The sequence below is a fragment of the Rana temporaria genome, chromosome 2 (genome assembly GCF_905171775.1).
Source record: "Rana temporaria chromosome 2, aRanTem1.1, whole genome shotgun sequence".
Lineage (NCBI taxonomy): Eukaryota > Metazoa > Chordata > Amphibia > Anura > Ranidae > Rana > Rana temporaria.
In genome coordinates this window covers 217991661-218063749 of record NC_053490.1, presented here as the reverse complement: position 1 = coordinate 218063749, position 72089 = coordinate 217991661, and the positions used below count along the sequence as shown (strand labels likewise).

General features: G+C 42.8%; 1 protein-coding gene across 1 annotated transcript; it reads left to right on the top strand.

Annotated features, from left to right (window-relative positions):
• The first annotated feature begins 35497 nt into the window (after positions 1-35497).
• On the top strand, positions 35498-71065 carry NMS (neuromedin S). Its single transcript, XM_040336445.1, has 10 exons — positions 35498-35857; positions 36765-36820; positions 41176-41226; positions 50776-50835; positions 52982-53008; positions 53087-53134; positions 56109-56144; positions 59105-59146; positions 66493-66544; positions 70283-71065. Exons 1-9 carry the CDS (start codon positions 35677-35679, stop codon positions 66529-66531), a joined length of 540 nt encoding a protein of 179 aa, XP_040192379.1. The 5' UTR covers positions 35498-35676; the 3' UTR covers positions 66532-66544; positions 70283-71065.
• Positions 71066-72089: the final 1024 nt, after the last annotated feature.

Below are 72089 nucleotides of genomic sequence, written 5' to 3'. Positions count from 1 at the left end.
AATTTGTGCTAACTAAGCACTAAACCAAAGATTGGCAGTAAAAGGAAGGGGGAACAGCAGCGGGGGTGGAAGGGACAGAGCATGAACTTCTATTACATACTTTTGAGCATACATAGCACATCTAAAATTCAAGGTAATTTTGAATTCAAATACATTTTGGTTCACAACCTGAAACACGATACTTTCAATACTTTGCAAGTGAGATGTCCAGGTAAGGCCTAAATTGCATTATCCAGAGAAGATCAAGCCATGTAGAATTTTTTTGGGGAGGCAAGAATGTGGTTTTATCATATACAGATATTTTTCCAGCTACCTGGGAAATCTCTGTTGAAGCAGGTCTTAATTGTCTCTCTCTGTGTTGAAATAAGAAAGGAGATTATTTTGTGTTCCACCAATTATAGACACACTTTTCATTTAAAAATGCATGCAAATTTAAATTAGGAAGTATAAACAAGCTGCAAAGGCTCTGTTTTTCTGGAGTTTACATTAAATTTCCTAACTGGTTAACAAACAGAAGCGTTGACAGAAACATAAGCATGAATATATAGAATGGAGAAATACATTTTAAATATATGACTTACTAGTGGATGCGTAAAGTTTGTTTATGGTACAAATGTGGTTACGGGCAAAAGTCCGTGCAATTTACAGGGTCAAGTCTATTTCCTTTTCATTTCACAGTCTTTCAAACCTCCTACAGCAAAGGCTGTCTTTATATAAGGGTAGCAACATACTATATATCTCAAACAAGTTCTTCTTCATTGCTTCTGGGATTAGTTTCACAACGTAAGACAACACCAATCAAAAAATACTGCTCAGAAAGTCTATGCACACTAGTGTTCAGCTATTATTAGGATTGCACCGATACCGATACTAGTATCAGTGCCGATACCGAGTATTTGCCAGAGTACTTATACTCGGGCCAATGCTCAGATGCTTAATCTGATACCTGGACAGTCAGGGACAATCACTGTGGCGGGGGGGGGGGGGGGTGGGGCTTATTTAAAATCACTGATCTCCCTGTATACATTTCAATAAAACATCTGACAGCCGCTTCTCCTCCTCCCCCCCCCCCTTTGTTGAAATGAATATAGGGAGATCAGTGATTGTAACTGCCCTCCAGCACCGCACCAATCGTCCCTGACTGTCCCCCATATCCTCCTCCAGTCCCCCTCAATGCTACGGTCTCCCTCCGTGGGCCGGTCCCCTTCTGTGCTCTGGTCCCCCTCCGTGCTCCTCCGCCCCCTCTGTCCTCGATCTGTCAGGATGGAAAGCAGAGGAAAGAGCCAGTAAATATGTCATTTACTGGCTCCTTTTTTTCCAAATGCACAGAATCAGTGACCGCTGACTGTGTTTATTCATAACTGTCACCAAGCAGAGTAAACTGTGTTTACGATGCTTCTGTTTATGAGTGGAGAGGAGCCTCTGTCTCCTGTCCATTCATCTTCAGTGCAGCTGAGGCTGCAGAGAAATGGACTGGGGAATCTGTTTCCTCAGTCCCTTGCCTTGTCTCAAAAGGAAGATGTCAGGGAGTCTGTTAAGACCTCTGATATTTTAGCAAAACCACCCCCAACAAGACAAAAAAAAAGAATTGCAATAAATAAATATTGAAAAGGTTAAATTGTATAAATAATAAAAAACACCCCACACTGTCCACTCCCCCTCCTGAGTGTCCCTGTTGCATGCATAGTGTGTAGTGTGTGTGTGTAATATATATTCTTGTATTGGATAAGGTTGGCAATCGCACTCTATATGTAAAGTACTGTAAATGTCTGAGTGCACTTCACCAAGGTAATTTTCATACAAGTACAAAATAGTTCAGAGCAACTCACAGGTCTTGAAACAAAGATTTCCAAACTTTAACATTTTATTGTGTTAAAGTTTTTTTTTTTTTTTTTTTTTTAATAATCATTTTTTTATTTTATTAATAACTTCAACTTTCCATTCAGCATTGTACATTATTATGTTCCATCGTTTACATAAAAGACACAAATGAACATTGCAGGAAAGAACTAGGTACAAAATTGTCTTATCAAAAGTTTATCAGTTATACTAGCCCCCCCCCCCCCCCCCCCCCCAAAGAGAAAGAAAAGGAAAAAGAATAAGCAAGAAAAAAAGAGAAAGATGAAAAAAAAGAAGGGGGGCCTAAAATATAAGGGAAGGGTTAATATCTCACCCCCCCCCCCCCACTCCATCCCTGGCTGCGGTGGAGTAAGTCTGCTTTGTCCCTACCCACTGCATTCCTTCTACTTGAATCGTGTGTTCTCCTACTGTGCCCTTCTATGCCACTTAGGCAAAGGGAAGAGAAAAAAACCCTTCCTACTCCCAAAGAGGTCACTAATGGCCATGGTGTCTATTCCTTTTATGTGTAAAGAAAAAAAAATGATATATATATATATTTGTGCCTTGTGATTGAATATTAATCACCCGTAATTGTGTGTGGCGGCCCTCGTGGCCTACTTCCCCAACTTGAGTAACAACAAACAAGCTCAAGAAGAAAAAAAGAAGGGAAGGGAGGATCCCCTCTCCTACTTCCACTTTTTTTTTTTTTTATTGATCCCCCCTCTACCAAGACCTTATAAGAGGCCACTAATGGCCATGGTGTTAAAAATAAATAATTATACCTTGTGATTAAAATATCTTCAGCCGTGTTTACATTCAAGCGGTCCTCCTAACCTACTCTTCCCCCAACTTTAAATTACAAGCCTATAATCCCCCCCCTCCCCCCCCCAAAAAAACGTAATATCCTTGTGGTGACCGTGTACAGCCTCTGCCCCAAATCTACTTTAAATCCCTCCTCTCCTGTGTGTGCCCTGCTCCTTATCCCCCCCTCCAATCCCTACCCTCACTATTTCAACGTGACTAAACTCCCTCTCTCTCTCCTAATTAGGGGAAGACATCTTACTCCACACCATCAAAGCAGTAAAAAACTGTAAGGGAGGTCAATGAGGGAGAGAGAGAGAGAGAGAGGGGGGGAGGAAGAGAAAAATAAGGGGGAATTAATAAAATAAGAAGAAAAAGATTAATAAGTCAATCCTGGTCAAGGTTCATGGTTTGGTTCTTTATTCTTCTATAGCTAAAACCATAAGCAACTATACTGGGGTCCTTATTAACTTTGTGTTAAAGTTTTAATTGATCTCAGTCCATCTTTCTCAAGACAAACAGAGATCCACTGAAACGCTGACACAATAAGGCTAGGTTCACAATTCTGCGTGCTGTTGTGAGTGCGGGAATCTCAGCGATTACTGCACCCGCAACCCCCTGCAGTGAAAACGCACTGCTCTGCAGAAATGCGCAGACTGACATTTATTCTAAATGGCACCCCCATACATATAAAATTGCAGTGCGTGTGCGGGAACCGCAAGGGAAATTGCGTTGTCAAAAAGGCCATGCGATTTCCCTGCAGCCACATTTTTAAAAAGGTTGCGGAAATGCAGGCACTGCAGCACATTCTTTTGAATAGGTTGCTGTGCCCGGGCAAACACAGCATGCAAAAACACATACTGTAGGTAGCGTAAATGTTTCCATTTTGAATTATTTTCACTTTTAAACCCAGTAAGTGCCTCCAAACTTGAAGCGGAAGTAAACCCATCCATAAAACAGTTTCATTTCCAACACGTACCAGAAATGTAACACTCCCATCAGTTGTGCTCTCAACCAAAGATGGTAGCTTCCTTGGCTAAAAACAATATTAGGGTTTACTTACACTTTAGTCAAAAGCTCTAGCAGCCTATTAGCCTGCTTTTTCTTTCTGTTCCATTAAACCCTTTGTTAAACTTTAATGCCTAACTTTAATTACATTTTATTAATAAAAGTCAGCACAAGGAACAGTACTTATATTAAATGAGAAATCCCCATTGTACTGGTGGCTGCTCTTTTTGGTTGAAATCTTCATTATCTGTGCCTCCCCCCCATACCCTTGCAGCAGTAATCTTTTAGTGCTGCGGGAGTTTATACAATCCACTGGACCTGTCGCAAGCACTCATCAAGATTGCCGACTATGCCCACCCTTATCCACCCCCATCCTCCTCATAGAAGCTATCAGTGCCCTGACAGAGGTTCCAGCTATTCTCTTTTCTAGCCTAAATTAAATCACCCTATAGCAGGAAATGCCATGTCAGGCTTACCAGTTATTATTTTGATAAAAGTTTAAAAATACTGAAAATATCTTTTGAGCTTGTACATTAACATTTTAAAGTTTACAGTATATGAGATTTAACCACATAAGGACCGCCTCCTGCACATTTACGTCGGCAGAATGGCACGGCTGGGCAGAGGCACGCACCTGTAATGTACGTCCCCTTTAATCACATCCCTACCGCATCATTGTAAAATGATGGCGGCAGGAACCCCTCCTCGATCTGGGTGGACGTCATATGACGTCCTGCGTTCCCGGCCATCTAGGGCGCGCGCCGCCCGCGGCGACGCTCGTGACCCGGCGTGGGTGCCCGGCGGCCGCGATTGCCGCCAGGTGCCCGCGATTGTCGGTAATCACGGCAGGAGTGTGGATCTGTGTGTGTAAACACACAGATCCACCTCCTGTCAGCGGTGAGGAGACCAATGTGTGTTCCCAGTACAGAGGAACACACATCGGTCTCCTCCCCTTGAGAGTCCCCTCCCCCCTACAGTTATAACACATCTTAGGGAACATATTAACCCCTTCAACGCCCCCTAGTGGTTAACCCCTTCCCTGACAGTCACATTTACACAGTAATCAATGCATATTTATAGCATTAACCACTTACCCCCCGGACCATATTGCTGCCCAAAGACCAGAGTACTTTTTGCGATTCGGGACTGCGTCGCTTTAACAGACAATTGCGCGGTCGTGCGACGTGGCTCCCAAACAAAATTGGCGTCCTTTTTTTCCCACAAATAGAGCTTTCTTTTGGTGGTATTTGATCACCTCTGCGGTTTTTATTTTTTGCGCTATAAACAAAAATAGAACGACAATTTTGAAAAAAATGAATATTTTTTACTTTTTGCTGTAATAAATATCCCCCAAAAATATATAAAAAAACATTTTTTTTCCTCAGTTTAGGCCGATACGTATTCTTCTACATATTTTTCGTAAAAAAAAATCGCAATAAGCGTTTATTGATTGGTTTGCGCAAAAGTTATAGCGTTTACAAAATAGGGGGTATTTTTATGGCATTTTTATTAATATTTTTTTTACTAGTAATGGCGGCGATCAGCGATTTTTTTTTTGGTATTGCGACATTATGGCGGACACTTCGGACATTTTTGACACATTTTTGGGACCATTGGCATTTTTATAGCGATCAGTGCTATAAAAATGCATTAGATTACTATAAAAATGCCACTGGCAGTGAAGGGGTTAACACTAGGGGGCGGGGAAGGGGTTAAGTATGCCTGGGTGTGTTCTTACTGTGGGGGGGGGGGGTGGCCTCACTAGGGGAAACACTGATCCTCGGTTCATACAGTGTATGAACCGAAGAAAAGCATTTCCCCTGCTGACAGGAACGAGAGCTGTGTGTTTACACACACAGCTCCCGTTCCCCGCTCTGTACCGAGCGATCGCGTGTGCCCGGCGGCGATCGCGCCCGCCGGGCACACGCACGGGAGTCGGGGGCGAGCGGGGGGCGCGTGCGCGCGCCTCCGGCGGCGCGCGTGCGCCCCTAGTGGCGGCTAAAAGGTAGGACGTCATAATACGTGATCTCGCCTAGGAGAGCCACCTTGTGGACGTATTATGACGGTGCGGCGACGGCAAGTGGTTAATCGCTGTATAAATGTCTATGGTGTCAAAAGTGTCCGATGTGTTCGCCGCAATGTCACGGTGACAGTAAAAAAATCGCAAATCGCCGCCAATACTAGTAAAAAAATTTATAAAATAAAAATTCCATAAATCTATCACCTATTTTGTAGACGCTATAACTTTTGCGCAAACCAATCAATATATGATTACTGCGATTTTTTTTTACCAAAAATATGTAGAAGAATACGTATCGGCCTAAACTGAGGAAAAAAAATGTTTTATTTTTTTTAAATTGTGATATTTATTAAATAAAAAAGTAAAAAATATTGTGTTTTTTTTAAATTGTCGCTCTTCTTTTGTTTATAGCGCAAAAAATAAAAACCGCAGAGATGATCAAATACCACCAAAAGAAAGGTCTATTTGTGGGAACAAAATCATAAAAAAATTGTTTGGGTACAGTGTAGCACGACCGCGCAATTGTCATTCAAAGTGCGACAGTGCTGAAAGCTGAAAATTGGCTTGGGCAGGAAGGTGCGTAAGTGCCCGGTATGGAAGTGGTTAAGTGTCCAGCCGTGGGACGCGCGTGTGCTGCGGGGCGTGCGCCCGCGACCCGGTCCGAAGCACCATGTCCACGGGACCCAGTGGTCCCGATCGCCGCCGGTGTCCCGCGATCGATCACAGGAGCTGAAAAACGGGGAGAGGTGTGTGTAAACACACCTTCCTCGTTCTTCACAGTGGCAATGTCACTGATTATCTGTTCCCTGATATAGGGAAATGCGATCAGTAATGTCACACATCCAGCCCCGCCCCCCTACAGTTAGAAACACATATGAGGTCACACATAACCCCTACATCGCCCCCTAGTGGTTAACTCCTAAACTGCAATTGTCATTTTCATAATAAACAATGCATTTTTATTGCACTTTTTGCTGTGAAAATGACAATGGTCCCAAAAATGTGTCAAAATCCGATGTGTCCACCATAATGCCGCAGTCATAAAAAATCGCTGATCGCCGCCATTAGTAGTAAAATGGCGGCCATTAGTAGTAAAAAAAAAAATATTAATAAAAATGCCATAAAACTATCCCCTTTTTTGTAAACGCTATAAATTTTGCACAAACCAATCGTTAAACGCTTATTGCAATTTTTTTTTTACCAGAAACATGTAGAAGAATACATATCGGCCTAAACTGAGAATTTTTTTTTTTTATATATATATCTTTTTTGGGGGTATTTATTATAGCAAAAAGTAAAAAATATTGTTTTTTTTTTTTAATTGTCGCTCTATTTTTGTTTATAGCGCAAAAAATAAAAAACACAGAGGTGATCAAATACCACTAAAAGAAAGCTCTATTTGTGGGGGAAAAAGGACGCCAATTTTGTTTGGGAGCCAAATCGCACGACCGCGCAATTTTCAGTTAAAGCAACGCAGTGCCGAATCGCAAAAACTGGCCAGGTCCTTTACCTGCGTAATGGTCCGGGTCTTAAGTGGTTAAGTGATCTGGATTAGTCAGGGTCTACTTTAAAGTCTTTATTTTTTTATGATAACGTCAGTAAAACCAAAAATACATATCCTATAAAAGGCAAGCAGGTAATGTTCTATTCAGTAATTAGATCTAGATCATCATTTTCAGAACAGCTTCGTTTAAGGACGATTATTCACAACCATTTTGTCACATACTTCCTGCTCTTTGTCTAGCATTAAAGATGACACAGTTCTGAAACTCCTGGTAGGCATTTCATTTGTAAGGTGAAATTAAATCTTGAACAAATTGGCATGGCACTGGTAAATATATTGGTAATGTTCTTTGCAGTGACTCCTAGGGACTCAAATTCAAGCGGAGGAAGAACAATACTTGCAGATAATAAAAAACTCAGAGATGGGTGAAATTAAACTAGTAATGCTGAAAGAATATCCTACTTGTCTATTTCCAGTCTTTCCGTTTTCTGTATAACATCTTCATTACCAGCTTAAAGCGGAGGTTCACCCTCAATAGAAACTTTAGCTTATTAAAACCGGCATAATAAGTAAATGTAAAGTCCGCTATCTTGAATTTTTGAAATGATTCCAATACCTTGATTCAGGAGACAATACCAGGCACTTCAGGGTATCCCTCCCACGGGAGTGGGCATGTCATTTCATTTCCAAGCGCCCGAGTGTCTCCTGGGAGCACAGTGTCACGCTTCCCAGGAGACAAGTCATAAGGCAGATTCACGAAATATCGCAGGATTTTACTCATCACGTGACCCATGAAGCAGGTGATGATGGTGGATCGAATTCCCGGAAGCATTTGCTTGTGGGTTTCACGCTGCCCACAAGCAAAATGGAAACGGCAAGAAGAACTTTTCAAAAAGACAGATTTCATGCCGAGGGTGAATGTGGGGCAGTAGAAACATCAAAGTGAGTACAATTTTTAGAACATTGCAAGAGTTAAATTAGGAAGAAAAAAAAACGTCCAGACCGCGGAACCCCCACTTTAACAGAACAGATTATTGACTGAATAGTCTGACAGGAGGTAACTATACGTGGCAGTAGTCTAAACAGGTGCAAAGTTAGAAGCAATAATGCAAAAATAGGTTCAGGGTGGCAAAGAGCACGTATATACTCAGGGGCTTTTTCTGAATGCTAAGAGCCATGTGTGCAAGATCATAAATTGGGTCCCCTTCCTCAAAACCCTATGCTACACCACTCTATCCTTTGGGAGCATACCCAACAGGTGCTTAGCAGTGTCCAACGTGCATGCAGTCAGGGCCAGTGACTCCGGGCGCAAACAATATGTGTTCATGTTCAGTCAGAAATGCTGACGGATGTAATCCCTCTATTACATGCTTGCTTGATCGGCATTATGTTGCCACTACACCCATCCCCTTAAAAGGAGGCCAGCCTTGGCACCACTGACGCCCCCAGCAGTACAGAAGATTTGGCTCTACCACAGGAACGTGGAGGACATAGAAACAAATGGAGGAGAGGGGCAACTTCTTTTGGACCTGCCACACCAACCTCCCCACCATCTGAATACACATCACTGACACATGGAGGGCCCAGACACAAATGGAGGAGAGGGGCAACACCCGCTGGACCTTCCACACCAACCTCACCACCATCTGCATACACATCACTGACACATGGAGGGCTCAGACACAAATGGAGGAGAGGGGTAACTTAAGCTGGACCTTCCACACCAACCTCACCACCATCTGCATACACATCACTGACACATGGAGGGCTCAGACACAAATGGAGGAGAAGGGTAACTTAAGCTGGACCTTCCACACCAACCTGACCACCATCTATTCAGTGACACATGGAGGGCCCAGACACAAATAGAAGAGAGGGGCAACATCCGCTGGACCTTCCACACCAGCCTCACCACCATCTGCAAACACATCAGCTTCAACACCTTAGAGCCTAATATGGACACATACAGTAACTGTTACACCAACCTGTGACTGGCCACACATCTGTTAACAATGAAAAACAAATTCCCCAATGTGTTCAGTCTCCCTTTTGGGACTTGAACTGTACATATTATGGGCACACACTGCAGAATAATATGAAATTGACTATGAACTTATTACCCAAACCCTGTCATAAGGTAATGTGGCCAATGGTCATGCTAGCATACACTGCTCTGGTGTGGCAAATATTATACCATAGGTCACATTTGGCAAGCAATTTTGCCATCTTTGTGACCCATTTAAGTGAATGCGCCCACATTGCTACCACCCAGCAGGCTAGTCCATTCACCCATTCAAAAGCTAGAATTCAAAAGTGAGAATTCAAACAACCTGGAGGTGACATATCATCTTCAAGCCTCCAGACGAATGCCCCTGAAAAGTGATCCACTGCGGATTTCTTTTCAGATAGGCGGTGAACACTACCGCAAGTGTAAAGGAGGCCTTATAGACAACATCCTTTCAATGAAGTCGAAAGTAACGCTGGTAAAAAAGGGCCACCCTTATTCAACTTTATTACCTTAGATTGCAATTGTTGAGGTCCTCCCAATAGCGCCTGAGTCTTTCAGAGAAGATGCGCGGGGAGACCGGAGAGTGCGGAGAAGAGGCCGGAGAGAGTGGAGAATTCGGAAGAGACTCCCGAAGTCGGAAGAGACCCCCGGAGCTGCCTAATAAATTACTTTAAAAACTTTTGTAGTATTTTTTTTATTAAAAACAAAAAAAGGAATGCAGCGCTAATAAATGATGAATCAACAATATGAGTGAATAATTGATGATGTTAGCATAAAAAATGAAAAAAAATATATATTATCTCCCCAAAGAGTAAACAAATTGAGAAGTAAAAAAGAGAAAATCACCAAGCTGTAAAAAATCCAGAAATTAGTGAATGATTGCACTTGATTTTCTCATAAATATCCCACAAGTGAAAAATGTGAAAAAACTAAAAAAAGAAAAAAATGACACAGAAAGTCCAAAAAAAGTTCCATAAAGGTTTCCAAGACGGTGAGGATAGAGTGATGAGAGATGAAATTTCCACACTACACCCGTGCCTGTAAGAATGCCTGCTTACCGAAATTAAAGACTGTATCTCACCAGTCTCATAAAGCCTCTGGGAATTGAGGTATCCCACAACCCATCCACCTGAATGATCAGAAGGCTCAGCATAGAATCCAAACGGAACCGTGGATAATGAAAGAGAAAAGGATTCTCATAGCGTATAACGTTTTAAAATCACAATACGTATTTATTAAAGGTTGCACTTACAATTAAGTAGTGTATATTGAGCAGTAACAAGCAATCACAAAAAGAAATCCTCCTCCGTTGCTTCAGTACTGCGATGCTTCCTCGCTACCAGGACTCACACACCGCTGGCGTTCAGAGCGAAAGCGCGATGACGTCACAGCAACCCGACGATCGTTTCGTCGGGTTGCTGTGACGTCATCGCGCTTTCGCTCTGAACGCCAGCGGTGTGTGAGTCCTGGTAGCGAGGAAGCATCGCAGTACTGAAGCAACGGAGGAGGATTTCTTTTTGTGATTGCTTGTTACTGCTCAATATACACTACTTAATTGTAAGTGCAACCTTTAATAAATACGTATTGTGATTTTAAAACGTTATACGCTATGAGAATCCTTTTCTCTTTCATTATCCACGGTTCCGTTTGGATTCTATGCTGAGCCTTCTGATCATTCAGGTGGATGGGTTGTGGGATACCTCAATTCCCAGAGGCTTTATGAGACTGGTGAGATACAGTCTTTAATTTCGGTAAGCAGGCATTCTTACAGGCACGGGTGTAGTGTGGAAATTTCATCTCTCATCACTCTATCCTCACCGTCTTGGAAACCTTTATGGAACTTTTTTTGGACTTTCTGTGTCATTTTTTTCTTTTTTTAGTTTTTTCACATTTTTCACTTGTGGGATATTTATGAGAAAATCAAGTGCAATCATTCACTAATTTCTGGATTTTTTACAGCTTGGTGATTTTCTCTTTTTTACTTCTCAATTTGTTTACTCTTTGGGGAGATAATATATATTTTTTTTCATTTTTTATGCTAACATCATCAATTATTCACTCATATTGTTGATTCATCATTTATTAGCGCTGCATTCCTTTTTTTGTTTTTATGTTTGTAAGATTGTGGTACACAATTTAATGCTAGCTGCTCTTCACTAACACAATTATTAATTTCTTGTTACACCTTTAATCACTCAATTAATTCAGCGCAGCGCCAACCTTAGGGTTTTTTGCTTTGTTTTACTAGTATTTTTTTTATTGACACTTTTTTCCCCAGGTGATATGATGTACTCTTTCACAAAGGATGGGGGCCATGATCTGTGGGCCTCCCGGATTCCGATAAGCCTCCGCCCGCAGACCCCGACAACCAACGGCCAGGGTTGTCGGGAAGAGGCCCTTGGCCTCATCAACATGGGTGCAAGGTGCTTTGGAGTGGGGCGCGCAGGCCCCCCCTGCCCCAAAGCACCAACCCCCCCCCCCCCGTTGAGGGCATGCAGCCTGGTACGGTTCAGGAGGGGGGCGCTCGCTCGTCCCCACCCCTTTTCCTGACTGGCCGGGCTGCGTGCTCGGATAAGGCTCTTTCGGCATAGGGGTTCCCCTTAAAATCCATACCAGACCGAAGGGCCTTGGAAAAAAGAAATGATCCTTGACTGCCGCACCCTATCAGAGTGCGGCAGTCCAGGATCATTTCCTTTTTCCACAGATCAGCGCAGAGTCTGCACCTGTCAGTACTACAGGGCGGGAGCACAGTATAGGTCGCAGGGCTTGGAGCGGTACTCTTTTCCACAGACCGAAGGGCCTGGTATGCTCTTGAAGGGGAAATCCATGCCATTTTTTTTTTTTTAAATGTGGCTTGGAGTTCCTCCTCAAGATCATGAGAGCAAAAGTCGCATGCCAAAGTTAGATCATGCTAGACGGCGATCTGACTTTGATCCGACTTCAGTGATATTCAATGGCCTGAAGTAGAATCAAAATCAGACCAAAGTAGTACAGGGAGCATTTTTAAAGTCGAACCGACTTGTGTCGGACGAGTTAAGAAGGCTCCCATAGGGAAAAATTGATTTTCACACGTCATGCGACATGAGCTCCCAATGTCGGAGCGTTTGTCGCACCAGTGTGAACCCGGCCTCAAAGTCGAACTGACTTGTGTCGGATGAGTTAAGACGGCTCTCATAGGGAAACATTGATTTTCACACATCATGCGACATGAGCTCCCAATGTCGGAGCGTTTGTCGCACCAGTGTGAACCCGGCCTCAAAGTCGAACTGACTTGTGTCGGATGAGTTAAGACGGCTCTCATAGGGAAACATTGATTTTCACACATCATGCGACATGAGCTCCCAATGTCGGAGCGTTTGTCGCACCAGTGTGAACCCAGCCTCAGTCCCGATTTCAGCTGTGATTACAAAGACATCTGTGCAGTTTCTTTTCTAGTTTTTTTTTAGGCTTCATTTCCATGGACCTTTTTACAGCTTAAAAACGCCTGTCCATGTTAATGATTTTTTTTTAAAATTTTTGAGCGTTTTTGCACGTTTTTGAGCGTTTTTTAACACATGGCGTTTTTACAGCTCTAACGCTCGAGCTTTTTTGCAGCTTAAAAATGGCTCAGCCATCTACAGCTCAAAAACATCATGGTGGGCATAAGGCCCTAGACTAACACGGAGAGCCGTTTTTAAGCTGCAAAAAACGCTCAGAAAAGTGGCTGTAAAAATGTCCATGGAAATGAAGCCTTAGGGTTTACAACCACTTTAAACCCAATTTATAAAAGTGTTTTTTTACTCATGTTGCCTCATGTTGTGACTAGGTAAATACACTATTAAAACTGACAATGATTCAAATTTTTCAAGAATATTAAGATTGCAGTCAGTGGACAGTTGAACCAGTTAACAAACTCTCAGGCCCCATACACACCATAGAATCTATCCGCAGATAAATCCCATCAAATGGGTTTCTGCGGATAGATCCTATGGTGTGTACACTCCGTCGGATATTTTTCCGCGGATAAATCTCCCCTGGGATGGATTTCCAGCAGATGGATATTTGCTGACATGCTCAACAAATCCATCTGCTGGAATCCATTCCAACGGATGGATCCGCTCGTCTGTACAGACTTACCGGATCCATCCGTCTAAAGGGATTCCCCGCACGCGTCGTAATGATTTGACGCATGCGTGGAATTCCTTATATGACAGCGTCGCGCCCGTCGCCGCGTCATAATAGCGGCGACGGCGCGACACGTCATCGGCAGAGGATTTCAGCGCGGATTTCAATGCGATGGTGTGTACACGCCATCGCATAGAAATCCTCTGAAATCCTCGAGAGGATTTATCCGCGGATACGGTCCGCTGGACCGTATCTGCGGATAAATCCTCTCGTGTGTATGGGGCCTCATACTGAACGTTTCTATAATAAGATGACCTGTGTGGTTTCTGTATATTACATGCTTATAAGTCAATCAGTCCGTATTCACTATTTAGTACAACTGCTTGTTTGTTTTCACTAGATAAATTGATATTTTCTGTGATCTAACACAGTACTATTTTTCAGCTTGTCTTACTGGTAATTACTGACATAAAGTCTTGGTCATGATTCCATTTAAGGTATCCCCAAGGTTTTCATTTCTTAGAATCAACGCACTGCACATATAAAACTTTTACTTTGGTAATTGTGGGTGACCTTTTACAATGGATGCATCAGCGGTTTTAAACGTGAATAATGTTCTTCATCTAATGATAAATATTTTAGTCTGTTCTGTGAGATCTCTTTGGGGTCGTTAATGAAAAAAAGAGGTGGTTTTCAAAGTTTGTTCTCTCTGTGTTGCTGGCAAAGACTCTACTATATATAATTTTAATTGCATTTTCATTATTTATAACTAGAGGCTATACAAATATGCAAGACAAGATGGTTCCATTACAAGGTGACAGTTTTCGCTTTAGATTAATTGCAGGCCATTATTGTCTAGATGCCCTTATATTTTATCACATTTATGTTGTTTCATTGTTAGGTTGTTTTGTTTTGAGATGGACTGTAGCTGCACACGGGAGCAGTAGGGACACAAAGTACAGAAAGTAAACATTGTGGATTTGAATCTGGTACTGATACCAAAGTGTTTTTTCAGGTACAGCTACTTAATTAATGCATTAAAATAAAAATGTAAACAGTCATACAAATTTGACTAATATGATTCATATATAGCTGCACCATTGGTGCAGATACATCTGATTAAGATCACCCCCCAGACCCCCTCTCAGTCTTAAGCCTAATACACTCAAATTGGAGAAAAAATATCCATATTCGGAACGATCGTTCGATTCTCCATTTGTTAGAAAACTGTTTTTAAGAGCCAATATGGACTACAACAAAAACAGAAATGGAAGGCGCGCACACCTAGTGCATTACCAGAGATAATTTATTAAGAAGAAATTTTTGTATACAAACGGGTACTCACAACTGACAAAAGGCCATAAACACAGTACATGGACATGCACAGAACACGGGGTACAGCTAACGCATTTCGGGGGAGCACCCCCTTGCTCAGGCTAGGCCTTCATCAGTGATACGTGACGATATGCTTTGTGATTGGGCAGCAGACCAACCGGAAGTGACGAAGGTATGAGCTTGCGTAGTATATGCCTTGTTTTTATTGTCTAAAATGTTAGTACATATATGTTTTTTTGAATAAAACACTGTTTAAAACGTTAATACACTATAGGAGCCCCTTTTCTTGTCTATTTATAAAAAGACAGTGCAGCGCTAATAACAAGTCCATATATCACAGGTCCACCGATGCGTGATGTCGTCAGTGGTGCTACAATATCGTAAGTATGCAGGTGACTTGTGGGTGAAAAAAAACTCCACCAGTGAAAGAAATGCCCTCTCACCTCACAGAATGGACCCGTTAACCACTTGCCGACCGCCGCACGCCTATTTACGTCGACAGAATGGCACAGCAGGCAGATTGGTGTACAGGTACGTCCATTTGAATCTGCCGCCCAGCGCCTTTCGAGTGCGGCCGTGGGTCCCAGGAACTCGATGTTCCTGGGAGTTCTGCGATTGCAGTCGGCAAAAGCAGAACATAAACAAGGCATTCCCCTATTCTGCCTAGTGACACTGTCACTGATAACCGTTCCCCGTGATCGGGAACGGTCATCAGTGACGTGTCACATGTAACCCAGTGCCTGGTATTCCAGTGTGAGTGTACACAAAGTCAGCGATGGCCGCGGGTCATGTCACGTGACTTTCATCCATCCATACGCGTTACGTCCCAGTGGGCACAATTTCGTCAGCTTGTATATTATCTCACAAAGGAGACCAAAAGGACACCTCAGAAGGTATCGCTATACATCCAGCCCCTAGGACAGCGTTTTATTACAGAGAGATCCCTAAAGCCAAGAGGAGGCACAAGGATCCTCCATGAAAGATATCTATCTAATGCTGTAACCTTACAGCAGTGAGGTGAGAGGCTTGTGAGCATGGAGGTGTCACATATAGATTATAAGAAGAGACACCAATCACCGTTTCTACAGTGAAGCAGACCATCGGCATTGTTTTAAGGAAATGTATCAGAATTACGGCAGTGGCATTGTAGTATAAAAGGATCTGTGATTAGCTAAATGATCGGACAAAGGCTGGCCTTAACTTAAACCTTATTGAATAGATGCAGAGTAGAAACTGACAACTCCAACTGAGTCACAGTGATAAAAAAAATTCCTCTAACATAATACAATATACAACAGAGAATGAAGAGGTTGCAATAACAGGGCTGCCTAGGAAAGTTTCCCTAACAGGTCACTAGGTGGTCTATAAGATACTCAGTAGCAAATGATGAGCAGCCAGTACTAATGGCTACTTCCCTTAGAGCAACACCTCTCTCGCAGGGAGGTAGGATGAGTCTGGTAGTCCATTTAGGCAGTTGGGATCCACAGACCTGCTCCACAGGGTAGAGACAGGAAGAATCTCTAATACACTGAATAATGACTGCATGCACTAGAACACCCATTTTAGTCTCCCAAAACACCAGAAGACAGGAGAGAGAGCAATTATTATGTCTATAAGCATATGTAGGAGACCAAGTTAAAGAAGTCTGGCTCTTTCTCAAGGATTGGAAGGTAAAGGTGGAAGAGCATGAGGCAACCCCCCATTAAACTTCCAAGGGCTGATGTGCTTGTGGTTCACAGGCAAGCTTTTTCGAAAGCTTTAAGGCCAAAGTCAGACACTCCCGACTCTCTTTGTTTTACCCATAACTGGCCTTTAACAAACTGAAACAAACCTACACATGACTTGTCTTTTTTCACTTTGTGAACACCCCAGTGCTCTGCTCCAAAGTGAATTAATTCTGCCGCAAAGAGGGCTCAAGCCCTGGCCATTAACACCTGTCTGGTCTCTGAAAAGTCATGCAGAAACAATATTCTGTGATACAGTATAAGGCAGGGCAATTCTCCCAGAAGTTTCTTGGGTTTTGGTAATAGCTTTAATGTTTCTTTGGGACTGAGCCATTGCCTCCTCTCTTTGAATCTCCACCCAGTTATACTCTCCCAGTACATGGACTGGGTTCACCTGAGGCCTGCTCCTAGGTCTTCCTCCAGTCAAGTCAGGAAATTCTTGCTTCTTGATCTATATCTTTGTTTCTTGGACAATAAGTCATTACACTTTCCTGCCCCATTGCTTAACAACTGGTAGCAGGACATTCTAGTTTATGCTTAAATAATCCTCCCATCTTAGCCATCTCTGAGGTGACATCTGCTTTCTCTACAAAGGTGCATCCACTTCTCCACCCTTGGGGGGGTATTTCTGTCTGTGCTAGAGCTGCACGATGAATCGCGATCTCGATTCACCCCCCCACGCGATCTCCAGGCTGGATGACCCGCGATTTTCTTTTCACATAACCAGCATGGGACGCAAATGGCGCCGATATTGGAACCGACGTCAGCAGCCTGCGCCGCTGGATGGATGCCTGGGCTTCTCTCACAGTTCTGTACAACTGTAGTGTGTATCCATGCGCCACCCAGTGGTTGAGGCGGTACTGCTTCTGATGTATTAATCTTTCTCATAGTTCTGTACAACTGTGTGTATCCATGCGCCACCCAATGGTTGCCGGCGGTACTGCTTCTGATGTATAAAAAAAAGACCGATGATATGTCTATAATGTTAAAGTTTGATACTGCTTTTTTCTTAGGAGTTGTATGGTCTTTAACATTATAGACATATCACTGGTCTGTTTTTTATATATTCATATTTTCAGATAAAACACAGGTTTATTTATTTATTTTTTTATTTGGGGGGGGGGGGTCTGGCATTCAGTTTTTGAGAATCGTGAGAGACTTTTGATCTTTAGTCTAAGCAAAAGAATCGCGATTCTCATTTTGACCAGAATTGTGCAGCTCTAGTCTGTGCATTAATACAGACAACTCTGTCTGAAACTCAGCCATCCTTTCTGTCAATTTTCGGATGACTGACTTTTAATAGAATGTATATTTGGTTTCTGGTGCATCTGAGCCTGTACATCACTGCTCTGAACATGCTCTGTCCACGTCTAATAGTTTGTGGCACGTGTGAAGTTTTTCTGAACTTGTCAGACAACAATTCATCTGCATCACACCAGCCCAGCCACCCTGCTTCTTTTCCTACAGTAGATCTATACTGCTATATCTTGGAACTCCAGTGCATAATGCATAATAGATTTCCCCACTTTCTGCTTTCTGCCAATAAAGTGGGCCCTGAGGCCTCCTAATGTTAAATTAATGGTTCAGCACTCAAGGCACAGCTGGCACAGTGCTCTATGTAGTGACTGTAGCTTTGCAGTAAGCTGCATGCTCTTATGCTCAAGCTAGGCAGCCCATACACCTAAATTAATGTAAGAGGACAAATCACCTGGCGACAGCGCACATGTTCAGTCACTGCTTTTTTATCAGGCACAGTCTCTGTGTGTGCTTACAGGGGGGTTGTGGGAGCCCAATTAATTGTGGAAACAGAGTTAGAAGAGCCTCTACCCGCATGTACACATGATAAGACAAAAGGCAGACTACTACTGCAGTGAAAGAGTTAATTATGCCCATGATCAATAACCATTCACTATTATTCCAGGCACTCTTCAGCCATCTACAGCTACCTCCTGGAGGTCAGAGCAATCTCCAGTGGGTGGTCTTGCCGCAAACCTCTGCATTCTGTGGTTTTACACACTCCTGACCCCACCACCATGTGTGATAAACTCTCCTGACACCTGCACTCTGTTCACTACATGCCCCTGGCCCTTCACACCTGTGCATTACATACTCCTTAACTATGCACTCTGTACAATACATGCCCCTGCACTCTGTGAACTCTGTGAATTGCACAGTCCTGACTCCTGCACCATGTGTGTTACACAATCCTAACACCTTCACTCTGTACATTACATGCCCCTGCACCCTGTGAATTGCACACTCCTGACTCCTGCATCTTGTGTGTTGCATAATTCTGACCCTGCACTCTGTACATTATAACCTCCAGACCCCTGCAATCTGTGCATCATGTACTCTTAACCCCTTCACTCTGTATGTTACATACTCCTAACCCCTGTCACAACCCTGACTCCTGGACCACGTGTGTCTAATTCTCCTGATCCCTCTACTTGGTGTGTTATGTGCTCTGATCCCTGCATTCTGCACATTACATACCCCTGATCCTTGCACTCTGTACATTACATATCCCTCACCCCTGCACCCTGTGATTTTAATTTGCCTGACTCCTGGATCCTGTATATTAAATTCTCCTCACCATGCACCCTGTAAGTTTCTTGTTAATGAGCTCTGCATTCTGTGTATAACATACGTTTGACTCATACTCTTGACCCTTGCACTCTGTACATTATATTTACCTCTAAAGATCAGGTTTTTTATATTCAGCCTATACATTAGGTTATAATTTCAGTGGAAAAGAGAGTTGTTCTCAATCAACTGATATCAGAAGTTTCCTTACCTAATAAAGTTTCCATGCCATATAGAGAGAGTATGGGAGAGTTACAATCTAATACATATATATAGCTGAATGTTCACCATAAGAAGAATTGTGTAACATGTCTGTACATCATACTCTGGTATAAATATAAGGCATGAGAGCCATTAAGCAGCAAGCATTAATATCTGAAGCTCTTCAAAGTTTCTATGTCATTCCATAATGCTGAGGAATAAGTTAAACCAGGTCACATCATCTTGAGCTAATAAAGAAATCTCAAGTCAAGCTTGATTGACGCTAACAATTGGTGGAGAATGTGGACAATAATGAACAGCGTGAAATGGAGAACACAGCCACAGTATTCCAATGCTGCGTACACACGATCGGAAATTACGACAAGAAAAGTCCGATGTGAGCTTTTGGTCAGAAATTCTCCAATGGAATTTTTCTGTCGGAATTTCTGGCAAGAAAAATTTAAGAGCTGTTTCTCATATTTTCCGACGGGAAAAGTTCTTGTCGGAAATTCGGATCATCATTATGCAATTCGGACAGAGAAAAATCCTACGCATGCTCAGAATCATATCGACGCATGCTCGGAAGCATTTTTCTCGGCTCGTTGTAGTGTTGTACGTCACTGCGTTCTTGACGGTCAGAATTTGGTGTGAACATGTATATGCAAGACAAGTTTGAGCCAAAGTTCCGTTGGAAAAAAATTTGATTTTCTTGTCGGAATTTCCGATCGTGTGTACGGGCCATTAGGTTTTGGGTGCTTATCAAAGATCCCTGAGAAACAACTTGATATATTTTTTTTTTTTGAGGGCAAGACACTTTCTATTTAATCCCTTTGAGACCTGCAAAGACCTTTAAAGCGATGTTCTGCTGCTGAAGGACTGGGTTCTCAACAGGTTCCCTAAGAGTCCCCACTTGAGAAAGAACCAGTGGCTAAGATGTGTCAAAAAGAAAAAAAGGAAAAATTGATCCAACAAATTAAGAAGTATCCATTAAGAAGCATCACAATAAATTTCAATGCATAAGGTTTTAAAGTGAAGACAGGTTTACCCTGAGTGTGGAGATCTCCACCCAAGAGTGAAAAGTGCAGCGACTAACAGGACGTGAAAAGAAAAAATTCCTATAAGCCTACATCCTGGAGTCACAAACACATGGAAAATAAAGATTTAGGGAGGCGGATGCTTGCCCATTTTTCATAAGTGTACACATGTTTATTGATAAAGCAGCCATAGAGCATGAAAAGGTTGCAAGCAGGTGACCATAAAGTATGTGTAGAATGATAATGTACGCTGCCTTTCAACCTCAATGAACTGTCCCAGTCCCTCTGGCACACCTAGCAATGTGATTAATTGAATAACTCAGCAGGAATACACAACACAGTTCTTCTTGTAGTTTACTTGAAGAAAAATAAAATTCAGGTTAACATTAATCAGCCAGGACCTGTGTAAGTACCCAGGACTTGGTTGAAACAGTTTAAAGAAAACAGTTAGGAACACTATGCAAACAACAATAACAAACTGTAATCTGTAACAATATGTACAGATTAAATAGACTCCCCAATAACTTTTGGTGTGTGTGGGATGCTGTGGCTAAAGGGGAACCCCAGGCCGGCCTACGATACCTCTAGTACACACCCAGTGAAATGATATCAATACCGTGGTGTGTCCCTTTTAAGGGCAACCGCGGTAATGTCCTGGAGGCAAAGCTTTGCGTTTTATTATCTTCACCGGGAATGTAGGAGCTCTGTGGACAATATTTGGATGTGGTATTCGATGAAAAGCATTAAAGGTTTCTGGGCAAAGCCCCCTCACCAAATCCTGTACACAGTCAGCGGTCCTCCCCTGAGCGATCGTTTGATCCTAGATGCAGGTGTGTCGCAGTGGCATTCAGTCCTTGAGCTGTTGCAGGGTGTCCTTCTTTAGCATGGACAGTCTGTTCCTCTAGGCTGGAGCTGCATGAACAATCTGTTCCTCTGGGCTGGAGTTGCAGGCTGTGTGCCCCTTGGTAGGCCAGGATTCCACACACACATAGAGTGCAGGAGATGCTCTCCTGATGGGGTGTAGGCAAAAAGAGGCTCTGGCTTAGTTCCTCTGGCTTTTTATCTCCTCCCCCACAATCCTTTTCTGCTGTCTGATGATTGGCTCAGGCTCTTCCAATAGGGAGTTTACAGACAACCTGCAATAGGGAGTTTACAAACAAGCAGTTTTGGGAGTCTGTGTGTGAAGAGAGAAAGGGAGGGGTGAAAAAGCCCACTCTGCTGCAGCAGACAGCTACCCCCGATTAGATTAGATCAGTCTGGAGAAGTACCTGCTACACAAAGAAAAATGTTGCTGTATACAAGTTAGTTAGTACCTGCTCAGATCCGGTTTGTTTTAGTCAAAACGGATGCTAACAAATTTATGTTTGTTTTAAGTTATAGAGATTTATTGGAACAAAGGAAAAATCATGTGAGGTAAAATTAACACATGAATATGATTCATAATGAGTGAACGAGCATGAGAAATTCTGCAGGTTATGAAAAGGTAATAGTGTTCATATATGTAAAGCGAATATATATTGTAAATATATTGCGCTAATCCGAAAACAGCAAAATTAAGGCAGCCAACACAACAAAGGATAATTGTGAAAAAATTAAGAAAATAAGTGCAGCGCCAATTTGAAAACCACCTGGGTGGCGGAATTCGCATATAGACCGATAGGTAGATTCAGTAAGAGTTAGGCCAGCTTATCAGTAGATAAGCCGACCTAACTCAGAATCTACGCCGACTTATGTTTAAGCGTATGCTCAAACAGAGATACGCTTAAACATATCTAAGATAAGACGGCTTGCGTCGTCCTATCTTAGGTTGCAATTTTTCGGATGGCCGCTAGGTGGCGCTTCCATTGCGGTCGGCGTAGAATATGTAAATGAGTTGATATGCCGATTCACGAACGTACGCCCGGCCGCCGCAGTAGATTTACGCCGTTTCCGTGAGGCATTTACAGGCCTAAAGTTATTCTATCTATTAGGTGGAATAACAATGTTAAAGTATGGCCGCCGTTCCCGCCGTGAGATTCAATTTTTTTTCGTTGTTTGTGTAAGTCGTCCGCGAATCGGGATTTACGTAGTTTACGTCCACGTCAAAATCAATAGGCCCGTGCGGCGTACTTAGCCGCAATGCACACTGGGAAATGTAGGCGCCCGGCGCATGCGCAGTTGAAGAAAAACATAAAAAAGGTGAGGTCAAGCCTCATTACCATAAAACACGCCCCCCTCAAAGACATTTGAATTAGGCGCCCTTACGCCCGCCGCATTTACGCTACGCCGCCCTAAGTAAGGAGGCAAGTACTTTGAGAATACAGTACTTGCCTCTCTTACTTAAGGCGGCGTGGTGTAAACACGCTAGGCTACGCCGCCTTAGATTTGCGCGCCCCTACCTGAATCTACCTATTAGTGTATAGAAATATATTCAATAGTATAAGTGGTCAGGAGCAGACATACTCCTCAAGGTATATATCATCACAATCTTAATCAGTGAAAAAATGTTACCATAAATTTACAAACTCCTAAAAGGTTTAAAAAGTGAAAACCAAAAAAACAATGTAATACATATAACTGATAAATGTTCATGTGAAATTCAAAAGAGTAACTCATAAATATAATCCAATTCAAATGAAAAAAAGTCCATACACTGTGAAGGTGACAAGGAAACAATTCCCATAAGGTAGGCGTAAACAAGGTTTTCTCTTAAAGATACGGTCCCCGGAACTTAGAAAAGATGAAACACCCTTACCGGATGGAGTGGACCCACAACTCACTGTACGGCAGAGGGGTCACAAAGGCTATATGGGCCGATTGCCCTCACTGGACACCGTCTCGATCCACTTCACTGGTTGCACCAGACGTGGTTCGCATTCGATTCGTGGCCCGATAACAAACTCCAATCGGGATTCCGTGAAGAATGGTAAATCACAAATATGTTCCAATCAGGGGAAAAAAGGAAGAAAAAATTCTCCTCATAGTGTAAAAATGTAAAATGTAATCATAAAATTCCAAAAATTAACACTGAAATCCTGCAAAATTCAAAACCAATTCCACATCAGCAAAAAAAAAAAGTCACCTACGATAGGTACATGGATGGAAGATGTCATGCAAAATACGCAGTGAGGAAATGGTAAGGACCAGTGTACCCAACCGGTTTCGTCTCAAAAAGACTTCTACGGGGGCATACAGCTGGACCCCCATCTCCCCTGCGCTTAAATAGAGACTACAAGCACACTCACGTGAAACCCTCTTCTCCCGCACCGCACCCGATCGGCGTGCGTTCCAAATCGTTTCTTACTTCCGCCTTCACTCAGAAGCATGCGCTCCAGGGGCCCCTGATTGTAACATATTTGTGATTTACCATTCTTCACAGAATCCGGATTGGAGTTTGTTATCGGGCCACGAACGCATCCTGAGCGAATCTGATGCGAACCACGTCTGGTGCAACCAGTGAAGTGGATCGAGACGGTGTCCAGTGAGGGCAATCGGCCCATATAGCCTTTGTGACCCCTCCGCCGTACGGTGAGTTGTGGGTCCACTCCATCCGGTAAGGGTGTTTCATCTTTTCTAAGTTCCGGGGACCGTATCTTTAGGAGAAAACCTTGTTTACGCCTACCTTATGGGAATTGTTTCCTTGGGACTTTTTTTCATTTGAATTGGATTATATTTATGAGTTACACTTTTGAATTTCACATGAACATTTATCAGTTATATGTATTACATTGTTTTTTTGGTTTTCACTTTTTAAACCTTACAGGAGTTTGTAATTTATGGTAAAAAAAATTCACTGATTACGATTGTGGTGATATATACCTTGAGGAGTATGTCTGCTCCTGACCACTTATACAGTTGAATATATTTCTATACACTTGGGGGTAGATCCACAGACAAAGTACGCAGGCGTATCTACTGATACGCCAGAGTACTTTCAAATTTTCCGTGTCGTATCTTTAGTTTGAATCCTCAAACCAAGATACGACGGCATCTGGGTAAGATCCGACAGGCGTAAGGCTTCGTACGCCTTCGGATCTTAGATGCAATACTTCGGTGCCCGCTGGGTGGAGTTCGCGTCGTTTTCCGCGTCGGGTATGCAAATTAGCTATTTCCGTCGATCCACGAACGTACGCGCGACCGTCGCATTTTCTTACGTCGTCTGTAGTCGGCTTTTCCCGGCGTATAGTTAAAGCTACTGTTTTGCGGCGTATAGTTAGAATTGTCATGATAAGTATGGCCATCGTTCCTGCGTCGAAATTTGAATTTTTTTAAATTTTTGCGTAAGTCGTCCGTGAATCGGGATGGACGTAACTCACGTCTAAGTTAAAAAAATTACGTCCTAGCAGCGTCATTTAGCGCAATGCACGGCGGGAAATTTAGGAACGACGCATGCACATTTCATTCGGCGCGGGGACGCGCTTCATTTAAATGAAACCCGCCCCCAAACCGCCCAATTTGAAATCTGCCGCCAGAAATACACTACGCCGCCGTAACTTACGGCGCAAACTCGCTGAGGATTCGAAAATACGCCAGGTAAGGTACGGTGGCGTAGTGTATCTCTGATACACTGCGCCGATCTACTTGTATGTGGATCTGGCCCTTGGTCTATATGCGAATTCCGCCACCCAGGTGGTTTTCAAATTGGCGCTGCACTTATTTTCTTCATCTTAAAGAGAATATATGTTGTAAGTTAAGCTCAAACTTCTGTCAGTAAAGTAACAGGTTTTTTTTTAGAGTGTATGCAAATGATCAAACTGCTCACAATAATAAACCTTATAAAAAATTAAAAAAACTGTGAATCTAAAGTTTAAAAATGTTAAAAAGGCTATTAGCATATTAGGAGATTATCTATATATATAAAACTCAACGTGTGTGTGTGTGTATGTATGTATGTATGTATGTATGTATGTTCCAACATCACGTCCAAACGGCTAAAGATATTAACATGAAACTTGGCACACATGTTACTTATATGTCAGCAACAAACATAGGATAGGTGGTTTAACCCTTACCCACCCCCATTTGCCATGGTCGGGGTTTTTCTTTAAAGTCCCATTCAACTCTATGGGAAATACATGTTACTTCATGTTCCAGCATCACGTCCAAACGGCTAAAGATATTAACATGAAACTTGGCACACATGTTACTTATATGTCAGCAACAAACATAGGATAGGTGGTTTAACCGTTACCCACCCCCATTTGCCATGGTCGGGGTTTTCCTTTAAAGTCCCATTCAACTCTATGGGAAATACATGTTACTTCATAACTTCCAAACGGCTGTAGATATTTCGATAACACTTGGTCACATGTTACTTATATGTCCACTTAAACTATAGGATAGTTAATTTATCCCTTAACTACCCCCATTTGTGAGGGTCAGGGTTTTTGTTTAAAGTCCCATGCAAATCAATGGGAAATGTATGTTCCCACATAACTTCTGTACGCCTGGAGATATTTCAATAATACCTGGTACACATATTACTTATATGCCAAATAAAAATATATGACAGTTAAATTAACCCTTACCTACACCCTTATATAAAAGATGGGTATATTTATATTACTATGATTTTCCTCCCCAAAAGGTTAAGATAGGAAGACCGGGCAACGCCGGGTATTCAGCTAGTTATTTATAAGTATATTTTTTATTTACAATGATAATAAAATAAACCTTCTGAAAATGTAAACTATATAATTTTCATTAATTAAATAAGCAAAATGTGGTAAATTGCAATATATTCATTATTATACATGGAAATTAACATATTTGTTTTTCAGCATAAAATGAACATTTGTTAACAGTATTATGGAAAAAGAAAAAAATGGTTGAAAGAGAAATTTGAATTCATAGAAATCGTTTTAATATCGCTTCTTTTTGAGAATGGCAAATGGGGTTAAAGGGATTGTAAACGATCACCTTGTTAAAAAAAAAAAAACATTCAGTTTAAAATAGAAATGAAAGGCAAAACATTTTTGTACAGATAAGAAAATACATTATAAATACATTTTTCCCTTTTTTTATAAGTGATCACATTCCCTCAGGACTGATATAGTATATAGAAAACAGTGCAGCGCAAACCAATAATGTTATAATGAAAAATAATAATAAAACAGTAAAGTCCAAAAAAACAATTGAAATCCAACGATCCAATTATTAGAAATCTTCACCAAAGTGACAGTGAGCACACCCGAACTTAATAAGTGATCCCTCCACCGGTAAAGATGGGTACTCTCACCTCAGCGATAGACCACTGTTTCACCAGATGGTCAAACAAGCAGAATGTAATCAGCACTGGAGCCCAGGGAGCACAGCATGGTAATTCAGTTCCTCATGTAACAGCCAAGATCAAGGACCGGAGCATGCAGATAAAAAATCACAATCTAAGAGCTTCCGCTGGGTACATCTATTTAATACGAGTAAAAGGCATATACACAGGCTACTCACACTTTAGTCGATAACAAAAGGCATGTAATACAATAAGGGCCTCGGGGAGTTCTCAGGACGGCAACGAGCGACGTGTGGTACAGACTCCTGTCCCCCGGACGCGTTGCGTTTCACAACTTCCTCAGCAGGGCGTGTCAGGACATGTCTTATTATTGGAGGAGAGCACCCCCTCCATCAGCATAGTACCCCCAGTGCAGACCCCCCTCCATCAGCATAGACACCCCCAGTGCAGACACCCCTCCATTAGCGTGTACCAGAAGGTTGCAGGGGGGAGAGAGAACTTCCGTTGGATCATTGCGGCAATCTGACAGGAAGTGGGAACATGTACCTCTAAAAACCATGTACCCGTCTCCCTTCCCCTGAAAAGGTGCCAAAAACAGAAGGGGAGGGGAAAGAGGGCATAAAGGACCTTCCCTTTAAGGCAGTGATCATCAACCCTGTCCTCAGGGCCCACTAACAGGCCAGATTTGATGTATTACCTTGGAGAGATGCAGACTAGAATACTGCAATCACTGAGCAGCAAATTATATCACCCGTGATGTATTTCAAGTATCTTGCAAACCTGGCCTGTTGGTGGTCCCTGAGGACAGGGTTGATGACTACTGCTTTAAGGGCAAAGTTCTACTTTAAGTAAGTGAGGAAAAAGATTGACTGTTCTTCTTTGTCTTGGGGAATGAGCCAAAAGTTAGTTTTGATGTTAGTTTTATGGCAATAAAATAATTACAGTATATGATGATATTTGTCTTGGTAGTTTTTATTATTAGACTTTTTTTTAAAGAGAAATTGGCTGTAGGCTAGGTTAACACTTGTGCTGGTTTGGGAACGCTCACAAAACTGTGTGTGTTTCTGACCCACCAGCAAAACATGCTGCTCCTTAGCAGACCCACAGGGATTGCATTAAAATGAATGGGCTGTCCTACCCACAGTATACGATTCGCACACATGTGAACTAAGCCTTAGGTAGGGCATGGAAGAGAGATTATTTTCTCAAATTTACTGTGAAAACTATCATTATCCCAATAGTTTTGATAAGACATTGATAGTGTATAATCGTAAATGGAAGCTACTGTATGTTTTTGGATTAGATATTGAATTTTAAATCAGCAGTTTTGTCTGGAACTTGAAAAACAAATGTCTGTTCATAAATCAAGATGGGAAGCTGTCTTGTACAGTATGGCCCAGATTCACAGAGTGTGGGCGCACATTACGCCGCCATAGAATAACCACTGTACACTACGCCAATGCAGCGCAGAGAGACAAGCATGGAATTCAGCAAGCCAGTGCTCCCAACGCTGTGCCAAGGTGGCGTGGGTTTCGAAGGCGTACCCTGGCATAGGTGGAAGTGGGCGTGACCCATGCAAATGAGGCGTGAACCCATGCAAATGATGGGCCGGGCGCCAGACAGATACATATCACGAACTGTGCATGCGCCGTGACGTGGACGCATCGCCCTGCGCCTGCTCACAACCACGTTGGAACAACTGCCTAAACTACGCCGGATCACTGCGTACGGCGTGAACGTAACCTACGCCCAGCCAGACACACGTCCAACGTAAAATACGCCGGCTTGTGTTCCCTGGTGCAGACCTTTGCATGTCTGCTGCTGGGTTGCGCCTCCTTTATGGGGAATAGCTTTACACCGGATGTACAACTTACGCGAACCTCGCGTAGCCTACGTCGGGCGCATGTACATTTGTGAATCGCCGTATTTCCCTCATTTGCATGTTTGAATGGCTAATCAATGGGAGCGGCACCATGCACCCAGCCTAAATGTGCGCCCACCCTACGCTGGCGTAAGCAAGCTACGCCGGCGGGGTGTAGCCTGGTTTTAGGCGCATATCTGTTTGTGAGTCTGGCGCACAGATACGACGGCGCACATTTGCACTTACGTCGGCGTAACTTGTTATACATCGGCGTAAGTGCTTTGTGAATCTGGGCCTATGTGTTTTTAGAACTGCATGACAAATGATTTGCATGAATGCTCTTCTCTCACGCTGTATATCTATTTGTGTTTCTATGTCATAAGGGAATGATTTTTTCAAAAAGTCTAATTTATTCCACAGTTATTAACTCTATTATATTAGACAAGATAAGTCTTTAAGGAATCAAGTAGTATTTATTTATATAATTACCGTCATATTGTATATCATAAGCAATACATTGCCTTAGTTACATTAACAATATACGTTTTCACTCAAAGAAACAACTTTGTTAAACTGAAGCAATTAAAGAAGTTAATAAATCAATGGAACGGAGGGTGGTTGTCAACAGCAATTCTCCTTGTCTGGATGGGTTGTATAAGAAAAAATCAGTGGCTGTGTGCCTAGCTTTGGATCTACATAGTCCAGATCGTATACAGCCGTGGCCAAAAGTTTTGAGAATGACACAAATATTACATTTCACAAAGTCTGCTGCTTCAGTGTTTAGATCATTTTGTTAGATGTTACTATGGTATACTGAAGTATAACTACAAGCATTTCATAAGTGTCAAAGGCTTTTATTGACAATAACAATAAGTTTATGCAAAGAGTCAATATTTGCAGCGTTGACCCTTCTTTTACTAGACCTCTGCAATTCGCCCTGGCATGTTGCCAATCAACTTCTGGGACACATCCTGACTTAATGCATAGGATGCATTAAGGTGAAAAAACATTTACCTTTACAACCACTTTAAAGTATATAATTGTGAGGGCCCCGTACACACGACTGAGTTTCTCGGCAGAATTCAGCCAGAAACTCGATCGGAGCTGGATTCTGCCGAGAAACTCGGTCGTGTGTACACTTTTCAGCGAGGAACCCGTCGAGGAACTCGTCGGGCCTAAAAGAGAACATGTTCTCTATTTCCTCGTTGTTCAATGAGGAAAGTCGGCCTGCCGAGCTCCTCGGCGGCTTCCACACTGAACTCGCCGAGGAACTCGATGTGTTTGGCACGTCGAGTTCCTCGGTCGTGTGTACGGGGCCTCAAAGGTCTCTAGGAATTCAGGCTTGTATGTGAGCATCTGATCCTGTTGTTGAAAGGCAAATTTCTGTTGGATTGTTGTTTCTCCTTCACGAAGGGAAACATTTAAGACTTCAGATTTAGAATGATTTTCCTTTAAAACTATTCAACACTTCAAATCGAGTGAACTTGGATAATATGTGAGGGAAAGCAACTCTAGGATTTGAAATGTATAACAGCATATAGTCCTCATATAAACTGAGTTTCTGATAAATAGGCCCTAAAGGGATTCCCCTAATTTCTGTTTTTTTTTTTACAAATGGACACTGCTAGATGTTCCATCGCAAGTAGAAATTATTTTAGTAGTTCAAATGTACGAAGGTTTGTGCAGAAGAGACCTCACATAATTTGCCCCTATGGAGTCAATGTTGAACTTAATGATCCAGAGTGTTGAGAAAACACAAACTCAGGAAAAGATAACCTTTGGTTATAGACAGAATATATAATTCATTAGTATATCAACCGAATAATGAGATGTTATCTTTTTGTATTCAGTGAAAATGGGTTACATATTTGTAATTGTTTGGTGTCAAGGATAGCGTACACAGTCTTATATTGTATTAATGATATGATTATTGAAATATCCTGGGATAAAAGAGATATAAGATACCAACTGATTTATATCATGCAGTAATTTATACTGATGTGACAAAGATATAATTTACCTCTTCCTCATATTAACTTGGAAAAACAGTTCTATGATGTGGGAAAGGATGTCAGAGCTATTAGGGGAATATTAAGAAAGAATTTATGATACTGAAAGAAGCAAGCATTTGATATCTTTATATCATCTGGATGAAGAACTGTAGCAAAAAAATATATTATTACTTAAAATGTTTCTTGTTGGAATTAACTAGTTCATTTTCTGACTTTGAACAATGCTTGTGTGTACTATATGACATATCCACTTTTATGGTTATTTCTTTATTGTTTTTTTGTTATGCTTTATTGTGAAATCAAAGGAATGGTCAAAGACATTTCCCATTTGAATGACAAGTTGTAGTTACAAAATTATGTTAAATAAATGCTCTTTTTGATACAGTGCATTAAATAGGAATTGTTATGAATTACTAGCACTTACAATGCCTTGAAAAAGTATTCATACCCCTTGAAATTGTCCACATTTTGTCATGTTACAACCAAAAACGTAAATGCATTTTATGTGATAGACTAACACAAAGTGGCACATAATTGTGAAGTGGAAGGAAAATGATTAATGGTTTTCCCAATTGTTTACAAATAAATATGTGAAAAGTGTGGCGTGCATTTGTATTCAGATCCACTCTGATAACCCTAACTATTATCTAATGAAACCAATTGCCTTCAGAAGTCACCTAATTAGTAAACAGAGTCCACCTATGTGTAATTTATTCTTAGTAGAAATACGGCTATTCTGTGAAGCACTCAGAGGTTTATTAGAGAACCTAAGTGAACAAACAGCATCATGACCAAGGCCAAGGAACACATCAGACAGACTATGAGGATCTTGCAAGCTATCTATTAGAAAGGTTATATATATTGAAACGTAATGGTGATACATGACAGCTGCTAGCACTAATCACATCTCATAAAGCCGTGTGATAACAATATAAATTTAAACATACTATGCTGCGCTATCTCACTGACAATGTTCCCCAAAATAAATTTAAAGTGCCAACACTACAGTGGAATAAAACATCTGGATAAAAACTGTGTTGATATAACGAAAAATTCATATGATGCATTAAATCCTTAATTATTGTGGATAAATGTTCTGTGATAAGTGTCACACAACAACGCATGGCAGGTGGCATGCAGGGTATTCAGGAAAACATGGAAGTCCACGCCCTCCACAACCTGTCCTGTTGCACTTACATACTCCTGACCACTGAACAATATATGCTGTGGTTGCTAAGTTGTTCCCCACTATTATTTCTCAGCCACGGTGCCCCGAACATGGGACCAAGTTTACCTTGGATCAGAGTCATGAGTTGCCATGATGCACTCTACTACAAAGGGTGTTAAACAGGGCCTTTTAAGTTTATATAATAAAAGAAAAAAATTCAAGGAGTGGAAACTGCATTTATTTTTTTAGCATACTCCCCTGTTACATTTATACACTTATTCCAACCTTTAACTAATACATGGAAAGCTTCGGCATAGAAAGATTTGTCGGTACACCTGAACCATCCTAGGACAGCCTGCTTCACTTTGTCATCAGAAAGATTTGTCTCTTCTGCAAATTCATGAGAGATTATGCGTTTATTAATCCAAATCAGGTGTTCCATGCACTGAATGTTCACAGGAATGACTGCTGTGGGCTGGGAACCACCACGGCCGGAATTGTCACTGAAGGACGTACGGCCATCCTTGAAATGTTTACATCATTCAATTGTTTTACTGCGGCTGAGCGGCTGATCACCATACTGTGCTTGAAGTCTTGAAGTAGATATCCTCAGGTTTTACGCCTTCGTTCACGAGAAACATAATCACCATATGCTGTTCCATGCGCGCACTAGCACTGTTTTCTGCCATCTTAATAGGACAGACTTGCTACTTACCACTGCATGTAGTACCGCCATGCTAGCATCCCTTTTTATACCTGTAAAATGAAAAGTCCCCGTTTGACTTGAACCTCCTCGTAGCTTGCACCACAACAATGCATGACTCTGAACCAGGGCAGGTGGCATGCAGGGTATTCAGGAAAAGATGGAAGTCTACCTCTTACAGACCTCCCTCACCACCTGCCCTCAGTTGCACTGCTTGAGCCAAAAGGTAGGACTCTGATGTGAAGAGCGGGCTGTGTGGTTTGGGGACTGATATGATATGAAGCTCTCATGTAAAGCACAGTCTCTAATGTAAGGGAGTGACTCTAGCATTAAGTGAGTATCTGATGTTATAGGGGGACCTCTGGTGTGATGGGGAAGGGCTTCTTATGTGAAGAGGGATTCTGATGTGACATTAATTTCTTCAAGTCAGTTGTGTGCATTGTCTTAGGCTCAGGTTACCCAAGTAACATTTAAGTTTCATAGACATTTTAGACAAGGGAGCTTCAAGATTTTGAATACTTTTAAATGGTGCTGTGATTGACTAAAGATTGAGAAAAGATGTATAAGGAATTTTTTCTCTACAAAATGCTCAGACAAGCTGTTGATTTGTTTAAATGAAAGTGCTGAGGTTTAAAGGTGTCTGTCCTTGTACCCACAAAATTAAAACATTTTGTGGGTAAAAAGACTGTAACATATGTGTGCTGGGTATGCTGTTTTAATTAAAGAAAAACAATAAATATAAGGGAGAGAGACCCCTACAACAAAGTACTATAACTAAGATAAGACTTTATTAAAAAACATTAGGCTCCATTATCACCTCAGCGTTTCCATTACCAGTGTTTTTTAAGCTTGCAGCATTTTACAAGCTTTTTTTTAAAGCGTTTTAGAAGAGTATTACAAGCGTTTTACAGCTTCAGGTGTATTTTAGTTTAGCCAATAGAAAGCACTAGGGGGAGGAAAGGGAGAGAAACATAGGGGTGGAGAGCTGCTATTTGAGCATTTTACAAGTGATTTACAAGCATTTTATGATTTTTTTTTTTTGTCAGGCTTTTCTGAACAGGGACTATTGAAATTGATGGGATTTTGCTTGTTGGGCGTTTTACAAGCTGAAAAATGCTTAGGCCTCGTACACACGATTTTTTTTTTTGCCGAGGAAACCGGTCGTGTGTACATTTTTCGATGAGGAAACTGTCGAGGATCCCGTCGAGCCAAAAAGAGAGCATGTCTTCTTTTTCCTCGACGGGAATGGAGAAACTTGCCTTTTGTCGAGTTCCTCGACAGCCTAACAAGGAACTCGACGAGGAAAACGATGTGTTTTGCCTGTCGAGTTCCTCGGTTGTGTGTACGAAGCTTCAGGTGTGACCAGAGACTGAATGATAGTTAAACCATGAAAAATACAGCACATCACAAAAAATGTAATCTTTGCCTATCACCATATAAAAATTTACAACGTTGTCAAATAGTTAAACATGGAGTCCAGATGCGAAAAATGACCATGACAGAATAGAATTTGAAATGTATCTCAAGTGCTGTGCTCAATAACATATTGACAGCTTTAACCAAGCAATTAGCTGTAAATTAATGATGATAGGGTGATGTGACAGAGCACAGCACAGGAGATGATCGCTACACAAGTAACCAAAAAAACAAAACAAAACAGATGAACTGGATGACAGGTTTTATTTAATCTGTTTAGAAACGCCCACTATTTATTGTGCACCACATCATTATTTCCCTGAGGCTGCTCCCGATCTTTCACAATCCTTCCAATGCCCACAAACTTTGATAACCTTTTGAAGCCCATTCAGGGCAAACAACAGTTTTTTTTTAATGCCCTCCTTTCCAGTGATACATACTTTTCTTAACTTTCTGAAGACTGAGGCCTTGTACACACGACCAGACATGTCCGATGAAAACGGTCTGCGGACCGTTTTCATTGGACATGTCTGCTGGGATCTTTTGGTCTGATGTGTGTACACACCATCTGACCAAAATCCCCGCGGACAGAGAACGCGGTGACGTAGAAGACACCGACATTCTCTAACACGCGAGTTCAATGCTTCCACGCATGCGTCAAATCAATTTGACGCATGCGCAGGATTTTGGTCCGCTGGTTAGACGTACTAACCAGCGGACATGTCCGACGGACAGGTTTCCAGCGGACAAGTTTCTTAGCATGCTAGGCCGGAAAATTGTCCGGTAGGCCCTACACACGACCAAACATGTCCGCGGAAACTGGTCCGCGGACCAGTTTCAGCGGACATGTTCGGTCGTGTGTACGAGGCCTGAGGATATCTAGTAATGAAATGTAATTAGTGTTGGAGGCAGCTCAGAAGAGGAGGTGAGTATTGTAGTCAGTGAAAAAAAAGTTTTTGCTTTGCCCTAAATGGGTTTGTTTTGAGATTTTGAAAAATGTAGAGGCATTCTAAAGCCTCATACACATGATCGGACTTCCAACTGACTTTTCCGTGGATTTTGCTCTGAATGGGCGTTGGCCATGAACTTGGTATGCATACACATGGCAGGACATAGTGACGTAATAGACATACTATGTGGTTTTTCTGCTCTTTACCGCCAGCCTTTGGGCAACTTCTGCTATTGTTGTCTGATCTTTAGCATTGGTTCTGAGCATGCAAGTTTGTACTTTGGTCCGATGGACTTGTGTACACACGATCGGATTAGCCGACGTAGGACATTTGTTGCCGGAAAGTTTGTCTGTTCTCATAGCAAACATTTGTCAGATGAAAAAGCGAAAAAGTTTGTCCGATGGAATGTACACACGGTCGGATTGTTCATTAAAACAGGTTCGTCGAACAATTGTTGTCAAAAAGTCTGATCATGTGTATGGGCCTTAAGGCTTCCACTGAGTTCTAGCAACAAACCATTGGCGATAATTTATCTGCATTGTATAACTACCAGCAAATGACTCCCCTACTAACCTCATTAATCCAGTAGCATCAAAAGGGAAACTGTAAGCATTAAAAATGATTTCTCTGGGGGCTTGTCAGGTTAACAAATTGGGATTAAAATGTAATACTAAATACTGTAGTGTAAGCAAACTACAATGACACCATAAAATTCTGCTGAAAAAAGACAATAACAAGCCACTTTGAACATAGAACAGTTTTTGCAGACATTCAATAAACTAGATCATCTCATTGCAATTTCTTGTAAAGCAGGTTTCATGGTAAATCTCCCAGAACAAGGATCAGCAAACGTCACTAAATAGCAATTGTTAATAAACTCCATAGGAAGCGAAAAACCTATTATATTTCAGAAGGCACGTGCCGTGATATCACATAGTGTTCATAAGCAGCATTTCCTATCCACCACAGTTCAGTGTTAGTTATAAAATTCCCTATTGTGCAATAATATAGATCCTCTGTTCTTCCCCTCTTACTCAACCTTCAGCTAATCAGGCAACATTGATTTGGGGGGGCAATGTCTGATAAATAAGAGCTCAGCATGATACCAGCAGAGAAAGTAAGATCCTGCCAGGTGCTGATTGCTTGCACTCCTATGGGATACAGTGTTACATTTAAAGAGATAGAGCTGAACTGTGGATGAGCCAGACCTCACCATTAACATTCCCTGGCAAGATGCTCAGGGTTTGGAGCCACAAGAGAGGCAAATCCCTTACAGAGAAAAAGAGAGAGTTCCTTAACAGTAAATCTGGAAAATACGGTCCTTCTCTGCCATTGCTGTTTGCAGTCTGCTGCTTGAGTGCTCTTCATCTATCCTCTGGTAAGACATTACCCTTTTATTTTCTGTGTTATTTTGCTAAATAGTGGTTATGTAGTGATATCAAGTGACCTTTCAAATTATGCAATTATGAAAGCTGTGTAAAACTTATGAAGCATAGATAACATTAACATGACTATTGTGTAAACGGCACCATGAGAAACATCTTGAGACCCCTCTGGAGATCCTAAATCATGGCATGCCCTAGGTCTAATTTAAAAATACTGCTGAAACAAAGTAAGTTCCTAGTGTATTTTAGTTAGTCTACATACTGTACTCTTATCTAATATCGGCACTAAAAGTATTATGATCTGAAAAGAACTGAGGTACGATTAGGTGTTATGAACATTTTTACATAGAAACATTTTACATTCTAAAATGTTATTTAATAATACGCACATAAAACCTGATTTGTCATAAATAAGGGATTGCATTTCAAAATAATGAAAATACATTAATATTTTGAAACAGTGTTTCAAAAGTAAGGTCTACAAGCAGGGAATTTAGAAGACAATGGTATAAGTGTAATTTGCCAGTTTGATGATAGCTGTAAGAATTAATACAAGAAAAAAATATATTAATTAAGTAACTTACAATAATTAAACACACTATTCTGATGTATTTGATATTTGTTCATGTTTGCTAATAAAGTAAAATTCTTATGCTTTTTTGTTTATGATTTCATTTTTTTTTAGGCAGGTGACCAATAATGATTGTTTAATTGTAGATTATATCCTGTTTCAGGGTATGGGTATATTTGCTGCAAGAAGCATGGATGATATTTGCAGTAAATGCAAATATCAAAATCGGCTTCTGTAAATGTAAAATAAGTTACTTTTGTTTGCACAATTCAAGTTTTCTTTTATGTTTGTGAATGTTTTAAAATATCCCTACTTTTTTGTCTTTTCAGGTTTCCCTCAATCGGCAGCACAATATATGGCCGATATGGACATTCCAGAAAGTGAGGTATTTCTTCACTTCTGTTTAGTTTTGTCATTGTAGATTGTTTGCATATTATTAAAAATATTGTAATAATTACATATACAGCAGTAATACATACATGCCAGGAGTCACAGCCTGATTTATGGAAAATTATGGAACATCACAGAAAATGTATTTACGTGTCAAAATGAAAATTACCTTTAACAATGTTTAGTAAATACAATTTACAACATGAATGTCATTTTCTTATACCTGCATATAGGCAGGTAACCTGCACCTCTGCAAACATTTTTTTTTATAGTGACCTCTGCAAAATTGAGTCCCTTATTGGGATATGTATATTAATACATAAATTGAGGGCAGGTATGCATTGCAGATAGTCCATTAATTCTAAACAGTTCAGGGACAGACCAGAATCTGAGGCCGCGTACCTTGTTCGGCTGTCAGAAATCTCGTCAAGCCAAATGTTCCCATTGCCCAACAAGGAAATAGAGAACATGCTCTCTTTTTGGCTCGACGAGTTTCCCGACGGGTTTCTCGGCGAAAAGTCTACACACGACCGGTTTTCTCGGCAGAATACGTCTCCCATCGAGCTTCTTGCTGAATTCTGCCGAGAAAACCGGTCGTGTGTATGGGGCCATAGACTCACTCAGCTGGAGATCTCCAGAATCTATTTGCATAAAAACCAACAATGTGCATCAAATCCAACAACAAATTCCACACTTACTACGTTTTCAGCTCAAAAAAACAAACGAAAAATTTTGGTTACGTTAAAAAAAAAGTACTTTCCCAAGTATTGAGCTTGAAAATCGGCAAAACACCCAAAGAAAACAAGATAAGGAGATTTAAATGTAATCAATTACACTTTTTTGGGGGTTTTTTTTAACATCATTGTGGACAATAGGAACCAAAATATTGGAGAGATTTGCTCTCTGATAGGTAAAGGGGTAATCTGGCCATTGGGTTGATAGCAGCCTGTTGACCACAGCTTTTTTTTTTTTTTATCAGGTCCCCATCTGTAAACTTTCTGTGTTTTCATCTTGTGCCAGATAAATAATTGTGCCCATGGATAGGGAAACATTTTGGCCAATTAAAATCATGTAAACAGGTTTGTCAGTAGCTGCAAAGTGAATGGTAATTAATATTTAATATCACTCGATAATTTACACAGGTGATATCCAGAATGGAAAACACAATTGTATAAATGAACACAAATAGTAATTGTTTAGTTATGTTTATTGCCCCATGCAATAATTAGGCAGATGGTTCATGTGTAGAACAACCAAAACTATTGGTCATAAAGGTGTCAGATCTGCTTATATAAACCTAGATTAGCTGATTATATTGGAATCCAAAATAACATCATGGAAGTCTCCTTGCAGTGTAAGTAATTATGAGAATTTAATTATAAAAAATGAACGACACATGGAAGATAGATTTAACCTCTAACATTTAGAAAATTACAAGAAAATTTGGGAATGTACCATCATCCTAATATTCATAGAATAGTCGAAGGGTTCAGGGAGCCCCCATGGACCCTGAAACACCAACACAGAACGGTGGGCAGGGAGGACTATACCGGTACTAGATAAAGTGAATCTACTCAAACCAGAGCTATCACATAGGTAAATTTAGCAAAATTTATTAGCATAGTATACATAAAAAGAGTTGGAGCCACGAGGCAGACAAACTCGAGATTGTCTGTCTCGTGGCTCCAACTCTTCACCTGAACCTTCCCCTCCCTGTTCTAGGGACTGCACGTTTGGTGATCTGATTGTTGTCAGGCTATGTGTATCTGTTTTTTTTTTTAAACTGTCTATGTATGATTTTAACACTTTTTATGTATACTATGCTAATAAATTTTGCTAAATTTACCTATGTGATAGCTCTGGTTTGAGTAGATTCACTTTATCTAGTACCGGTATAGTCCTCCCCGCCCACCGTTCTGTTTTGGTGTTTCAGGGTCCATGGGGGCACCCTGAACCCTTCGACTATTCGACACATGAAATATATGTTCCAAACTGTTACTAACAGCAAACATTCTAGTGAAAGGATGCAGTAAAGGAATCTAAAGCAGGCAACCTGCCTGTCCATGATCCTCAATTATTAACTGAGCACTACAGCAACCCTCAAACTTGGGGCACTATTATGTAAAAATGCCCACAATGTTTAACAAAGTCAGTGGCTGACCTTCCCCTTCCTGTACCTAGCAGGGGCAGTAACCAATAACTACATGAATTAGTTAAAGGGGGCACAGCAAAATTATTAATTCCATTAGAGAAATACCTGGCTTTCAAGGTTACAAGGACACTTGTAAAAACCTCAGAATGTTACACTGCTGAAATAGGAACATTTTTAAATTACTGCGCTTACTACAAAATATTGTAAACGTACACCAGCTGACACTACAATGTGACATATAAATAAAGTAAAAAGTGCAGCGCTAATTAAGCTGAGGAAGTGTACCATATTTTATAATGTGTGAACATCAGTATGTCGATACTGATAGATCAATGTATAAAGTGCATATAAACTGATGCAAGGAATGTGAAATATGTGAACATCAACACAATATAGACAATGTATACCAATATTTAAAGTGCATCAGTGCTTATACAAATAAATCAATTAGTGCAAAATATCATCACACAAACAAAGTTTAAGTAGAACCACACGTGCTGATAATTAGTAGTCACAATAAAGTAAATAACCACAGGTTTGTTCAATGAAAAACAAAGCCCATTATAGTCTGCTTAAAACTGACAAAACAGTAAACCAGAATGTTATAAGATGGGAGACTGAAGATCAAAGTATATGCCAGGAAAGAGTGGTGACAAGTGTATAACCGATGCAAGATCATTCGGGAAAGTGTGTCCTCTACCCAGGGGAAGGGGTAGGTATTCTTACCAGTGACTGTGGACCCACGTGCCAGTGGCAGCGCGCCAACCAAGCCTAAGATGGAAACCAGAAACTTTGGTGCAGGTCACCTAAAATTCTGGCAGTGTGCGCAAAAATCCTGTCCAACGTATAATCATAAATGAGGGTCATAAAGATAAAAAAGCCTCAACATAGTGTAGGTCAAAAATAGATGGATGGATGGATTTATTTTAAAGAAGTACTAACATCATGAAGATATGTACAGATAAAAAAATGTGATCACAAATTCAAACCCAATGTATGGAGCTGGCTAGCAAGGTATAGAGCTTTTTGCTTACAGCTCCATACAGTGGATGATCCCGGGTGATCTTGCATCGGTTATACAATCGTCACCACTTTTTCCTGGCATAGACTTTGATCTTATACCATTCTGGTTTACTGTGTTGACAGTTTTAAGCAGACTATGATGGACTTGGCTTTTCATTGAACAAACCTGTGGTTATTTACTTTATTGTGACTACTAATTATCAGCACTTATGCACTTTTTTTGTGGTTCTACTTACACTTTGTTTGTGTGATGATATTTTGCATTAATTAATTTATTTGTATAAGCACTGATGCAAATTTAATATTGGTATACATTCCCTTTATTGTGTTGATGTTCACATAGTTCACATTCCTTGCATCAGTTTATATGCACTTTATACATTGACCTATCAGTATAGACATACCGATGTTCACACATTATAACATATGGTACACCTAGGGGTTGATTTACTAAAGGCAAATCCACTTTGCACTATAAGTGTACTGCAAGTGCACTTGGAAGTGCAGTCTCTATAGATCTGAGGGGAAGATCTGAAATGAGGGGAAGCTCTGCTGATTTTATCAACCAATCATGTACAAGCAAAACTTTGTTTTTCTTTTCCCGTGCATGTCCCCCTCAGATCGACAGCGACTGCACTTCCAAGTGCACTTGCAGTGCAAAGTGGATTTGCCTTTAGTAAATAACCCCCCCCCCCCATGTTAATTAGTGCTGCACTTTTTACTTTATATGTATATATTAATTAGAATATGCAAATAGCAGGTCAAATGAGGAAAACCGCAGGTTAACTTTTATGACAGTTCCACCAGCCGCTAAAATGTTCTTTCTTTCCCCAACTACGTCATTTGATCAGTACGACCAAAAAAGTACCCGATGCTAAGGTGAAGAGAATATATGACTTTCTTTCTTCCTATGTGACTGTGCTGTTGCATGGTAACTGGCTGCTCAAGCACTCAGTGCTGTCACATGGAGGCAGGGGAGAGTCCTCAGCACTGTGTAAGCCTCAAGTAGTACAAATGTAGCCCACAGAGATTTTCTTCTGGCTAAGAAGCAAGAAATTTGTCAGTGGTGGAGCTGACAATACATAAATCTATTGCTTTTGCCTACATTGCATGGCACATTCTCACTTTAAGAAACATCTTACTGGTCAAGCTTCCTTTTCTTCTTTTATCCCTAGAGATTATCATTGTGCTTTAGCCAGTGGACAGCACTATTGGATCAACCACAGGTAACCACAGAAAAAAAACATGTGTGTGTAAAACAAATCTCCTCAATATTACAATGAAAGGGTGTTGTTATCTCTTTTTATCAGTTTTCTTTATATTTTCACATAAGGATTCTTCAAAACCAAAAAGCCATACTGTATTGAGAGCTCTTTGTAGACACAAAGTATTAATGAGGCGTTAAAGTGGCTAACTGCAGCTACTATGCCTAAATCCAATCAACATATTGGGGTTGATTTACAAAAATGGGAGAGTGCAAAATCTGGTGCAGCTCTGCATAGAAATCAATCCGCTTCAAGGCTTTTAGTCAAAGCTTCATTGAACAAGTTCAAGTTAGAAGCTGATTGGTTATCATGCACAGCTGCACCAAATTTTGCACTCTCCAGTTTTAGTTAAACAACCCCATTGTTACTGTCATAAATATAAGTGTATGTGTTGTACAAAGATTTATCTATGGTTCAGCCTCTATATCTGACCACAGGGTGCAGATCCTAAGCTAAGATATGACAGGCCAATCAATTTGTTGTAGAAAAAAATGTAAATATATTTGAATCCATACATTTCAGTTAACTCTGTACTTCAATTGGATAATGTGAGACATTTGGCAATTTATTAGATAGAATATTATACTAATGATAAGTCTGTTAGTGTCCCAATTCATTATATAATGTGATGGGTAATTCTGTGTTGCTATATTTTGAATTATTTGCTCCAGGAACTAAGCAGTGAACGGTTTTCCACACTACAGTCTTAACTACTAGTCAAAATTAAATAATTGATACCAGTGGCAGCTGGTGTTTTTATTGGGGGGGGGGGCGGCAAACAACCATCACCTCCCTCGAGCGGCACCCCCCCTGCTGTTTGCCGGTCAGTCCAGAACTTACCCCATTGTGGTGGGTAGCAGGCAGCATGGTGCAGCTGTTCAGCTCCTAGTCCTCTCCTCCATGGTGGCTTCCAGCTCCTACCCTCCTCCTCCTACGCATCCAATAGGATTGCCTGTCCTTTTAGCCAATCGGCTGACCGGTGTTAAAACCCGCTTCCTGATTGGCCAGGGGGAGGATCAGTGTTACAACAGCCTCTGGCTCTAATTGGTGCTTCAAAAAAACAGCCCCTCCCCATTGGAATTCATGCGCAGATGTCCTGAAAGGGGCTGGATCCATAGATAGGGAAGGCGGCGATGGACAGGGGGAGCAGCTTCCTTAATGGATGGGCCACGCTGGATCATACAAAAGCCATTTCATATCGGTGACTAAAATACAAAATGTTCTGTTATAGAAAGTATTGTGATTGTCCTTGATGACTGATGGATTGATTGACTGATTGATTGATTTATTTATAGTAGATTACAGTTTATATGAAAATATATTAGACGGCAGTAAAAGAAGACACATTTTTTGCAAACATACAGTGGGGAAAATAATTATTTGACCCCCTGCATATTTTGTAAGTTTGCCTACTTACAAAGAGATAAAGGGTCTATTATTTTTTATCATAGGTGTATTTTAAATGATAGAGACAGAATATCAACCAAAAATTGGTTGGCAACTCAAAGTTTCAGCTTCCTCCATACATTTTCTATAGGATTAAGGTCTGGAGCCACTCCACTCCATGACCTTAATGTGTTTCTTCTTGAGCCACTCCTTTGTTGACTTGGCGATTCTAGCTGAGGTTGACTGTCATAGTCAGTATTTTTCTTCCTCCAAACACGGCGAGTCGTTGTAATGTCAAAGTGCTCAACTTTGGCCTCATCTGACCAAAGCACTTTCTCCCAAGCCTTCTCTGAATCAACTAGAATACTAGATGTTCACTGGCATGACTGTACATGCGCCTTTTTGAATAGGGGGATGCGCTGTGTTTAGAGGAAGAAAAATTATGACTATGAAGCCTCGCGCACACACAACCGAGGAACTCGACGGGCAAAACACATTGTTTTCCTCGTCGAGTTCCTTGTTAGGCTGTCGAGGAACTCGACAAGGCAAGTTTCTCCATTCCCGTCGAGGAAAAAGAAGACATGCTCTCTTTTTGGCTCGACAGGATCCTTGACAGTTTCCTTGTCGAAAAATGTACACAAAAAAAAATCACAGCAAGTTTCTTGCTGGTTTTTGCCGAGAAACTCGGTCGTGTGTACGAGGCCTGACCCTCAGAACACCATCCCTACAGTCAAGCACGGAGGTGGAAACATTATGCTTTGGGGCTGTTTCTCTGCTAAAGGTACAGACTGACTTTTTCACATTGAAGGGCCAATAGATGAGGCCATGTATTATAAAATCTTGGATTAGAACCTTCTTCCCTTCCCTTCAGAACACTGAAGATGGGTCTTTCAGCATGACAATGACCCAAAACATACCGTCAAGGCAACAAAGGAGTGGCTCAATAAGAAGCACATTAAAGCAGAATTCCACACAAAAGTGGAAGCTCCGCTTATCTGTCCCCCCCCCTTCAGTGCCACATTTGGCACCTTTCGTGGGGGGGATCTTTAACAGGTAACCATCCCCACTTCTGAGAGATCTCCCTGCGGTGAGATCACTTGGAAGTTTGGGCCCCTTCCTCTTCCCCCTGCTGCTGGGCCATTTAGAAAGTGCAGTGTGCTATGCGCATGCACAGTACAGAACCGGCTGCGAAGCTGAAAGGCGGCAGCACCCGAGAGACAATGGAAACAAGGGCTGGGGTGCCGGGATCGCAGTATTTGTAGCTGCTGACTTTTAATTTTTTTGCTGGGGGGTGGGCGGAACTCCGCTTTAAGGTCATAGAGTGGCCTAGCCAGTCTCCAGACCTCATTCCTATAGAAAATGTGTGAAAGGAGCTAAAACTTCGAGTTGCCAAGCGATAGCCAAGAAACTTTAAGGAATTAAAGAAGATCTGTAAAGAAGAGTGGACCAAAATCCCTCCTGAAATGTGTGCAAACCTGGTCACTAACTACAAGAAACGTCTTATCTCTGTGCTTGCCAATAACGTTTTTTCCACCAAGTACTAAGTCATGTTTTTCTTGGGGATCAAATACTTATTTTACTCACTGAAATGCAACTCAATTTATTACATTTGTATTTTTTTTTTCTGGATTTTTGGTTGATATTTTGTCTCTATCATTTAAAATACACCTATGATAAAAAAAATTATAGATCCTTCATTCGTTTGTAAATAGGCAAACGAAGAAAATCTGTAGGGGGTTCAAATTTATTTATTTTTCCCTACTGTATGGTATGTGCATAATATAGGAAAAACTCACGTCTGCTGTTCCCACTACTAAAATGAGTATCAGATGAACTAGGCCAGCTTTAACAGTAGGGTTGCTATCCAATAAATCGCAATCACTTATCACTGTAACTTTCCAGGAAGCATTTAGCACATCCACAGGGTATTCCCCTATTAGCTTACGTTTCTGTAGAGACAAGCATTATTGATTTATCCTGGACACTCTCTGTGCCTGGACATCTACTATGTGTGCTTCTACAGATTAATGTTTGGAGCCAGTGTTCCAAAAGGAGAAACCTTAGTGTTAATCTTAACTGTATAACATTAATGTTTTACCAATTAGTTTTTTAGGCCAAACACACCTAACGATCACATTCTTGTAGTACATATACTGTATGCAGTACTTAAAGAGGAACTGCAGTCTGCTCACATACAGTAGGTGTTTGTGATATTGTGTTTTTAGCATGACAGCATCGCGCTGATTCTCGGCGACATGGTGCCGAGATCTCACCGACATCTCGCACTCACTTGAATAGTGACAGCACATTCCAACGTGCGTGTCATAGAAACGACGGGAGATCCGACTTGGATTCCCGCCAATTCTACACGTGTGCGGCGTTTGTTATGAATCCTGAGGGGGAAGTCCCCGCCGGATTTTAAATAAAAATTCGACATGGGTTCCCCCCTCAGGAGCATACCGGGCCCTTAGGTCTGTTATAGGTTGTAAGGAGAGCCCCCTACAATCCATACCAGACCCGTATCCAAAGCACGCTACCCGGCCGGTCAGGAAAGGAGTGGGGACGAGCGAGCGCCCCCCCCCTCCTGAGCCGTACCAGGCTACATGCCCTCAACATGGGGGGGTTGGGTGCTCTGGGGCAGGGGGGCGCACTGCGGCCCCCCCACCCCAGAGCACCCTGTCCCCATGTTGATGAGGACAGGGCCCCTTCCCGACAACCCTGGCCGTTGGTTGTCGGGGTATGCGGGCGGGAGGCTTATCGGAATCTGGGAGCCCCCTTTAATAAGGGGGCCCCCAGATACCGGCCCCCCACCCTAAGTGAATGGATATGGGGTACATCGTACCCCTACCCATTAACCTGGAGGAAAAGTGGTAAAAACACAAATAAAAAACACAGGGTATTAAAATATTTTATTAGTCTGCTCCGGAGGCTCCCCCTGTCTTCTTTAGCTCTTTTACCAGGGGGAGCTTCTTCTTCCGATTTCCGGGGGTCTTCTCCTGCTCTCCGGGGTCTTCACCGCTCTTCTGTGACGTCTTCTCCGCTCCGGGGGGTCTTCTTCTATGTTCGCCGCTCTCCGCTCTTGACTCGGCGCACCCCGGTTCTTCCTCCCGCTGTCCGGTGCCTTCTCCTTCTTCCGCTGTTCTGTGACGTCTTCTCCTCTTCTTCCGCTGTTCTGTGACGACTTCTACTTCTCCCTTCAGGCCGCTGTGCTGTGACGTCTTCTCTTCTTCTCTTCTCCCGATGTTGACACGCGGGCTCTTCTCGCTGAAATGGCAGGTGCGCTGCTTTCATCGGACCTATATAGGCCTCACAGTCCCATCATGCTCTGTACCTACCCATGTGATACCTACCCACGTGGTAGCGAGAAGAGCCGGCGTGTCAACATCTGGAGAAGTGAAGAAGATGACGTCACAGCCCAGAAGAAGAAGAATACGTCACAGCACGGAAGAAGAAGATAGACGTTCAGCGCTGAAGGAGAAGGCACCGGACAGCTGGAGGAAGAACCGGGGTGCGCCGAGTCAACAGCGGAGAGCGGCGAACATAGAAGGAGACCCCCGGAGAGTTGAGAAGACCCCACGGATAGCGGAGAAGACCCGTCGGGATAGCGGAAGAAGAAGCCCCCCCGCCGAAGACGCCGGAGGAAACCCGCCGGGGGTGGGGGCTTTTTTAAAAGCGACCCCCCCGGCGGTGGAAGAGAACCAGACGGCGGCCCCCACCCACCCGAAGACGTCAAAGAAGAAGCTCCCCCTGGTAGAAGAGCAAATAAAGAAGACAGGGGGAGCCTCCGGAGCAGAAAAATAAATTATTTTAAAAACCCTTGTGTGGTGTGTTTATTAACTTTGACATTTTTCCTACAGGTGAATGGTTAGGGGTACGATGTACCCCATATCCATTCACTTAGGGTGGGGGGCCGGTATCTGGGGGCCCCCTTATTAAAGGGGGCTCCCAGATTCCGATAAGCCTCCCGCCCACATACCCCGACAACCAACGGCCAGGGTTGTCGGGAAGGGGCCCTGTCCTCATCAACATGGGGACAGGGTGCTCTGGGGTGGGGGGGCCGCAGTGCGCCCCCCTGCCCCAGAGCACCCAACCCCCCCATGTTGAGGGCATGCAGCCTGGTACGGCTCAGGAGGGGGGGCCGCTCGCTCGTCCCCACTCCTTTCCTGACCGGCCGGGTAGCGTGCTTTGGATACGGGTCTGGTATGGATTGTAGGGGGACCCCCTACGCCGTTTTTTCGGCGTAGGGGGGGCTCTCCTTACAACCCATAACAGACCTAAGGGCCCGGTATGCTCCTGAGGGGGGAGCCCATGCCAGATTTTTATTTAAAATCCGGCGGGGACTTCCCCCTCAGGATTCATAAGAAACGCCGCACACGTGTAGAATTGGCGGGAATCCAAGTCGGATCTCCCGTCGCTTCTATGACGGCTTTGTCTCTATCGCGGCAAGCCAGCTCGGCGCTGGCTCCCGCGATGGGGCTCGTAGGTGCTCAATCTCGCCGAGAAAGGGAGCGAGATTGACACAATATCGCGTGCACCTACTGTAATTAAAGAAAAAATCTATTTTGTACTTGTCAAATATGCTTCAGAAATCTCCCTCCACTAAGTCTGGCTGCATCCATTTTAACTGTGGGCAGCTGAAGCTTTTGCCTGTTTACTTCCTGGATTTACACAGACACACAGAGGCACGCCTCCAGCTCTGCAGCTCTGATTGTCCCTCTTATGACTCATCCCCCCCTCCCTTCCTGGCAAACTCTCACAAGAGTCAGGCCTCGTACACAAGACCGTTTTCCTCAACAGAATCCATCAAGAAACTTGGTGGCAGAGCTTTTTTGCAGTGGAAAACGATCGTGTGTATGTTTTTCATCGATAAAACTGTCGAGGAACTCAACGAGAAAAAAAGAGAACAAGTTCTCTTTTTACTCGACGGGAGTCCCAATTTCCTCGTCGTGTTCCTCGTCGGGCTGGTTCTTGACGAGAAACACATTTGTGTGTATGCTAAAAAAACGGCGCATGCTCAGAATAAAGTATGAGACGGGAGCACACCTTCGGTAAAAGTAGCGTTTGTAATGGAGATAGCACATTTGTCACGCTGTAACAGCCTGAAAAGTGCAAATCGTCTCTTACCAAACTTTTACTTAACACGCAGTAACATGAGATTAGCAAAAGCAGCCCCAAGGGTTGTGCCAGAGGGATCGAACTTCCCCTGCCGTTGTATGTGTTGTACGTCACCGGAGATTTGGTTTTTGACAGTGTGTACGCAAAGAAAGCTTGTCAAGTTTCTCCACAAGCCTGACAAGGAACTCGTCGAGGAAAACGATGTTTCATTTACGATGAGTTCCTCGGTCGTGTGTACGAGGCCTCAGAGAGAGAGTTGTGCATGATGTCATAGGCCTAGGCTTAGGGCTTTTTACAAGAAACAGGAAGTGGGCTGTATAAGGTATTTACTGGCAGAAAAAAAGGAAAAGGAAAATGGAAGTTGAAAAAACGACTGAAGGTCTGCTTTAACAGATCTATGTTTGCTGTGGTCATAAATGAATAAGTAGTATTTGTCCACTCATAATAGACCTATCCCAGATCAAATTAAATCTTCTTTCATTTGGCTCCATAGTAATTGATTGGCTCATTTGAAGAGCTGTGCTTCTCCTAATGCAGAGAGGTTTAATAGGTGATCTTTATATGTACCTGCTTATCTGCCTATCCATAAAGCTATCCATCTATAGTAGCGTACCCAGTTAGAAAATATTGTGTCACCTTTAAGAATCCCAGCCTTCACCAGAGCAGAGCAATGGTCAGGCGCACTGAATACAAATAAAACATTATGGTTGTATACATCCTCAGTCTTATAACTGGGGATGTAACTGTATTCAGAATTAAGCATGGATGAGAGTCTGTAGGCAAAAGTGAAGCAGGGTAGAGGTTCCAGGTTTGGGGCTGTGTTTCTGTACACCGATTTTGGGGATTTGGTCATAATGAACGGTCTCCTAAAGTTGCCTTTGTAATCATGCAGTGCCCTCAGGGAGCCATCTTATTCCTACAAAACTCATTATGTAGCAGGGCAATGACCCCCAAACATACAGCCTATACCAAAAGAGCTATCTTCTGTGAATAGAAAAACAAGGACTGCCATTGGGTTTCCTAAGTTCTAAGTCCTAAGATCCCATATTGAGCAAATACAGTTGAAAAAATGTATAACAATCTGTTCTTTATTTCACCCCCCACTTGCCACTCGAAAAACATACTTTATCCCTTCAAAAGATGGAATGGCTTCTAAAGATGCCAGGACTTGCATATTCTGGGTGGCTGGGTATGTTGCAGATCCTTTGGGGTTGATTTACTAAACCTGGAGACTGAAAAATCTGGTGCAGCTGTGCATGGTAGCCTAGCAGCATCCAAATTCAGCTCGTTCAATTAAGCTTTGACAATTGGCCCTGGTTCACATTGCTGCTACTTTGAAATCACGCTACTTCACTTGAAGTAGCGTGATTTCAAAGTAGCAAGGTAGGTGCGATTTCAGGTGCTACTTGAAAGACATCTGTGTGGCTTCATACACAGGTGTCTATTGAAGTCGCACCTGAAATCAGCAAAGTAGTGCAGGAACTACTTTTGCAAATCGGTGCGGCGCCGCAAAATTGGTGTCGCACCGATTGGAACAGTGCCATTGCCTCCAATAGGCTGCGACTTGTCATGCGATTTGATCTCTCAAATCGCATGACAAATCGCTCCAATGTGAACCCAGGCTAAACCAGGAAACTGATAGGTTTCTATGCAGAGCTGCACCAGATTTTGCACACTGCAGTTTTAGCAAATCAACTCCTTTGTGTCTTCTTACAAACCACAAAGCAGCAATATTTGGAATCCATTGAGCTTGATTTACTGAAAGCATATAGGCTGTTCACGTTGCAAGGGGTATTTTCTCTTAGCTTTGTTAATAAGGTGAATCTATACTAACTTCCATCATCAATCATGTGCAAGCAAAAATACTGTTGCTTTTATTCTCCACATGATTTCCCACATACTTTGCAAATTTTCATCTTATTTACTAAGCTAAGAAAAAACTTCCCTAGCAAAGTGAACAACCTATTTGCTCTTGATAAATAAACCCCATCAAGTCCACAAACTTTCAGGCCTCGTACACACGACCGGACATGTCCGATGAAAACGGTCTGCGGACCGTTTTCATCGGACATGTCTGCTGGGAGATTTTGGTCTGATGTGTGTACACACCATCAGACCAAAATCCCCGCGGACTGAAAATGCGGTGACGTGGCGGCGACGTGGTGACGATGACGCGGCGACGTGCGCGAACCCGGAAGTTCAATGCTTCCACGCATGCGTCAAATCACTTTGATGCGTGCGGGGGATTTCGGTCCGATGCTTAGGTGTACTAACCATCGGACATGTCCGACGGACAGGTTTCCACCGGACAAGTTTCTTAGCATGCTAAGAAACTTTTGTCCGCTGGAAACCTGTCCGCTAGGCCGGAAAACTGTCCGGTAGGCCCTACACAGTTTCAGCGGACATGTCCGGTCGTGTGTACGAGGCCTAAAAGCTAAACTCTGGGGAAACAACTAAACACACTGATGAAATGTGCCTTGGATTTGTATGTCTGTGCATCCAGTTCTGAGATTTACATCTTATCTTACTACAGGGGTAGTATCTCTGCTGCAGCAGTTGGGGAGACCTAATTTTTCAATGCTGTTGTTCAGTAACACTTATGTGTCTCCTCCCCACACCTGCTCTATGAATAGACAGCGGAGAAGTTTCAGACTGGCAAGTTCATCTCTCTGTCACTCTTCTCTATTCACCTATCAGCATGTTCATTTCATTGCAGCACAATTGACTGTTTCCTTGCTGCTGCTTCTACCTCCTCCAGCCTGTGTTTTGCTTTTTAGTGAATAGACTATGAGAGCTACTTTAATTTGTGTATTTTATATCTGCCTGGTATTCCTAATTTTCCCCACTCTCATTTATCATAAACAAGCTGACCAAGTGAAATATCAGCTTTTAAAATTAATTTTAAAATTAATTCTATAATCAGTAAAACCGAAATACTCTTCAAAGACTTGTTGGTGACTTGTTGCAGTGATCATTTACAAACTGATCTTTTACAAAAATGTTTTTTAGATATCCAATTTTGTCATGGATCTTTGTAGCTCCATTTACAATAGAATGAAGATACACGAGGTAAGAAATTAGAAAATTAGATAGTATAAAGTATGGTATTAAGCACACGTGTTTTCTGTTGACATCCAGAGCCGTCACCCAACAAGGTGAGTTTTGTACATCATACACTTATATCCAGTTGTGTCATGCTCAAGCATAAAAATATGTTCTGCACCATTTAAAATAATGCACAAACCAAGTCAGCTTTAAACTTGTTTTGTTTTCTATCACATGGGGCTGCCATAGAAATGAAATTAAACAAATCTCCCTACATACGTTTTACATGTATATCTGCTGTCTTCAGCTTTATATACTGTTTAGAAAGTGCACATTGTGATTTTTTTTCTTCTTGTTTAAGCGGGGGGGGGGGGGGCTTGCAATACACTGTGAGACAGCTGACTGGATGAAAGGCACACACCCCCTCTCCACAATGGCAGAGACTTGCAGAGCTGTGCTGTGAATTGACCAGCTGTTTGCTAATCTATTTATAGCACCCGCCCTGACGCAAATTTTAGGCTGGTTTTATCACATGTGTCAGAGAACTTATATGATAACTGATGTTATCTGATAACAGAAGAACAGAGCAGGAGAAAGCCATGGGACTTGGGGCTTTTGAGAGAGATAAGAAAACACTACAGATATATGTGCCCAGCTCAAATTTCATGAATCGGGTTTACATCCACTTTAAGGGTAGTTAATCTTCTATATATTTTATGCATTTGTGCTTTTTTTAAACTTATAATCTTTTCTGCAATAATTTAATGTTGCAATGACCTCCTGTTAGCTTGTTTCAGGTGCATCTGTCATTAACTAAACATGTGTGCTGAATATGATGGTTGCCTGACAGTAGCAGAACTCAGTATTTCTCCGACACTGACCCTGAACAAGCATGATTGACAATATAACTTTTGATCTCCTTACTTGTTTTTAGAAACCAAAGCATCAGCAGGACAGCCAGACAACTAGCGCTTTTATAAGTACAGTCAGCAAAAGTAGCCTCCATATATCTCTTTCCAAATATATTGTTTACTGTGATAAGTTTCTTATTGTGTATAATGCAATGAATGTTATCTTCTGAGGACAAAACACCAACACTGGAGTTAAAGCGAAGGTTCACCCAAATAACATCTATATCAGACCAACTTCTTTATACTTCTAACATGTACAGCATTTTTTTTTTTTACGCTGTACATACCGTATAATCTTTATTTGCAATCTGGCTTCCGAGTACTTCTCCCCGCGGGAGTAGGCTTTTCACCGCGGCGGATAAGGCCCCGCCCCCCGTAATCGTAGGCGCGTCACAAGTCACAGCGTTTCCGAAAGAATTCGAACATGCAGAGCTGCGAGTCGGCTCTATACGGCGCCTGCGCACCGACTAGGAGCCGTGTAGAGCTGACTGCGCAGGCGCCGTATAGAGCTTCTTTATGTTCGGCTTCTTTCGGAAACACCGTGACTCGCCCGCCCCCCGTGTTGCGTAGGCGCGTCACGAGTCACAGCGTTTCCGAAAGAAGCAGAACATGAAGAAGCTCTATACGGCGCCTGTGCAGTCAGCTCTACACGGCTCCTAGTCGGTGCGCAGGCGCCGTATAGAGCAGACTCGCAGCTCTGCATTTTCGGCTTCTTTCGAAAACGCTGTGACTCGTGACGCGCCTATGCAATACGGGGGGCGGGGCCTTACCCGCCGGGGTGAACTTTTTCTGAAAGGACGTCAATCATCTGGGCGACCTCCCAGAGGACATTCCTCCTCAGCTTGGAAACGCCTAGAAGTACCCGGAAGCCAGATTGCAAATAAAGATTATACGGTATGTACAGCGTAAAAAAAAAAAATGGGGACTGTACATGTTAGAAGTATAAAGAAGTTGGTCTGATATAGATGTTATTTGGGTAAACCTCCGCTTTTAGTAAGAAGGGCTACAAATTTGAACAGCTAATGCAGTACCCTCCCTATCCGTAGGAGATTAAAACCACTGAACCAGCAATGCCCCATTCAAGTTGATGTACATTGACTGTAGATAATATTAATGATACACAATGCACCCAGCAGCATGTCTTATTTTATCTGAATGCCAAGGTTATACCAGGGAGTCGCTTTTTTTATTCACTGTATCATGGATATTTATTCAGCTCTATTTAAAAAAAAGCATGAGTTTTTTTTTATGTTTTCCAGGGGAATGATCAAGAGGTATATAAAAGAGTAAGTCACAAAAATAACATATACATTATGTAAGCATGGTGTATCCTTTATATATAACTTTACTGTTGTTATTCATAGTTTTTATTCCAGTACTCCAGAGCACAAGACCCTGCTCTAAAAACTGGGGTGAGTACAAACTAATATTCACTGTCAGTTATGGAAGTTTAAATAATAACTAAATTATACATTTTACATTGGAAGCCAAAGCTAAAATTACCGCTTTTTTATTAAAGCAGACCCCCGCCCCCTACTTTTAAATTGTCACTTTTACTCAACTAGTGCCTCTTCTCTTCCCCTCTTCACAGTGTATCGTTGTATGGCATAAAGTCTTGCACCTCATCTCAGATATGTGTCACATGACATTACACTCATCTGCAAAAAAACAAGCCTTTTTTTTCCCTGAGATCTTGCAAGATCTCACAGTTTAGGAATTAAGGGCCAGATTCACAGAAGAGATACGACGGCGTATCTCCTGATACGCCGTCGTATCTCTGAGATATGATTGTCGTATCTATGCGGCTGATTCATAGAATCAGTTACGCATAGAAAGCCCTAAGATCCGACAGGTGTAATTGACACCGTCGGATCTTAGGATGCAATTCTAGGCCGGCCGCTAGGTGGCGATTCCATTGCGGTCGGCGTAGAATATGCAAATTAATAGTTACGGCGATTCACGATTGTACGCTTTACCCGTCGCTCTAACTGTACGTCGTTTCCGTCGAGATACGCCGCGTAAAACTAAGGCTGCCCTCTGGGTGGACTAGCCAATGTTAAGTATGGCCGTCCTTCCCATGTCGAAATTTGAAAAATCACGTCGTTTGCGTAAGTCATCCGTGAATGGCGCTGGACGCCATTTACGTTAACGTCGAAACCAATGACGTCCTTACGATATCATTTAGCGCTAAGCACGTCGGGTAATTTGACGGACGGAGCATGCGCAGTACGTTCGGCGTGGGAACGCGCCTAATTTAAATGGTGCCCGCCCCATTTGAATTAGGCGGGCTTGCGCCGAGCGGATTTACGTTATACCGACGCAAGTTTACAGGTAAGTGCTTTGTGAATCAGGCACTTACGCTGTAAACTTGCGGTGGTGTAACGTAAATGGGATACGTTACGCCTGGAAGTTGCTGGTGAAATAGCGTTTTCAATGGGCACCTGTAAGATCTTGGCTACGTCACCAGTGTCCAAAAAGATAAGGAAATGGGATTACATTAAAAGTATGTAACAGCAATATTCTTTACATAAAGGGGTTGTAAAGGTTTGTTTTTTATTTTCTAAATAGGTCCCTTTAAGCTAGTGCATTGTTGGTTCACTTACCTTTTCCTTCGATTTCCCTTCTAAATTGTTTTTTTCTTTGTCTGAATTTCTCACTTCCTGTTCCTCCTCAGTAAGCTTGCCCCCATCATCCGAGCAGTGGCCTCTCCCCACAGGGATGTAGTCCCAAGGGAGGGGGCGAGCACACTGACTAACCCCCAGCCAGAACGTCTCGACCCTTGTCCCAATCAATGGTTTCCAACTGAAAGAAATTAAATAAAATGCACCTGTCACTGCTTAAAGCACCAATTGCTAGGTGCCACTTGACTTTTTGTTGGCCCATGTTTACTGTTCAAATTTGTATTATTATTCTCTGCACAAACACCATCTTGTACCACTCCATAATAGCAAGTGCTAATTCTCATTTTCTAGTAGTATTAGTAGTAGAATTAAAACATTTTTGTTTAATTTGCACAAGATGATTGTATTTAATTTTTGTAATGAGTGGCCATTACTTTTTGCATGAAAAGGAGTGAGTTTTTTGTTAAGATTGTTTGCTTTATTCAAACTTTCTGTATGTCATATATACATATGAGGCAATTACATTTTAATGAAATAAAGTACATACAGTATATTCATTAAATGCAAAGTTGTGTCCGTGACATTCTTGAAGAGATCCATGGCTTAAAAAAGGTTAAGGTAAAAGGGTTTGAAACATAATGGTTTTCCTGTCAACTTTAAACAATGTTTCTGTAGGTTTATTTCTTCAATTGCTTTCCTTCACATCTTGGATTTTTACTTTTAGCATATCCTATTCTAATGCCGCGTACACACGACCGTTTTTCGGGTTCTAAAAAATGACGTTTTTAAGGGTCTAGAAAAAACAACGTTTTTTTCAACCCGATCATTAAAACGCCTTGCTTACACACGATCGTGAAACAAAAAAAATGCTCTAGCAAAGCGCGGTGACGTACAACACGTACGACGGCACTATAAAGGGGAAGTTCCATGCAGATGGCACCACCCTTTGGGCTGCTTTAGCTGATTTTGTGTTAGTAAAAGACGATTCGCGCTTTTCAGTCTGTTACAGTGTGATGAATGTGCTTACTCCATTACGAACGGCAGTTTTACCAGAACGAGCACTCCCGTCTCATAACTTGCTTCTGAGCATGCGCAGGATTTTAACTCCATTAAAGCCCACACACAACCATTTTTTACAACCTTAAAAACGACAACGTTAAAAACGTGAAAAAATAGAGCATGTTCGAAATTTTTAATGAACATTTTTTAGATCCCGAAAAATGCTCTAGAGCCCACACACGATCGTTTTGAATGACATTAAAAAAAAACATAATTCTTTAGAATCCGAAAAACAGTCGTGTGTGCGCGGCATAATGCTTCTGAATTGCATTTTTCCCAATACAAATGTGAATGCAAAAAAAAAGAGTTAGAAGAAAATCATAATCAGGTGAGAGGCAACCCATTTCCTCTGAAAACAAGTTTTATTTGACTTGCTTCTTAATCTAAACAATATGTATGCAAACCTCAAGTTCATACAGTAGGCAAACCAGGCATTGCTTAACGCCATAATAAAGATTCACAATATGAAGGCTCAAAATAGTTAATAATAGTAAATAATGCCATTACACTATTATTTAGAGCTAAATCTTAGCAGGATACTGAGGTTGCAGTCAAAAGGTAGAGCAAACAAAAGTCCTGCCAGCATCCTTGAAATTTGAGACATGGGTATAATAAACAACTTTGGAAGGCATATCTCTGGTATTGTTTCTGACATGCATTTATATTAAGTAATGAATTCAATTATTTTTATGGTCTCTCTTTATAGGAATCACATATTACTACAGAAGAGTATACAAAAAAGGTACTGTATGCTTATATGGTTAATCCTGATGTTTACAGTAATAGAAAACATAATGCCATAAAGTGCACTGGAAGCTTGTAAACCCCTTATCGTCGGCGCCTCCTGACCCTTTAAGAGGTTTCTGATGCCAGGTTTCTGATCATGTGACCACCATGATTGGTCACGTTACTCAAAAGTAATTCTCAATTCTTTTAAATCTTAACCTTTTGGGTCTGTGGACCCAGTAATCTGTGAAGTCTTTGTAAGAATAGCCTTCTGATGCCTTTACGGGCTAATCCTACTCTCCCCCATTTGTGGGCTTTGCCTGATCCACAAATTTGGGCTACCCAAGGTATATGTTTACATATGTCAACCTATATCATACATATTTTTAATCTTTTTACACAGAAAAGGTCATGCGTAATAGGCTTTGTATATAAGGTGCAGGTAGTTCAGTGGAGCGAGAACAACTCACTCAAACATGTTTTACAGGCAGAGCCGTTTGAAGGAATTTGGGGGCCCCAAGCAAATTGGACATGGAGGCCCCCAACCCTCCCCGCACGCAAAGCCTACATGAACCACAGCATAGCGATACAGTTTATGTTCACTCATACTCTCCCCGTGTCCTTACTCCCCTCCCCCTTCAAAATTGTCGCTATTTTTGTTTATAGCACAAAAAATAAAAAAACGCAGAAGTGATCAAATACCACCAAAAGAAAGCTCTATTTGTGGGGAAAAAATTACGTAAATTTTGTTTAGGTACAACGTCACACGACCATGCAATTGTCAGTTAAATCGATGCAGTGTCAAATAACAAAAAAAATGATTGAAGTGCATTATTTGTATTAATACATTGTTATATAAAATAGTTCAACTCACCATATTGCAGAATCAGTGGGAGCCCCGAGTGTGTCACTTGCCGCGTCACCTGCCACCAGATGCAGATTGTCACTTGCCACACATTGCAGATTGTCACTTGCCACGTCACCTGCCACACATTGCGGATTGCCACTTGCCACGTCACCTGCCACACATTGTGGATTGTCACTTGCCACGTCACCTGCCACACATTGCGGATTGTCACTTGCTACGTCATCTGCCACACATTGCTTATTGTCACTTGCCACGTCACCTGCCACACATTGCAGATTGTCACTTGTCACATCACCTGCCACACTTTGCAGATTGTCATTTGCCACGTCGCCTGCCACACATTGCAGATTGTCACTTGCCACATCGCCTGCCACACATTGCGGATTGTCACTTGCCACGTCACCTGCCACACATTGCAGATTGTCACTTGCCACGTCGCCTGCCACACAATGCGGATTGTCACTTGCCACGTCACCTGCCACACTTTGCGGATTGTCACTTGCCACGTCACATGCCACACTTTGCGGATTGTCACTTGCCACGTCACCTGCCACACATTGCGGATTGTCACTTGCCACGTCACCTGCCACACATTGTGGATTGTCACTTGCCACGTCACCTGCCACACATTGTGGATTGTCACTTGCCACGTCACCTGCCACACATTGCGGATTGTCACTTGCTACGTCATCTGCCACACATTGCTTATTGTCACTTGCCACGTCACCTGCCACACATTGCAGATTGTCACTTGTCACATCACCTGCCACACTTTGCAGATTGTCATTTGCCACGTCGCCTGCCACACATTGCAGATTGTCACTTGCCACATCGCCTGCCACACATTGCGGATTGTCACTTGCCACGTCACCTGCCACACATTGCAGATTGTCACTTGCCACGTCGCCTGCCACACAATGCGGATTGTCACTTGCCACGTCACCTGCCACACTTTGCGGATTGTCACTTGCCACGTCACATGCCACACTTTGCGGATTGTCACTTGCCACGTCACCTGCCACACATTGCGGATTGTCACTTGCAAAAAGGTTGTGAATTGTCACTTGTCACGTCACCTGCCACATGTTGCAGATTGTCACTTGCCACATGTAGGGCAGTCCTCTCTTTTCCCTGTGTCCTGTAGCAATCACTCCCTCAGTTTCTTCCTGGTTCCAGACTCTCTCCCAGCAGAGTGCATGCTGGGGCTGAAGTCTGCGGGCTGTGCGCAACAATGGGGCGGTCAATCTTCTGGGACTGCATGTCCCATGATGCTCCTCTAGACCCTAGTCTCTTTTGATTGACCACAGCGCAGCCAATCGGGAGGGAAACAGACGGGCAATGCACTAAGCGGCAAATCAGGGGAGAGCCGCTCTCTCTCTCCGCTGCTGACAGGAGAAAGGAGGGGGCGAGCGGGGGAGATATACTGATGTCCCGCAGCTAGCCTCTCTCCCTTGACAGTGACACAGATTCCGTCTTTATAGCGGGCGCAGCCGACACTTGACGGATTCATTTATTATGTTGCTGGCACGCTGGGGCCCCATACAGGAGCCCTGCTGGCTGGCGGGCAGGCGGCAATTTGCCACCTCCCTCAAAGTGCCGCCTGGGACCATCGGCTCCCATGGTAGGACCGGCTCTGCTTCCTTGGGATGCTGTGAGTGGGGCTGAAGCACTTATAGCAAGAGGCTGCTGGGGGCCCCTGGTCAGCTTGGGGCCCCAAGCAGTTGCTTGCTTTGCCTGTCCTGTTCCGACGGGCCTGTTTGCAGGTGAGGTGAAGTCTGTTTCATCAGAAGAGCCACATAAGTGTTACATGGTATAGCACTGCCCATTATCCAAATATGCAACAGATGGAACCCAGGACCCCACAACAGCAGCAGGTGCAATGGTGCCAACTAGGTGGAGTTAGTCCTCCAGGTATAGGATCTATTCTACATATAACCCCCTAAGAAAAACGGAAGTCTTCCCCGACTCTGTTTGCCATACATATATATCGTATTCACTGTATCAGCAGTGAATTTAATTTAAACAGCAGTTCAATGTCTAATTATAATCAGACATTATGAGTGTATCTCCCAAAGTTTTTTTAATTCTGGATGTGTTATATTTTACAGGATAGCTCTGGTACAGTGGGAAGGCCATTTTTCCTTTTCAGGGTATGCTTTGTATCTCTTTTTAGTCTTCAATACATGTCTTGATCTTTTTTATGCTACAAGGGGTTGCAGAGTGTGGAAATAGTCAAAAAAGTCTCTGTTCAGAACCATAATTAGGGTCCCGAAGATATTAGTTTGGTTTTGGTCCAAACCTGAAGATTAGCTGTATTGCTAGGTCAGTGAGCTGCAGGCAGGAGAATTGTTGTCTTTTACATTTACAAAGGGGTGAGGATGCTTGAGATATTATAGACCTAATATGGCCATATCAGGACAACAACATCGTTCTAGTACAGCCATGTGGCCATATTAGGACAATGATGTCATGATTATTTCATCCACCCCTTTGTTGCATGCGGCAGGGAATTTCCAGTGGTGATACAACCATGTGACAGTTTCCTGTGTTAGGGCAAATGGGCTCGGACCCAGTTTAGAGCCCATTAATCCAGTTTAATATGCATTATTTTCCCTTTTTGTAATGCCTGGTGATTCTGCCGTTAACACATTTCCTGTTCTGGGGGAAAGAGAAGCACTGTTTACTCACTGTACTTTATTTATGGAGGAGCAGTGTTGTCACTGAATTGGACTACAGACACCCTCTTTGCCTCTATTACATATGTGAGGGTAGTTGTAGTTCACAAAAGATAGCTGGGAAAGCTATAACATTGTATGAGATTTCAGTTCAGTACAAAGGAAGACAGTAAGATTACAAGATTTAATGCTGGATCAAAGGGTATTTTCTGTACTTGTAGAAAATCTGCTTTAGAGGAGGTCCAGAAAAAAAAAAGCCAGCAGCTACACATACTGCAGCTGCTGGCTTTTAATAAATGGACACTTACCTGTCCTGGAGTCCAGCGATGTCTGCAGTAGGGTTCCCGGCGTGAACCTGAAAGACTGCCGCCACCATTGTGGGTAAGGGAACCCGGCAGTGTAGCCTTTCGGCTTCACGCGGGGAACCCTACTGCGCATGCGCGAGGCCCAGCTCCTCTGTCCTATTAGTCCGGCGGCCAGGGGAGGGGGGGGAGGGAGCCCCGCGGTGATGTCACTGCCGCATCACGGCCGAGGCCGGACTGCTGGAAGTGGCAAAGGATACCTGTCAAAGACAGGTATCCTGTGCCCCCTCCCCCCGAAAGGTGCCAATTGTGGCACCGGAGGGGGGGAGGAATCCAATGAGTGGAAGTTCTACTTTAGGGTGGAGCTCCGCATTAGCTTGAAAATAGAAAACGTATGCAGTTACTATATTTAAGGACTGGTAGGCTGCAATATAATACATTTTGGGCCAAATCCTCAAAAGGGATACGCAGGCGGATCTGCTGTTCCGCCGTCGTATCCCTGTGCCTATCTTTGGAAACGATCCTCAGAAGCAGTTTTCCAAAGATAGGCAGAAGATCCGACATCTGTAAGAGACTTACACTGTCGGATCTTAGAATGCAGTACCGCATCTGCCGCTGGGGGCATTTCGCGTCGAAATGCCGCTTCGCGTATGCAAATGAGGACTTACGGAGATCCACAAAGCTTTTCAGCTTTGTTTTTTCTCCGTAAGTTTACGTTTGCATGCGTAAAATTAGGGATGCTTTTACAAGGTGTAAACGGTTTACACCTTGTAAAAACAGACCTTTTTTTTTTTTCGATCGCCGCGATTTTTTTTTAAATTTGATTTTTTTTTTTTTCGCCGTATCTTTTTTTTAACCCGTCGCAACTTTATTGTCCCGTCGCAATCCACAAAGCCCGGCGTAACGTAATTTCGCGCGATGCACGTCGGGAAAATGACGTCACGAGCATGCGCAGTACGGCGGGAGCGCGCCTCATTTAAATTGTCATCGCCCCCTGGATAACAGGACCGCCTTGCGCCGGGAGAATTTAGGTTACACTGCGTGAAATTTCTAGGTAAGTGCTTTGTGGATCGGGCACTTAGGTAGAAATTTCCCGCCAGTGTAACTTAAATGGGAAAAATTAAGTTAGGCTACGATTTTGAGGATTTGGCCCTTTGTTCTTAGACTTAGATATAATTTAAGCATGCTGCGACAATAGAGAGTAAGGGAATCCTGTAATAAAAAAATGTATATAATATATAGTTTGCCGATGTTGGCCTGAAAATGCCAGATGCCTGGCTATTTTAAAGTGTCGTTAAATCCAAATCATTATAAACTGTCCCTACACGCTATAGCATACATAATACATAACATAATATAGCATACACAATACATCGTGGGGCCAGATCCACAAAAGAGATACGCCGACTTAACTCGATTTTTCTAAATTTACACGGCGTGTATCTTTGCGCCCGATCCTCAAAACGAGATGCGCCTGAAATTCGGGCTTTTCCGTCCTACCTAAAAATATTACGCCGGCGCATTCTCGTGCGCAAATTACGCTAGGCACGCCGCTTTATTTGATAGGCAAAGATGCAAATGAGGGAGATAGGGCGATCCACAGAATTAAGTGTGTGCGCCGTAGATTACGCCCTGTGCGCACCTGTTAGTTTTTTGGTGGGATTTTACACTTTATAAAAGCAGCCCTAATTTTACACATGCCGTCTGAATGTCTGCTGAAGCAACACCATTCAGGAAGAGCTCAGCACACACACGTTCAGGACTGAAATCTCTCTGCCAAAATGCCAGGACCAGCAATGATACTAGCTGCATTAGTTGATATAGAGACACAAAGAAGGAGGAGGGCACAGAGGAGGAGGAGGAGGGCACAGGAGAGGGTCTACCGCCCACGGCAAGATTTGTTTGGCATGCCTGCTTGTGAAGTTTACCGCACCTACAGATTTACCCGTGAGGCCATCCTGGAATTAACAACAATACTTCAGGATGATCTTACCAGCCCAACCCAACGCTCCCATGCACTGCAGCCACTCACCAAAGTACTGGCCACTTTGCATTTTCTGGCCACTGGCTCATTCCAACGCACAAGTGGAGGCGTGGCTGGGATGGCACAATCCTCCATCAGCAGGTGTGTGCACCAAGTGGTCCCTGCAATCCTGCGGCGCATGGGAAATCAGCGTTTAAAGTCAATGACCGACTTTTATCACATTGCCAGATTTCCACGCACCATCGGGGCCATTGATTGTACCCATGTGGCACTACAACCACCCCATGATACTGAGCACATGTTCCGGAATCGTAAAGGCTGGCATTCCATTAATGTGCAAGTCATCGTAGATGCCCATGGCCTCATCTGGCACGTCTGTGCTAAATTTCCTGGATCCTGCCATGATAGTTACATTTACCGGCAGACCCAGATCTCAAGAGATTTTGACCAGAACATGTATGGAGACAGCTGGCTGATTGGTGAGTGACATGTGTGTCAGGTATGTCCCCCCCATGATGCTGACATCACAAGGGGCACATGCATGACTAATATCCTCCTGTCTTTTCCCTTACAGGTGACTCAGGATATGCCTTGGGACCTCATCTAATGACCCCATTCAGGAACCCCCAAACCCCAGGAGAGCAACGCTACAACCAGGCGCACATACGAACCCGGGGAGTGGTTGAACGGACCTTTGGGCTTCTGAAGTCCCGCTTCAGATGCCTGGATAAGTCTGGGGGTACCCTGCTGTATTCCCCTGACTTTGTGTGCCAAATAATTGGGGCATGTTGCATACTCCACAACTTTGCCCTCAGAAGGGGACTGCATATTGACTTATGTAATGACCTGACCCCTGACCCAGGCAATACTATCCCAACCAACTCTACCCGGTCTGCTGAGGGCACAACAGCTAGGAGACGCCTTGCAGAAGGCATTTTTTCCCAGTAAATGTACATGATTAATGTCACAATAAGTATGTATTTTTTCACTGTAAATGCACATCAATAAAGTCACAATGATAATGCATGAATGCACACCACTGTGGTTCCTTGCACAGACACATCACATGCACATCGAATTGGATTAGATCCAAGTCCCCCCCCCCCCCCTTGGGACTTGGGAGCAGTAACGCCACGCCACGGCTCCAATTATGTCACTGTGCATTCATACACCATTCAGGAACCTGGGATTGCACTTCTCCCTGGTCCTGGGGATCCCTTCTCCACCAAAACTGAGGGTGACAACCTTAATTTCTTAGGAATGCCACCCCCCCACATTCACACATCATTCACACACATAAACCAAATCATAAGTACAGAAGACCAAATAAAAAAAAAAAAAAATGCATAAACAAAAAAAAAAAAGTATCCCAGCAAATTTATTAGCGGCGGCGATTGCTACGCCTTGGCTGGGCAGGGGCACGGGCAGGGGCACGGGCAGGGGCACGGGCAGGGGCACGGCCACGGCCACGGCCACGCCGTCGCGGAGGATGTCCATTGGGGGGGTGTTGAGCTGGGGAAGGAGGAGCCTCCTGGGGGGGTTGAGCTGGGGAAGGAGGAGCCTCCTGGGGGTGTTGAGCTGGGGAAGGAGGAGCCTCCTGGGGGGGTTGAGCTGGGGAAGGAGGAGCCGCCCCTGCTGGCCTGCCCTCCATGGCCCCTGCAATGCGAGTGAGACAGGCAGTGAGGGCAGCCGCATTGGCCTGGCCAGACCTTGTATTGTCCTGCACAGCCTGGGTCAGGGCACTCAGCTCATGGGCCACGCGCGTTGTGGCGGTCTGTATGTCATTCAAACATGTAATGACCGCCGTTGAGTTGGTGGCCACATCACCGAGTGCCTCCATCATTTCACCCTGGCTGTGCTCCATCTGCGTCAGTTTTTCCAGAATTTTTCCAAGAATGCGGGTCTGCCGGGCATTGTCCTTCATCACACTGGCCGACAGACGCTCGCCCACAGCCACGGTCTCCTGGGTTGTCCCCCTGGCTGCCGCTGAGTCTTGCGGGCCTGGAGGAGGGGAGAGAGTGACCCTGGTGACTGGAGGCCTGTTGGGGGAGAAGTGGGAGGGGCTACCCCTGATGGTGGCCTGACTGGTGCCAGCCTCAGGGGTAGTCTCAGGGGAAGACTCAAAGGTCATCATATCAGTGGCCAGGAGGACTTCCCGGCCAATCTGCATATTTTCCTCCTCCTCCCCCTCATCATCCTCCTCCCACTCAACCTCCTCCCCCTCAACCTCCTCCCCCTCAACCTCCTCATGAGTGGAGGTTTGGCCAATCCCCTCCCCTGGGGAATCCTGCCCTTCTTGGGACTCATCATCTGCCTGTCTTGGGGGTGGTGCTGCAGCCTGGCCCGATGGGCCTGCAACCTCCTGGCCTGCAACCTCCTGGCCTCCAACCTCCTGGCCTCCAACCTCCTGGCCTCCAACCTCCTGGCGTGGAACCTCCTGGCCTCCAACCTCCTGGCGTGTAACCTCCTGGCCATCTGTGGAGGATAGGCATGTGCATTTCGTTTCGTTCCGAATCGAAATTCGGACGAATTTTTCATTATTCGGACATTCGGATGCATACGAATTCCCGAATTGCAATATTAATGAATTTACCGAATCCGAACGTTTTCGATTCCGAATCGAAAACCCGCGGACGAAATTCGATCGGAATTCGATTTTTTTTTTTTTTCGAATTCCGATCGAATTTCGTCCACAGGTTTTCGATTTGGAATTCGAAAAAAATTTTTTAATTTTTTTTTTTCGAATTCCGATCGAATTTCGAAATTATATTCGAAGAGAGAATTTTCGAATTCGACCGGATTTTTCGAAATTCGGTCGAAAACGAACGAGTTCCGAAAACGAATTTAACACATGTAACGAACCTAACTTAACGAAATTAATTAAATAACGAATTAAAACGAAACGAAACGAAACGAAATTTTCCCTTTTGCACATGCCTAGTGGAGGACACAAAACAATCACATGTTTGAGGAACCACACACTTGGCACATCTTCCCTTCCCCCACCCACACATGCTAATCAACAGAGAATAAACCAAAAAACCTACCTGTCCTCCTAGGAACATCTGACGTATAGCCAGGCAGGCCCACCACCTGCTGTGGGTGGAAACACTGGGCCACTGCCCATTCCTCCTCCGTCAGTCTGACTGGGCAGGGTCCCCCTCCTCCAGTGCCCCTGGTATGGGCGTCGATCCTTGCCATCTTAGTCCGGACGACGCTTCTCAGATCATTTATTTTTTTCTGTATGCCAGCGGGGGTCCTAGTCTCCCCCCCCCCCCGCCGCATTGATCTGGTCCGTGATCTTTTTAAGAAGCTGCCTCCTCCTGGCCGGGGTGGTGTTCTGGCTCTCAGGGCCATGCAGAAATCGCCCATATTTCACAATGCCCCGAGCAAGAATTTGCTTCTCTCCCAGGGTGAAATTAAGCTTCCTGCGTTTAGGGGGCATCTCATACACCACCCAGCAACAACAAACACACCCGACAAACAATCGACAATACACACCCAAAAACCTGACAAAAATCTATACCACAAAAAACTAAACAAAATCTAAACACACAAGGACACAGCTAATAGTAATTCAAAAAGAAACACGCACCAACAAACAAACAAAAAACAAACCCCAAAAAACAAACACCAAAAAACAAACACCAAAAAACAATCAGCAAAAACAATAACAAACAAATTAAATAAATACACTTCTCAAAAACAAACAACAACTAGACTCTCCAACTCCTCAAACACTTTTCTCACAAACACAACTTACCAACACACAAACAAACAGAGCAGAAGCAAATTGCTCATGGAAGGGGAACAATGGGATATACTTTAGCAAGGGAAGTGTGTGTGTGTGGTGCTTTTTAGACACAGGGCGATCCTCAAACTAAGTACACTTGGCCTTTTACCTATCTCACTGATTGCGCCGAGATCAGTTCTGCACATGCCCAGTGAGGTCCCGATTCGTGCGCGCATGCGCAGTACGGCCGGCGCCTCATTTGCATGGGGTCACGGCTCATTACAATGAAGCACGCCCACTTCCTTCCCACTTGCAAAAACCCCGCCTTACGCCTCTGAATTTAAGTTACACTGGCGCACATTTAGACGCAAATGCGCTGTGGATACGGCACTTACGACACCAACTTAGGGCAACGTAACTTAAATCACATAAGTTAGGACAAACTAAATTTGCACCGCTGGCTGAGGATCTGGCCCCGTATTCATACTCACTTTGCCACTAGAGAATTACATTTCTGTAGATTGCAAAAAAACTGGTTGATCATTGTACATGATTCAGTAACCTATTATAGGATTTAGCATTGATTTGTCATAGTATGGGAAAATCTAATTAGCTGCAATTAGGTAACTGCACTGTGCACATCATCATTGCTTTTGACACAACCTGTCAATGTGCAAAACAGCCATATATAAAATGAGATAATACATCTAGGGTATTTTTTTGCTGATATGCACAGTGCTTTACATTTTTTAAATATGATATACCAGTTACTAATTACATCCACTTTGTTTTATTCTAACAGCCTAGAAATGGAAGAAAGGTTTCCATAGATGAACACTAGCATATTTATAAAGGTATACATATGCATGATGGTGTTAATGTGTGTAATATTACTATCTGAAGGACAATTTTTACCTTAATAACAGTTTGTGTTCATCAAACGTGCATTGTATTGTTATCTTACTAACGTACTCAGACTTTTAACTTTGTATTGGAGAGTTGTTGATTTCTTTAAATTTAGGAATATTTCTAGGAATTATTTTAAATTTGGGTGCTGATTATTCTAAAAAATAATACTGAATACATAAGTGCTGTGCAAACTGTTGGCGCTATATAAATCCTGCATAATAATAATAATAATGCATAGGATTGATTTACTAAAGGAAAAAAGGCTGTTACCTTTGCATGGAAACTTTTACTTTGCTTACTGAATGCAGTAAAAATTCACTTCGCAAAGAAAACTCAATCACATGCAAGGAAAAGTAAAAAAAAAAAAACAACAACAGTATTTTTGCTCGCACATGTTTGGATCATGAAGGAATCAGAGCTTCACCTCATTCACTAGGCTATGGAATGTGAACAGCATGTTTGCCATAATTAAAAATATATGAAAACAAATATAAAATATATAAAGTGTATGTAAAATATATAAAAACTTAAAAATGTTTAACTCCAAAACTAGTCCTTGGATATAGTATGTAGAGCACTGGCAGCCTAACCATCACAAATACTTGTGAGTTGATATTTTAAAGTACAGTGATTTACCAAAACAAAAACGATGTGTTTCTGCTATCGGATGATTAGGAGTTTACATAAATTACTTTTTTTAGAGCCTGGAGTTCAGTCTTAATCTCTTTTAAATTAGGCAATCTATAATGGTTTGGGATAAAAAAAAAATTGTATAATTTAATAGTTCAAACAAGCTCAATTGCTTTGATGAGGCAACTGCTGCACAATGAGGATAGGTTCATACCCATGCCTGTGGCTGCGGGAATCGCTGCGATTCCCACACTTGCAACCACCCGCAGTGAAAATGCGCTGCTGTTACAAAACATGCTGAATGCACCCCCACTCGCGTGTAATCGCAGTGCGTGTGCGGGTGCAGTAACCACAGGGAAATTGCATGGTCAAAGTGACCATGCGATTTCTCTGCAGGCTGCATTTTTAAAAAGGTACATGCACCTTTTTTTGCAGGAAACACAGGCATCCATGTAAACGCGGCCTGCTGAAACGTATAGATATGAACCTAGGGGGAGGTTTCGTAAAAGTAGCTAAAACCAAACCTGGATGAAAGAGTCCAAGATAATTTTTAATTGTTAAAATGTCATATAAAACAGCCAAAGTTTTTCGGGGGCAACACCACTCTCCCTACAACTGGGCTCAACATAGGATTAGGCCCAGTACACACGTCCGAGGAACTCGACGGGCAAAACACATCGTTTTGCTCGTCGAGTTCCTTGTGAAGCCGCCGAGGATCTAGGCGAGCCGAAATTTCCCATTGAACAACAAGGAAATAGAGAACATATTCTCTATTTCCTCGCCGAGATCCTCGTCGGCTTCCTCGGCCAAAAGTGTACACACGGCCGGGTTTCTCGGCAGAATTCAGCTCCGATCGAGTTTCTGGCTGAATTCTGCCGAGAAACTCGGTCGTGTGTACGGGGCCTAAAACTCGGATGGGCTCAGACAAAACAATGACTTTACAGATTTATATTAGAAATTAAACTGTCCACATTAAAGCGGGGGTTCCGCGGGAAATGCTTATTTTTTTTAACCTGTGCATATACTGCTTTTAACAGTGTTAAGAGTGTACTCACTTCTTGGAATTTTCTAGGCATCCGCATTGAAATTGTGCCATAAATCAGTGTTTATAAAAATTTGTGCACTTCCATATTGCTTGTGGGCATTGTGAAGCCCACAAGCAAAGACTTCCGGGATTCGGTGAATGCTAATATCCCCGCATTCACTGCTCTATGGACAGTGTTGACGGGGAGCAGCGCGGTTGCCAACAATTAAAATGGCAGGATTAGATCCGCCCTCATCACGTGATCTGCTTCATGGGTCACGTGATGAGTAAAATCCCGCGATATTTCGTTAATCAGCCTTATGCATTGTCTCCTGGGAAGCGTGACGCTGTGCTCCCAGGAGACATTGCAATCCAGAAATGAAATGACACGTCCACTCCCGCGGGAGGGATACCCGGAAGTGCCTGGTATTGTGTCCTGAATAAAGGTATTGCAATTATTTAAAAAATTATTGATAGCGGACTTTATATGTACTTATTGTGCCGGTCTTAATAAACTGCTGTTTCTATTGAGGGTGAACCTCCGCTTTAAGTAAAAACTTGACAGCAGTGGAGCTCCATTGCTGCTCAACAATTGCTGTCAAGTTGTCTAACATGAATTCATGAAAACGTGTGTAGCACTACTCCCGAAGGAGCTGCTGGTTTGAATTTGGGCCTGCCGTTACCTTGTTCATCTTAGAGGAACTCCTTTAAGAGTTATTCACAAATGTTCGCACCAACACTTAGGGCCAGATTCACATAGAGATACGACGGTGTATCTCCTGATACACCGTCGTATCTCTGACTTAGGCCAGTCGTATCTATGCGACTGATTCATAGAATCAGTTACGCATAGATATGCTTAAGATCCGACAGGTGTAACTGTGTTACACCATCGGATCTTAACTGCAATTTAAAAATGGCCGCGGGGGGCGTTCTCGCTGATTTACACTGAAAAATATGTAAATCAGCGAGATACGCCAATTCTCGAACGTACGCGGACCCGACGCAGTGTTGTTACGACGTTTACGTAGCGGTTTTCCCGGCGTATACTTACCCCTGCTTCTATGAGGCGCAGCCAATGTTAAGTATAGCCGTCGTTCCCGCGTCCAATTTTTTTTTTTACGTCGTTTGCGTAAGTCGGTCGCGAATACGGATGGCCGTAATTTACGTTAACGCCGAAAACAATGACGTCCTAGCGACGTCATTTGGAGCATGCGCACTGGGAAATTTCGCCGGCGGCGCATGCGCAGTTAAATCGGCGCGGGGACGCGCCTGATTTAAATTGTACACTCCCCCTAGCCGCGGAATTTAAATTCCGCCGGGGGATTTACGATCCGCCGCCGCAAGTTTGGAGGTAAGTGTTTTGTGAATTACCTACTTGCCTCTCAAACTTGCGGCAGCGGATCTTAAATCACATAGATCACGCGGATCTAAAGATCCGCTGATCTATGTGAATCTAGCCCTTAGTCTCCTTTTCTTCAAGGTTTTATTGAACAAATTAAAACAGTGGGCTGGAATGTTAGGGGAGATTCAGGTACCTTGCTTTGCGAATCACGAGTACTTTCTTGGATCCAGAGAACAAACTGTTTCCACACTGGTTTCAGCAACCACTGGATAGGCCTCTCTCACTGACCTAGCAACCGGTGCGAAGCTGTTGCTGACAACCCATGTTTGGGGGGGGGGGTCTGAACTATTGCTGACAACCCATGTTTCCTCTCTTGGTTGGTGTAGCTGGTGGGACTGGTTTTGAGCTTTCAGCATAATATGTCACCTGGTGTGGCTGGTCACCTCAGCAGGACAGGGGAGAGAGAAATGAATGAGTGGTGACAGAGTGTTCTATGCAGCACAATCTATGAAGTGGTTTACAAAAGGAATAGGCTCTCAAGAATGCTGAGGTCCTCATTTTCCATCATATGCCCCTCTAAGACTGTTTTTTTTTATATTTCGCTGTCTTCTACATATAATCACACACTCATCAGAAAATTATTTGCTTTAACTGATTTTTTGTTTTTAATGCTTTGTTTTACAGAACTCACTGAAGATATTGTCTAAGGGGAACAAGGCCTTATCAAGGATCCTTTTGTATAATATTAATAATAATAATAAAAAATAACAATAATAAAATGAATATTGGTATACGTTCAGTGTCTTGCACCAAAGTTCTGTCAGAGAGACATTATTTTTTTATTGTCCCCAATAATTTGAACTTTGTACAATAATCTAAAGGTTACCTGTACTTTTACTACAGTTATCCTTTATTGGGCCACCTCCCCAGCATACCCCTCCACACTTTGAGCCTAGTTTTACACTAATCCAGGTTTAAAATCAGCTGAACTTGCATGATTTCAAACCTGCATGTCAGTCTGACTTCGGGAGCGATTTCAGTGAGACATCTATGCAGGTCCCTGCACAGATCTCTATTGAAATCGCCCCCAAAGTTGCCAAAAGTAGTACAGAAACTACTTTTGCGAATCAGTGCAGCCCAAATTCGGCGTTGCACTGATTCAGACAGTGCCATTGCTGGCAATAGGTGGCGATTTGACAAGTCAAAATGGCCCGATGTAAACGTGGGCTTAGTCTTGTGCCCTGTACACACGACCGGGTTTTCCAACGGAAGAACTGCGAGGATAGCTTTTGGCCGGGAATCCCAGCCATGTGTATGCTCCCTCGCAGTTTTCCCAATGGGAAAACTGCCAGAATCGTCCGGCAAAAAAAACAGAACCTGTGGGGAAAAAGACAGATGGAGCATACACACGGTCGGGATTCCAGAGGAAAAGCTCTCATCTGAGTTTTCCCGATGGGAAAACCAAACGTGTGTACTGGGGAAAAAGTAGAGGGCAGGTTCTCGGTTTTCCCCTTGGGATTTCCGACGGACCTTTTCGTCGGGAATCCGGGTTGTGTGTACAGGGCATCACACTTCCTTGACCACACTCCTCTCAGATCTTTGCTTTTTTCAGGCTGACCCGCTGGGCACCAGCTGTGCTTCTTTTGCATGACACAATCTCCATTCATGGCCATGAACAGGCTTTACAATTTTGCAAAGATTAGTGTTTTTTCTTATAGGAATCAATGAAAATTGCAACACGCAGGATTCGACAGGAGAGTTTTGAAGATCATAGATTTTGGGAGAGGTATGGGGTGCTGGGGTGTCCCTGTAAATGATGTCTGTACTAAATGTCCAGATATCCTTAAATGAAGTTGTTCTTTCATTGTATATACTTATCACTAGCTATAACCTTTATACTGTACGTGTATGCGCCTTTTATTTTGTTGCATTAAATATCGATTTACACAACTGTAATTGTTACATATTTCTCATGGCCTCAGATTAATAAAAACATTTGTGCTATGTATACATAGTGCCATAAGGGAATGTACATGTGTAATATTTCAGAGCTAGATTTATTCTTTTTAAAACTCCATTGCCCTACGTGATCAAATCTAATTAAATATACAATTGAACCTCGGATTACGAGCATAATCCATTCCAGGAGATTGCTCGTAACCCAAGGTATCCATATATCAAAGCGAGTTTCCCCATTGAAGTCAATGGAAACGAAAATAATTTGTTCCGCATTGACTTCAATGGGATGAAATACTGCATGCGGCCAGAGGTGGGGGGGGCACTGGAGAGCCTTGTTAAGGCCCGAGGACACGTCGGCTGACTTCGGCAAGGCTTGGAAACTGAGTTTTTCCGTGTATTTCCAAGCATTACCGAACGGCATTACCGAATGTTAACATGTATTTTGTCCAGTGGCATTGCAAGGTGGGACGGGGGGCGCGGGGCCGCACCCAGGTGATACCCGCCAGAGGGGTGACACCCATGGGTAGTGGCA

Bases quoted from the DNA above. Each gene is read 5' to 3' on its own strand.
- NMS (XM_040336445.1), top strand. From the start codon at position 35,677: ATGAGCCAGACCTCACCATTAACATTCCCTGGCAAGATGCTCAGGGTT. The intron at 41,227-50,775 runs GTAACCACAGAA...AATGTTTTTTAG, and splicing joins CACTATTGGATCAACCACAG to ATATCCAATTTTGTCATGGA. The intron at 53,135-56,108 runs GTGAGTACAAAC...CTCTCTTTATAG, and splicing joins ACCCTGCTCTAAAAACTGGG to GAATCACATATTACTACAGA.